Here is a 57,149-nt window from a genome sequence, read left to right as displayed (position 1 = left end):
ATACTTTTGTGAAGCATTATTTAAACGAATGCCTTGTTTTTCAAACGATAAATGCAAAAAGAAGATATCACAAGGTCAAAAAATTTAATGTTTTTATATGATCAATATTTATTTATATGTAAAACTACACTGTATTATAGATTTTTTTTTTGTAATTAATGCTCATTTTAATTTGACTTTAAGTGGAATGTTTAGTGTGTACAATTGTTTAAAAAAATCCTAGCCTGGCTTCATTTTGATCTAGGATCAGTTATTATGATCCATGTAGGACACTTATCTTTTCAAGATGTAAAATGACTTTGATTTCAATAAATGTAATTTTAGCATATGAGAAAGAATTATGATTAGCAAATAATAAGCAGCTGACTAATAATGGTTGAATATTCTGTAGTGTACAGTATATTCAATTAAAACATCTTTTCAAGAGATGTTACTTCTGTAAAAAATCTGTCTCAAATTCAGTGACACGATCAGTGTGCGTTCATGTTACTCTCTGAGTCAACACGCTTTAGCAATACATTGTGGACAGATTGTGTGCAGAGAAACAAGTAGTAATACTTTTTAGTGTAAATGTCAAAATAACACAAAAGCTAGTGTGTAACTGCGGTCCTACGCTGGAGTTTTATTTTAAAAACGAGAATTTTAAGTAATTTGAATTGTGATTAAAGAGCTCTTGGTGATAACGTTGTTTAAATGTGTAGTTCTCAGCATCGCTGGCTATTCCTCTTAAACGATGCATGCATTTCCTGTGATCTGTTGGGCGCTAAGCACACAAAGAAAGTGGGTGGCTTATTATATTGATGTACAGCAATATTGTTGTTGTTTTACGAGAAAATACCACAGTGACAAAAATAAGTGAGTATTACCCATAGGGCCAACAAGCATGTTGTTTCTTAAAAACACATCATGGCTATTTTTATTATATTCGGGTATTATTATTACAGTGCTTTTTGTATAATAGGTTGAGAACATTTTAAATGACATATTCTGGTCTAACAAACACCTCTCTAATAGGCCTACCTCTCATTCAAAGTAGTGGGATTGCAGTGCTTCCACAGATTCTACACACAAACATACTCCGAACTAGAAAACTTGCATTTTAATATACATAATAATGGGCTGATGGGAAGCGAAGTAAACTGTCAGTTACACGGGTATGGAGATGAAAATGTGTGGGGTTTTATATTTCACAAGACAGCAATTACATGTGTTTTTTTTTCTCCCTGTAAGTGAAAATGTATTATAACTAATACTGTAGAATAAGCGATGGCTTTAGATGTAATATATGAAACGTTGCTTTATTGAAGATTCGTTTTTTTTAATGGAGGAGTATGATAGGCTACACTTAATGTCACCTCATAGCACAGAAAACAAGAATGTAGTGTTTAGAATACTAATAATACAGTGGTTTCACAGACTTGTAATGGCTAGATTCATTTGAATGTTCTAGATGATGTTAACTGCAGCTAAACTTGCTTTTGTGGAGAGTTGCTGGCTTTTTATGCTTTTCTTTGTGCATATTTTATGCCACTGACTGTGATGAGAAATTATTTTTGTTGGATGTATGGTAAATCATTATAGACTTCATTTTGAAACATTAAATGTTTTTGACAAGTGAATATGAAGTTGAACTTTTCTAATAATAATCTTTTTGTATTAGGACAAAATTAATTATTAAAAGCAGTACAACTGCAGATGATTATGTAAGTTTATAAATAATGTCAACTTTGTGGGAAAATACAGTAAATGTAGGTGCATTTACATATATACCATAATAATACAACATCACAAAGCACATAATAAAAATATTTACTCCATACATTTAACATTCAACAAAGCTAATACACATCTGAATACGTTAAGGCATGTTGGTGAATGTAGCAACAATGCTTACACAATCAAGAAAACGGAAGTTATCTGAATGGGTAACATTTTCACAAGCTGAAAAAGACAATACACCACACAACATTAAAAACAATTAGAGGATAAATACCTTTTAGCATATGCTGTAACCATGTCAGAAAGTTCACAGTCTTTTGTAACTGAATGCTTATGAATTCATGGTCCCAAATTCATATTCTATCCACTTATATTTTGAAACAAAAAAATATGCAAAAAGCATATAGAATCAGTTCAGTCAGACTCAACTGCTCAGTCATATGAGCAATTCTTTTCACCTATTAAAATATATCAATACTGAAGTGTGCCTCCAAGTCAATGTTAGAATTATTATTATTCATGAAAATAGATGTTATGTAAATATGAATTAATTTATTCATTTAAAATTAAAACACCAAATAACAAATGTCGGCAAATATAGTACATCAAGTAAAATATATAGGCTACAGCAAGCATATATTTACAAACACATTTAGCAACAATAAAACAAGATATCAATTCTGATTCAAAGTAGTGGGATTGCAGTGCTTCCACAGATTCTACACACAAACATACTCCGAACTAGAAAACTTGCATTTTAATATACATAATAATGGGCTGATGGGAAGCGAAGTAAACTGTCAGTTACACGGGTATGGAGATGAAAATGTGTGGGGTTTTATATTTCACAAGACAGCAATTACATGTGTTTTTTTTTCTCCCTGTAAGTGAAAATGTATTATAACTAATACTGTAGAATAAGCGATGGCTTTAGATGTAATATATGAAACGTTGCTTTATTGAAGATTCGCCGAACTAGAAAACTTGCATTTTAATATACATAATAATGGGCTGATGGGAAGCGAAGTAAACTGTCAGTTACACGGGTATGGAGATGAAAATGTGTGGGGTTTTATATTTCACAAGACAGCAATTACATGTGTTTTTTTTTCTCCCTGTAAGTGAAAATGTATTATAACTAATACTGTAGGATAAGCGATGGCTTTAGATGTAATATATGAAACGTTGCTTTATTGAAGATTCGTGGTCTCTGTTTACTGTAAGGCAATTAGCTGTGCATTCAACATCTATACATCTATGCAATCTCAACTTTCAAGCCAAGCAGACCATACTACGGAGTGACAAATACAAATTATGGAGAAATGGGTTTTAGGATCATCGTTTGCTTTTTTTTTTGGATGGGTTAAAGGGGTGAACTGTACCTTTAGTTTTGTCTCTAAATAGTCATAAGTGAAAATGTATTATAACTAATACTGTAGAATAAGCGATGGCTTTAGATGTAATATATGAAACGTTGCTTTATTGAAGATTCGTTTTTTTTAATGGAGGAGTATGATAGGCTACACTTAATGTCACCTCATAGCACAGAAAACAAGAATGTAGTGTTTAGAATACTAATAATACAGTGGTTTCACAGACTTGTAATGGCTAGATTCATTTGAATGTTCTAGATGATGTTAACTGCAGCTAAACTTGCTTTTGTGGAGAGTTGCTGGCTTTTTATGCTTTTCTTTGTGCATATTTTATGCCACTGACTGTGATGAGAAATTATTTTTGTTGGATGTATGGTAAATCATTATAGACTTCATTTTGAAACATTAAATGTTTTTGACAAGTGAATATGAAGTTGAACTTTTCTAATAATAATCTTTTTGTATTAGGACAAAATTAATTATTAAAAGCAGTACAACTGCAGATGATTATGTAAGTTTATAAATAATGTCAACTTTGTGGGAAAATACAGTAAATGTAGGTGCATTTACATATATACCATAATAATACAACATCACAAAGCACATAATAAAAATATTTACTCCATACATTTAACATTCAACAAAGCTAATACACATCTGAATACGTTAAGGCATGTTGGTGAATGTAGCAACAATGCTTACACAATCAAGAAAACGGAAGTTATCTGAATGGGTAACATTTTCACAAGCTGAAAAAGACAATACACCACACAACATTAAAAACAATTAGAGGATAAATACCTTTTAGCATATGCTGTAACCATGTCAGAAAGTTCACAGTCTTTTGTAACTGAATGCTTATGAATTCATGGTCCCAAATTCATATTCTATCCACTTATATTTTGAAACAAAAAAATATGCAAAAAGCATATAGAATCAGTTCAGTCAGACTCAACTGCTCAGTCATATGAGCAATTCTTTTCACCTATTAAAATATATCAATACTGAAGTGTGCCTCCAAGTCAATGTTAGAATTATTATTATTCATGAAAATAGATGTTATGTAAATATGAATTAATTTATTCATTTAAAATTAAAACACCAAATAACAAATGTCGGCAAATATAGTACATCAAGTAAAATATATAGGCTACAGCAAGCATATATTTACAAACACATTTAGCAACAATAAAACAAGATATCAATTCTGCCAAACAAGAAACTTTACAGTCTAGTGCTCCAGATGTGTGCACTGCAAAAGGATTCTTAAATAGGCCATTTTCAAAACAGTGTTATTCATTATAATACTCATAACTAAATACTCATATCAATAAGATTAATCATCTTTATCATTTGTATCTACTTTGTAATTACTCTTCGTACTTAGATTGTGTTTTCATGCATTTTCTAATAAAACATTTTCATTATCACTAAATCCTAATGATTTATTTGACTGAAACATTTAAACATGGTTTATAATGAATAAAAGATCTTGAAAATACCCAATATTTAAGAAAAGTACTTTGGATGCTCTATAGAAATGTTATTTCTTTATACATACAGGGTCAGTGCACTGTGCAATATGTTGCCTTGAAACACAATTTACAAAACAAGAGATTATGGATATGCATTTATGAATATGAAAATACCTTTAATTGTTAGCTATTTTATGTGGAGAATCTAAAATGAGGTCTCTGTTTACTGTAAGGCAATTAGCTGTGCATTCAACATCTATACATCTATGCAATCTCAACTTTCAAGCCAAGCAGACCATACTACGGAGTGACAAATACAAATTATGGAGAAATGGGTTTTTGGTGTTACATAAGTACTAAAATGTATTATTATTATTATTATTATCATGGTAAATTTGTGGTTGCTGCAGTTTTACTACAAATACTGTGGTAAACTGTGGTTACTGTAATAAAACCATGGTTAAGTTTTGTAAAAGGCTGCCAGGCTGCCCCTAAAGGTGAAACTTTAGCATTTTTTTATGCACAGATTTATTAACGGCAATTACAGAACATAACACAACCTATTTGAACTTTTATCAACCAGTTTAATTAAGTTTACTTGCACAAACTAGCCAATTTAAAATAAATATTATATGTACACAAAAGTTTGAGATCAGTAAGATTTTGTAATATTTTTTTAAGTCTCATGCTCACCAAGGCTGCACTTATTTGGGGAAAAAACAAACAAACAAACTGTAAAAGCAGCAATATTGAGAAATATAACAATTAAAAATAACTATTTTCTATTTTAATATATTTTAAAATGTAATTTAAAATGTATCTGTAATCAAAGCTGAATTTTCAGCATCATTACTCCAGTCTTCAGTGTCACATGGTCCTTCAGAAATAAATCTAATATTTGCTGCTCAAGAAACATTTATTATTATTGCTCCTTCATATTTGTGTGGAAACCATGATGCATTTTTCAGAAGTAATTTTATATATAGTAGCAATGTAATGTAATGCAATAATGTGGCAATGGTTTCTTAAGATCTACTTATGCTTCTGATGCTTTTGGGAAATGCAGCCCTATTTGAACAAGCACTGAGAGCCATGCATCAGCAGCGAACGCTGTCTGTGATCGATTGGTTCTGTCTTTCAGCATTTGCGTGTGTTCCGATGAGCAGGAGAAATGGTTCTATCCAACACAATTATTCGCTAATATAGTCTATTTTTCCACTTAGAAGCTTATTTTATGCACCAAATTTCTTGATAAGTAAATAAAATTAATGTTTAAAAAAATGCACTTTAGAATCTATATTTTTATGTGCCGATCGATCCTTTTGATGCAACATCAGTATCGAAAGTATCAATACTTAAGGATCGATCCGCCCCTCCCTAGGGCTGGACTTCTCCAAAACTGAGATTTGTGTGACTGTGCTGCTCTCAGTAAAGAGGGTTCGCCTTCTCTTACTGTATCTCAAATAATTTTGTGTCTGCCACTTCCACAGTCTCTTCTTCAGTTCCGCTTGTACCTGAAAACACAAACAAATGCATGTGCATTTTTGAAAGCAGAATGTATTTTCTGTTTTACACATGCACTACCAGTCAAAGGTTTAGATCAGATTTTGTCATGTTTTTGAAAGAAGTCTTTTATGATCTCCAAGGCTGCATATGTTTGATGAAAAATAATGTTAAAACAGTATTATCGTTATAACTATTACAATTTAAAATAACTTCTATTTTAATACATTTTAAAATGTAATTTATTTCTGTGATAGCAAAGCTGATTACAGTCCAGAGCTGCAAATAATTCAATAACATGTCCATCATTTTTTTATTTTTGTTTTATTTGAAAACAAAGAGTGACTGGACATTTTGTCTATCATTATGTGGAACAGGACTTTGCATCAATTTAAAAGCTAGATTAACTGCTTCAGATTACAATGTGATGATTGTAACACATGTATCACATGGCCTTAGTAAAATGTAACTGTAACAGACTCAGAAGCATTAAAAAAATTCTTAATTTTTCTAAACTTTTGACATTGGTATATTTATTTACTATTAGGAAACACTTGTGGCTTACCTCTCCATTGAGAAAACAGTATAGCAGAGCCACAACAAAACCCTGAGATATAACGAAACACAGTATAACAGTCTGTCAGTAAGGATGCATTAACAATTAAATACAGCTCAACTGAGTAAAACATATGCAGCTATTAGTTGACAACTGGTATTACATGTTATATTATATATACACACTGACATTACATGTATTTTTTACATTTACTCAATATAGTATATTTACATATTTGCCATATATATGACACAAAAGCTCATATATAATGTGATATCACAAAATATTGTACATCAGACAATTCCACAAGTCATGAGCATTAGTATTCTGTGAATTTCATAGATGCTGGGCTGTACACACCTGAAAGGGGCCCAGGCCAAGTTCAAGAAAGTGGCGAGCGTTTTCTCCTGTGTTCTCTGGCAGAAAGGCAAAAACCATGTAGTGCATGCCAAACAGAGGGATCAGGAAAAGGGTAGACTTGGCCAATCTCCTACAAGTATAAATGAAGTTCAGCATTACTTCAGATTAACAACAAACAATGAAAGTACATTTTTCGAGGGAATGTGTGTTGGAGTAAAAATGTGTTCATGCTGTAAATAAATAAAACTCTACTTGCAACTTAAGAATTTCAACATGGCAATAACACATTACTTCAGTAGCTTGTATTTGCCAATTGTCTGTGAATCAAACATTTTTAGATTAATTGCTGCCTTTGTTTTGAGTGTGCTTTATATTCCTTACATGAAGTGGTTGGTATCACTGCCACCCATTCCTGGAGACTTCAGCTTCAGCACAAGAATCCGGATCACATTTATGAAGATGAAGAAATTGATCTATAAAAAATGTGTCTCTGTATAATAAATGAAGGAAACAGCTCATATACTGAACACTACACATCAACATACTGTGGATATATTCCGAAAGAAACAATCAAAATGACTAGGGCAAAAGAAAAATGTATTTAAGAGCATTACATACTGTCTTACATAACTTTTTAACTTTACTTTCATATGTTAGAAAATGTCATTTTAAAATTGCACAACCATGGTACATGAAAAATTCATAATACTGTATATATTTTGCACAATTCTACTGCAACCAATGTTTTCCATTATATTCAGGATGTAGTCTTATATATTTGATCAAATCAGCTGTACTTTACCAGGAGAGACACTGTAATTGGTCCTTTGATAATCCACCAAAAGTAAACAACATCTGTGTCATCCCAGCACCTGCAACATGAGCTTATGATTATTTATGAGAAGACCAGTAACTGCACCTTCACAAACAGTGAAAAATGTATTTTTCAGTATTTATCACTATATATCAAAGTATCACACAATAGCTTAAAGAGTTTAGAACAATCTGGACTTACCCCCTGTTATCCAAAGAATTCCTGGCTAGAACCCAGATGGTCAGTATTAGTGTTGGTAGACCTACAGAATACAGAGAGCAGAACTAAATAAATACAATTTCATCAAACTGAACATAATGAAATCAAGAATATGTTTTATATCTTCATATCTACCCTAGTAAAAAAGTAATATATTTAAAATACATTATTTCAAACGAAGTATAGTTCAAATCTATTAACATACTGTATTTACTGACATCACTCAAGACTTACTGATATAAAACTTATAATTAAACATAATTTGGATTACTACTTGTGCACAATGCACATTTCTTAATATTAAGCCTAAAATATGTTTTAATGTCACTGTTGATGAGGACTGTATGATCTGTGAATGATATCAGTCTTTAAATGCAAGATATTTCACTTTATCACAATCAAATATACTTCAGTATATCTTTAGTTGGACTTCAGCACTACTTCCTCACAATTAAAGTGCATTAAGTACATAATTACAGTAGTTGTTCCAATTTAGCAGACTTTATGTATACCACTTTAGTATCCCAAAAGTACAATTGGAGGGTATTTTTATTAAGCACATAAATATGTAAATGTATTTGTAGTATACTTAGCATGAAATAAATGTATTTCAAATACATTTGAGTACATTTACTTTTCACTTGGGTAATACTGGGATAAAAATTAATTTTCCATCTCATGCCTACAGGTGTCACCAATGGAACATAACACAGAATAAGACCACACTATCACATACTACACTACACTTTTCAGGGTTTTTTTGTAGAAAAAAGGCAATATTACTGTTTTACATGTTTAAAAAAAATCATAATTATTAAAACCTTTTGACAATAACTGTAGTGTAAATTAGTAATATTTAATCATATTGTTTATTATATAACAATATGTTCTCAAGTATCTTCCATGCTTACCCCAGCCAATAAGTGTATACCACCAGAAATACTTCTTTTGTGAGACAAAAGTTAGAGCTAAAAGAGTCTGTAGATACATCCCCTCCACCAGCAGCCAGAAGTAGTTAGCCAGGATACTGAACTGGAAGAAAGCTACCGCAGCCTTGCAAGAGGTCTGAAGAGGAAAACATTCAGAATCCAGTATAGTGCTATAATTGTTCTGTCAATATGTACTGTACGTTTTTAGAGGACAAAAGAAGATATAAAAGTACACATAATTACAACAGCATGTAGCAAATTTTAAGACCTATGCATTACAAATAAAAGTATGATATTGTTGCAGTGCTTAGACGTTTCAACAGTATAATTTTAGGGTGGATAAATTAAGCAGTGCTGATAAGAAACAGCACAAATACCATCACAGAGAAGTGGGAAGAAGAGTGTTAGCTATGTAAGAAGTGGTTTTTGTACTTCAAAGAAGGTGTCTGTGAGTTCTAGCGGAGGCAGATCTTGAAAAGTGTGCCTTTAAGGCACCGATGAGTCGACTGATACTGAGAGGGGTGGAAAAGTGGATGCAGAAAATGTGAAGCTAGTGTCACTATGCTGACAGAAACTGGCGTGAAGCTTAGAAATGTTTTTACTGTTTCAGATAGATGCTGCAGTGTCATACATTGTGACCTAATATGTTTACTGACCACAAGGCTGATTGGGAACATGAGCTCTGACATGTTGAATAGCGTGTATTAGCTTATTGAATGACATCTATAAAAAAACAAATTCTGCATGAGTCTGTGACAGCTGGTGAGTCTTACTGTTGACATGAAGCAGTGGTCCAGATTCTCATCGGCAAAGAGAACTGCATCTTTGATGAAGATCGCACTGGCTCGCAAGATGAAGGAGGCAAAGAGATTGATGTGAATGTAGTTTCTTGTGCAGTGGAACTTCCTGTTTTGGGCAGAATAACATAGATTGCTAAATTATTCAACAAATTGTCTCAAACCACTTAAAATGTGTTTGGTTGCATGAGCTTTGTGAGGATTCTCATTGTACCTGAAGGCTGTAAACACAAAGATGGCAGAGATGAGGGAAATCAGTGAGGTAGAGTAACCTGCAGTGTACACCTGCCTGAAAGTGGAATAATATGATGTCTAGAACATAGGGAAAAAATAAAGGAAAAAGGAACCGTTACAGAATTATTTCCAGAGAAATATCAGTCTTTTATCAAGAGATTTTACAATGAAATGGCAAGTCTTTTCATTTTGATTTGTGCACTTCAACACATTTTGTTGTCCTTGAGGTTTATTCTTTACAGACAAGCACAAATTTGAATGTGATGATTTGGATTTTGTGAAAAATTCACACAGAAATGTATTTTGCTTGTTGTTGCACAAAGGTGCATTGACTTGATGCAATTATCTTACATTAAAAAGCTAGAACACAAAGAAGTTCATATATTACATTCTTCAAAAAAATTAAACTTTTATCCACATAGCTTGCTGGATCTTTGGTTCTTAATCTTAATAATTCTAAACTTGCAGATTTCATGAATCATGTATGAGAGTATAAGGCTGGATGGAGACAAGAATAGTTTCACCGGTCTGAAATATCATGGATAAACAGCTTTCATATTTATCCAATGATAGTGTGCAGCAAAATGAATAAAAAATGTATGATGAAATAAAATTTCTTCATTCCATTGTTTGTTATTTGTGCCACAACCTCGAGTGCAGTAAAGGAGAAATGCCCAAAACCAAGCAAACATAAATAGTCATGTTAAAAAATGTAATGTAAATGTATTTTTATTATTTTAAATTATTTATTCATGAAAAAAATTAACTCCAACAGAGGCCATTTTAATGCCACCACCTGGTGAACTGCATGCAAAGGATTGTGGGATTTTGTAGGCAGGGAATGACTATGTACAATGTAAAAATGCCTCTTAATAGACAGGATGAAATGCAAACATTAGATTGAGAGATCCCTATGAATGCAGATTTTTTTGGACATAGCTGATATTAAAAGCAGGTCATCTTATTCTGGGATTACAGCATATGGAATTAACTATATTTCAGGTGCATATATAACCGCATTCCTACTTCCCCTGATGCAGGCACAGGTGAAAGTCATTATGAAAATAGAGTTTAAGTGGTAGAGATTAAATTTAGCACTCAGGAGAGAGTATTGTGCTCTTATATGACTGATTCAACTACCAGTAATTGGCTTGTTCAGATTAGGAACACACTCATCTGTTAACCTTGGACTGCTTGTTTGTCTGTGTGTACTGAACATTATCATATCATCTCTCATTTTTCATTCAAAGTATTGTCTCTATTCTCATTACCATATGACTGAAAAAAAAGAAAAAGAAAAGAAAAAGAGATAATATAAGGGAACTGCTAGGAAGAGGAGTAACACTGTGAATATCATTCGTTTCATGACAGAACTTGGCATATACAACAATTACTATGCCATAAGATTCTCTGAGGATATGTACAATATTGCATGTAGCAAAGTTTTCACCTCGGTTTCTGATTCCACGTCCTCCACAATCTCACAAGTATTCTCATAGGATGGGTAGATTTTTGTCCAGCCACTCTTGGTGCAATTCCTAATTATGAAACCTGCATTAAAATAATGTTAAACATAATGATCAGCATGCAACGTTGTATATGTTGCATTTTGATACATCATTTGGTAAAGAGAAACTTGTAAAACACCAGACCGCAACAGCTGCTCATTACATTCCCTGTCACAGATACATCAAGTACTTTTTCCCTTTAATTAGTCACAAAAATGAAGCAGATGTTTCATTTGTTCTAGATTTTATACCACATTGTAAAACACTCTATGAAGCTACTGTATAAGCTCAATAACTTTAAATCATAATTACTAAGGATGATACAGTCTCTGCTACGTAATCCACAGGTCCTTCCTATCATTAACATTTGACAGTAGAGGGATTCTTTTTTTATTATCTGCTTGCATTTCATGATATTTAGATATAGTATGTGAATAGAGAGCTCAGATGGATCAAACCAATTAGGTTTATACACAGTTTAATGAGATTGTTATTGTATAATGAGCCCCAGTCTATGGTTATAATATAACAGACAGACTCATAAAGAGTATGTGAAATTGCAATAGGAGTCTGAAATTGTTAATCTGAGGAATCAGAAATGTGCTTTTTTCTTTGAAACACAAGCTATAGAGGTGTTCTTTGAAAAGAAAAAAAACAAGTTAAGATCGAAACGTACTTGGTTACGAACGAGTACTGCGTCTTGCTAGACGCATATGGGAAAAAGTATTTTTTCTCCTGAACTGAAGCCTTTTTTCATTCACGCAGTGCTAGAAGCAGAGCAGTCTTCAGCAATAGCGACTGAATGTTGGCAGACTGTAGCGGCTCGAAAGCGGGGCCCTTCAGGGCCCTCAGCACAGTGGGCAGATCCCATGAAGGGATGGTAGGGGGACGAGGCGGATTCAGCCTCCTGGCACCCCTTAGGAAGCGGATAACCACGCTGTTTCTGCCCACCGATTGGCCCGCAATAGGGGCATGAGAGGCTGATCTAGCTGCCACATAGACTTTGAGCGTGGATCGGGAGCGTCCCTTATCCAGCAGCTCTTGCAGAAATGACAATACCTCTGTCAAATCGGAAGTATGAGGGTCTTTGCCGTGGTTTAGACACCAAGTGGAGAAAAAAGACCACTTCAAGGCGTAGAGACGTCTCGTAGATGGGGCTCTAGCCTCTGAAATTGTGTTTAAGACTCGCTCTGGGAGGCTCGAAGGCTCCAGTCGAGTGGCCAGAGGTGCAGGGCCCATAGGTCGGGCCGAGGATGCCATATTGTCCCGTTCGCTTGAGAGAGGAGATCCCGTCTCAGCTGAACGGGCCAAGCGGCCGCTATCAACAGTTGAGTTAGCTCTGATAGCCACAGCTGGTTCATCCAAAGGGGGGCCACCAGGAGAACCTTGTGTTTTTGTTCCCTTACTCGCCTGATTACCTGTGGGATCAGGGCGATCGGGGGAAAAGCATAAAGAAGGAGGTTGGGTGGCTAATCGTGGGCCAACCCATCCCTGGTCTTTGAGAAATAAATTGGGCAGTGAGAGTTGTCTTCTGAGGCGAAGAGATCAACCTCGGCCTCGCCGAAGATGTCCCAGATCCTCTGAACCATCTGCGGATGGAGCATCCACTCCCCTGAGGGGACATTGCTCTTTGATAACATGTCCGCTCCTTGGTTCAGTTTGCCCGATATATGCGCTGCTCTCAGCGAGCGCAGGTTGAGTTGAGCCCATTCCAGGAGGCGCTCTACCAGAGTGAAGAGACGCTTCGAGGAGAGGCCTCCCTGGCGATTTATGTAAGACACCACAGACATGTTGTCCGATCATATTAGCACATGGTGTCCTTTTAGCACTGGCAGGAAGAACTGACAGGCTCAACATACTGCTAGCATTTCCAGGCAGTTGATGTGGAAGCCTTTTTCCGCCTTCGACCAGTGGCCGAAAGTCGGTATGCTCTCGCACAGTGCCCCCCAACCTGAGTTGGAGGCGTCTGTCATGACAGCTGTCCTTCTGCAAACCATCCCCATGGCCACGCCCTGTTCCATCCAGCGGGAGTTCTTCCAGGGGGCCAGGGCTGTTACACAGGCCTGACTCACCCTGATCTGCAGGCGTCCGTGACGCCACGCATGGGATGGAACCCATGGTTTCAACCAGCGCTGAAGGGGGTGCATACGAAGCAGACTCAACTGTAGCACTGGCGCTGCTGCCGCCATGAGGCCCAGCATCCTCTGAAATGCTTTGAGAGGGCGAGTGATATTAATCTTGAAGGAGGTCGCCAGCCTCCGTATGGCCAGAGCCCTTTCCGGCACGACTTCAGCTCTCATTTGGGCTGAGTCGAAAATTGTTCCCAGGAGCGATATTCGCTGGTTGGGGAACAACGTGCTCTTGGCAAAATTGTCCCAGGCACTCCAGGTGGCTGCGGAGGAGGGTTCTGTGTGATATTAATTCTGCCTCCGACTGGGCCAGAACGAGCCAGTCCTCGAGGTAGTTGAGAATGCGGATTCCCATCTGTCTCAGAGGGGAGAGAGCCGCATCTATGCACTTCGTAAAATTGCGGGGGACCAGGGACAGTCCGAAGGGAAGGACCGTGTATTGATAAGCCCCTCCCTCCCTCGAATGTGAATCTCAAGAATCGCCTGTGACGGAGGCTATCTGGACGTGAAAGTATGCATCCTTCAGGTCCAGAGAAAATAACCAGTCTCCTGAGCGAATTTGCGCAAGTATCTGTTTCAGTGTAATCATCCTGAACGACCTTTTCATGAGAGCGTGATTCAGGTGTCTGAGATCGATGATGGGCCGGAGGCCACCATATTTTTTGGGGACGATGTAGTAACGGCTGTAGAAGCCTGACTCGCTCTAGGCTGGAGGAATCTTTTCCACAGATCCTTTTGACAGCAGATTCATCACCTCTGAGCACAGGATGTGAGCGTCCTTGCTTTGCACTAAGGTGGGGACCACGCCGCTGAAGCGCAGGGGTGTTCGAGCGAATTGGAGTGAATATCCTCATTTTATTATCCCCATAACCCATCTCGACACTCCGGGGATGGCCTGCCAGGCCTCGACCCGCATGGCGAGGCGTTGAATTAACTTGAGTGACTGGCCGCACGGGGGCCAGGAGAATAGGAAAATACTCTCACTGGGGCGAGAGCGAGGCACGCGGGATCTGGGCTGACGTGAGCTCGCCGCAGCCGGTCGCTCGAGCCATCTGACCTGCTGTTTTTTCCTGACAGGTGCGAGGGGCGGAGCCGCTCTCTGAAAAGAAAGCGATCCGTGAGTGGAGAGAGGTGAGACTGAAGTTCTCGCAGTGAGAACAAATAGTTCCCGTGAGCGCAGCTTCCGCATGGGATTTCCCCAAGCAGGAAACGCACTCCGTGTGGCTGTCATCGGCATGCAGGAGAGACCCGCTTGAAACGCAGTAAAGGCATGGAATTTGCAACAACGCCAAGCTCTTTTAGTATCACCGGATGGAGGCAGGGGAAAAGGACCGGCACTGCTGCGTCGCTGAAGTGGCGGAGAAGCAGGTCAGCCATGCTGAGAGGTTCCGATTCCAGCTGCGATGGCGTGTCAACGGCGAGCGGCTTCGGATCAGCGTAGAGACGTAGAGTCGTTGCTGAAGGAGAAGAAATCTGAGAATCCTGTGGCGAACGCCTGCTTATATAGCCAGATGCCCCGCCTATTCGGGCAGGCTTTGGCGGGCTTCGTCGCCATAGGCTTGTGCAGCTCCGCTGCCTAGCCATTGGTTTGTTTTTAATACACTGCACGAGCCAATGGCCTTGCAGTTTCACTGCGTGAATGAAAAAAGGCTTCAGATCAGGAGAAAAAAAGGCTTTTCCCCATATGCGTTTAGCAAGACGCAGTACGAGTGTAGTATCAAAAGGGAACTTTGATTCATTAAGCAATGTTACAAGTGGCTTTTTTTTTTGTAAGTCAATGAATCATACACTCAACCGATTCATTAAAAAAATATTGATTCATTCAGGAACAAAACCACTACTCTGTGTCGCTCAGAAATGCAGATTATTCTTTGTTCTGTTTCAGAAGAAGAATACACAAACTACCCTGCAGTATTGTTTCAAACAAAACAAGATGTTACTGAATATTTCCTGATATATTGTTCTTAAAAAAGCAACATAACATTGAAAGTTGTGCTGTTGGTCTACCTGAACCTCAGTCATGAAAAACAGCACTCTCTTTGACCAAACCTCTTCAACCTGAATTGGTTTGGGAGCACTAGAATTTGGTTGTACACAAAAACAATACGGGTCCAATGGTTCAATGCAAGCAGTAAATCAAAGACCTCTTTCTCTTGCAACCCTTGAACATAACCTCTGGGTTCTAATGCAACTCAAACCCTAACACACTGCATGCCGGAAGAGTGGATGAATGTCCTCTCTCTCTGTCTCTCCATTATTATTTTTTATCCTTCTCGAGAGGAAATGGTATATTTGAGCATTGAGCAGAACAGAGAATCCGTTGTTTTCTCTCTGATTGCAAAATAAACTAGCATGAGAAGTTGGATCTCAGTGTTTAAGTTGTAGAAATGCCCAGTCATCCGTGATTCATTTGTTCTGTGAGCGTAGTGTCCGATTGCAAAGCGATAAAGTGAGATAAAACAAAGGCTCAAAGGGTCAGTCCAATGAGGTGAATACTTACAGAATATGTGAGCATACATGATTTTAAACACGTTATTCAAAATTATATCCATTTATTTTAAATGCACCTTAATCTGACCCAAACATAAATATTTTTGCTCATTTATTCAAAAAAAAAATGTATTTAATGAAAATGTGTTGAACAGAATTTTATTTGTAAATACAACTCAACTACAAAGTACAATTTTATATATATATATATATATATATATATATATATATATATATATATATATATATATATATATATATATACACACACATGCACATAAGTTTACATACCCCCTGCAGAATAAGCAAATATGTTAATAATTTTAACAAAATAAGAGAGCTCATGAAAATTGCATGTTATTTTTTATTTAGTACTGTCCTGAATAAGCTATTTCACATAACATATATTTATATGTACTACATAAGAAAAAATAATAACTGAATATATAAAAATGACCCCGTTCAAAAGTTTACATACGCTTGAATCTTAATACTGTGTGTTGTTTCCTGAATGATCCCCAACTGTTTTTATATTTTGTGATAGTTGTTCATGAGTCCTGCGTTGGTCCTGAGCAGTTCAACTGCCAGCTGTTCTTCAGAAAAATCCCCCAGCTCCTACATATTCATTGGTTTTCCAGCATCTTCTGCATATTTGAACCTTTTCCAAAAGTGACTGTATGATTTTGAGATCCATCTTTTCACTCAGAGGACAACTGAGGGACTCATGCAACTATTACAGAAGGTTCAAACGCTCACTGATGCTCCAGAAGGAAAAATCATGCATTAAGAGCCGGGTGGTGAAAACTTTTGAACAGAATGGAGATGTGTACATTTTTCTTATTTTGCCTAAATATCATATTTTTTTCATTTAGTACTGCCCTTCAGAGGCTACAGAAAATAGTTACATGTGAAATAGCTTATTCAGGACAGTACTAAATAAAAAGTAACGTGCAATTTTCATGAGCTTGCTTATTTTGTTAAAATTATTAACATATTTGCATATCATGCAAGGGGTATGTAAACTTATGAGCACAACTGTGTGTATATATAACCTGACTCGGCATCAGTGTGTTGAACTGTTGCCATCTGGTCGACGCTACAGAGCTCTGAGCACCAGAACGACCAGACACAGGAACAGTTTCTTCCCTCAGGCCATCCATCTCATGAACACTTGACAATAACTGTGGAACACACACTATTTATTCACTCATACACTTATTTATCTAACATACAACTGTCTATTGTTATATACCTGTACATACAATTGTCGATTTGTATGTTTTTATTCCTTAGTTACTTGTTCTATTTTTCTATTTTTTATTATCTGTGTTTTTGTTCTGTCACTGTCATTCTGTTACACTGTGGAGCTTCTGTCATGAAAACAAATTCCTCGTATGTGTAAACATACCTGGCAATAAAAACTCATTCTGATTCTGATTCTGATATATATAGATATATATATTGCATTTATTTCTATTCTAAATTTAAGAAAGCTACATGAGGAAGCTCAAGAGAGAGGAATGAAGTACACTATGTGTGTGGTTTTTGTTTCATGTTTTCAGTTCAAGTATATCTACTTCAGTTTCAGTCATGTTTCATGTTTTGACATTTGTAGTGTATGTCATGTGATTACCCCATAGTCTTATATTTAAGCCCTCATGTTTGCCACATTTCCTAGTCATGCATTGAAATTAGTGCTGTCAAACGATTAATAGCGATTAATCGCATCCAAAATAAAAAAAATTGTTATAAATATATTTAATATATAAATGTAACATATTTTTCTTAAATATATACATGCATGTGTGTGTATTTATATATACATAATAAATATACACAGTACAGACACATATTATGTAAACAAAAACATTTATTTTGGATGCGATTAATCGTTTGACAGCACTAATTGAAATATGTTAAGCTGTTCCGTGTTATTTTTAAATATTTCTTTTAAATCTAGAATTTAGTTCATATGCATGCTTGTTGGATCTTCCTGCCAGCTACATTACACTATGTTTCTAAAAATCCTAAATTAAAATGATAAACATCAACTGTCCTGTAAGACATTTCTCTCATTTTAATGAAATAAACTCTTAAAAAAAAAACTCTAGTCACTCTTAAAAACGTTTAGAAGAAAAAAGAAAAAGGTATGATGAGGAATGATAGAAACACTCGCCTAAAATAAGCTCATACTTTTGAATGTATTTGCATAGCACACTTCATTTGGACTATGCCTTAGTTATCACTGTAAGGCTTGATATCACAGCTAACCTATAACCCTCTGTCTCCTCACCTACACTTATCTTGGCCATTCTGAAGGTCTGCTAAGTGGGTGGTTTAGTGCTAGCTTGCCAATGGGAGTTCTTTCCACCCGCTGTTTCTAGCATTACCATAAAGCGGAGTTCATCATGTACCGTAAGTCTATCTCCCTGAAGCCACAGTGGGGGAAGACAGAGTAGTGAGGACCTGACCGTTGATGCTTTCTGTGCTGGAGATGTCAGGCATTGGCCTAGGGGGATTGAAGAGATGGAACAACCAGCGCTAACAGCCACCGCTATAATGCCTGCTTTAACCCGCTTTGATTTTTAATATTTTTATTATTTCCTTGGCACATTTTCAGCAAGATTTGGAACGGAGCGATGTAGATATCTGCTGGTCCATTGTGTACTTACGTATTCATAGAGGTGTGTGGGGGGATGGAAGAACAGCATGATGCAGATAGCAGTTGTGTCATGAGCATGTTGATTTTTCTTAGGCTCCACAACCTTTGTATTGATTTCTCAAAAGCCCTGGAGCAGATATGCTGGGTTCATGATTTTTAAATGTTTTTCAATGCTAATGTGCGTAACTTATGTGTATCTCCTATTTCCTATGGTGCACTGAAAAAAAATCTAATTTGTTACAGCCAAATTTTTTGACTGAACATAGAGAATTATATTCATTGAAAGCAAATAAAGTTTAGAAACACAATTTTGTAAATCACAAATAATACAATTTGAGTAAATCAGACCATCTGTGTTTTCCCATTTTTTTCAAAATGTTTTGCTTTTTACAACATAATCATATTTTCTGTTATGTACCAAAACAAAATAAACTCCAGAAAAATTAATAAAACCCACAATATTTTCTGTAAAGCTAGTCAGTAAAGCTAGCCTGCATAGTCTGTATAATATTAAAGTGCCCCTATTATGCCATTTTTAAGGTTGCTAATATTGTTTTATGAGTCTCCTAAAGCAGGTTTACATGCATGCAAGGTCAAAAAACATGTTAGTTTTCTCAAAAAATTTATTTAATTTGACCTAATTTCTAAATGATTCGTAAACGACTCGTGCGAAGCAGTTCAAAGAATCAGTCTCTCTAATCCCCTCCTTTCCGTGAGCCCTCACTGCTGTGATTGGTCAGATGGCGCAGTCCTTTGTGATTGGTCCAGAGCCGTAGAGAGATTGGCTCTGGATTGGTCTTCCGCATACAGTGCGTGTCGGAAACGAAACGCCCATTGCCATGACGGAATGACAGCCCTGGAGACTTGTCAATACATTGAAAAGATGGTATCAATTGTACCTTACCAATTTGAGCCACAGTCTGATGATGAAACGGTTGAAGTGGCTGATCGACAAGAGACTGATTCGCAAGCACGACCGGAGCAGGACGTTTCTCAATGGTAAGTGTCAAGTGTTAACAAGTTTGTGGTAATTATAAGATGTGATCAAACAAATTTACTCTCACAGCGTAGGATACAGCATCTTCTCGACATGATGTTATCCACACGGAAATTTTACTGTTTGTGGGCGGGCAAGTTGGCGACGTAGAACACAGGTGGACATTATGCAAATGTGTTACTTCGTGACATAGAGCCGTAACAGAATAAGATTCAAATTCCTGTCGACTCGTTTAGGCGATTGCGAGCCGACTCTTTTTTTTTGACAGACAATAACTTTATTTATCGTGCACTGTCGGCTTCACAACTTTGCAGATAGTTTATGTTCACATACAGCTACATGACATACTGCATGAAAGGTAATATTCGAAAAGGCATAATAGAGGCACTTTAACACTCTCAAACTACTATGTATTTAAACTAAAGTGTTTCTTGTTATTTTTTTCTATGGGGAGTGAACAAAATTGAAGTGAAAAAATTAACAAAACTATGATTTTCCATTAGACAAATATAAAAATGCACTTTAAATAAATGCCATGGTCCTTTCACTTTTTAATGCAACACAATAAATTTAAGAATGCTAACTTTATTGTCCTCTGGGTTGCTCTGCCCAGCATTAAATCTCATTGGCCCCATATCCTGCTCCTCATAACTAAAATAACCCATCCAACATCTAGAATGGTGGTGACTATGTCAAGTCGTATGGCAGTTTTGCATTCAAGACGGTAAAATAGCTTAAAAACTGTCATCTTGAGACAGATTAGGACCTCTGACATGTAACAAACAGTAGTCTGTAAAATTTGCTACCAATTTCCTGTAGACAACACTTAAAATCCATCATGAGTACAATTTGCTAGCTCACATGTTAGAAAAACATTGAGAAATAACTGTAATATTTACTCAACCTGTGAAAACAAATACACTCAGTGTCCCTTAGCAACTATTAACAGAGTTTATGATATCCGGATATTCAGAGCTCTAGCTATGAATTTGCAGAGCACTCATGATGTTTCTCTGTGCGTGTTTGCCTTGTCACTTTTATTGCCCTGGGCTAGTGCGTCAGAAAAAAACTGTTAAGCAATTTGCGTCTCCAATCGCTGTGCCTGAGTGCACAAGAGACCAACCAAAGGGTATGGTCTGGCATGGAATGTGCTGTAAAAGATGAATGTGTGTGATTTTTGGCAGTGGTTTAAAATTACATGATGACAGCTTCTTAGGGTACTCATAATATTGTCTATATTGGTTTGCACAGACAAAAAGCTCCTGGACCACCACTGTGAGAATCCACCAACTCATCTAATCCACGTCATTTAATTCAGCCGATTATTTTAGTCTTAAAAAAGAGCTTTGTTCACACTGCTATTTGATAACAGCCACAGTAAAAAAAACAAAGATATTAAAAAAGCTGCATGGGATAGCAGTAGCTTACCATGATTAATTGCGAAGAACTGAGACACTTCGTAACAGGAGACGTTGACAACCTGTCCGACCTCTGCCCTGTACCAGCACCAAAAATCATCCCATTCGGTACGACATCCTGAGATAAACAAAAACAAATAACTAATAAACAGACACATCTTGTCACACTTTATTTTAAGGTCCAGTTCTCACTATTAACTAGACCAGGGGTAGGCAAGTTCGGTCCTAGAGAGCCGCAGTCCTGCAGAGTTCAGCTCGAACCCTGAAAAAAAAAACTCACCTGCCTATAGCCTTAGTAATCCTGAAGACATTGATTAGCTTGCTCAGGTGTGTTTGATTAGGGTTGGAGCTGAACTCTGCAGGACTGCGGTTCTCTAGGACCGAACTTGCCTACCCCTGAACTAGACAGACAGACAGACAGACAGACAGACAGACAGACAGACAGACAGACAGACAGACAGACAGACAGACAGACAGACAGACCGACCGACCGACCGACCGACCGATCGATCGATCGATAGATGGTGTCCTGTCAGACTGACAGCAGCAGATGAAAAGCAGATGATGGACATTAAGATGGCAAAGGAGAGTGATAAAGGGCATAGACACACTCACACATAGAATTGATAAAAAGGTTTAGACAAGCTAGGCATCTCCACTCTTCACGGGTGAGCATCTGTCTAAGGAATATAAGAGAACTGTGGAAACCGAAGCTGGATGAACGAAGAAGATTCTGAGCATAATGAGAGCCACAGGGATCATATTTGGTCATGACTACATAAATATGACTGCCACATCTAAGCAAGCGATCTTATTTCCACTGCTTGCAGATATACAGTATATCCTCAGTATATTATACATATGTACACTAGTGTTGTAATTGTTAACTAAAACTGTAAAAATTATTTTCAACTATTTCAAATAAAGCTGAAATAAAATAAATATAAATATTATATTAAAGAAAATAATAAATAAATTAGAAATGTTGCCATGGCAACCAACTGAAATTCTGTTTGATTACTCAAATATTTAAAAACTAAAACAAAAATAAATTAGCTAAATAGAATTGGTTGTTCTAAATTTCATTTGCTTAAAAACTTATAACAAAAACACATAACAAAATTATTAAAACAAATTAAAATAAAGTATTAATAAATTCTATAATAGTGTATAAATAATACTGAAATATGCCTAATGCTCATATCTAAACACTGACAAACTAAATAGGTATTTAATTGGAGAACAGATTCATCCTCACTGAAAAACTGTTGCTCACTTCTAGCAGTTCCACAATAATGCATAATATAATTTTTTTTTCAGGTTTTCAAACCATTTTCCACTCTAATTTTTGTAACCTTGAAATATAAGGTTCAAAATCATTCTAATGGTACAAATACTGCAGAAGTCAAATGACTTCTGTTTCTTTCCAACACTCCTCCCAAACGTCTGTTCTGCATATGAAATGGCATACTTCCCTACTCTATAGAACTATATGGAAGGTCACGTGACAATCATAATATAGCAAATATAGTACGTCCAGATTACATTCACACTACACACATTCATACTATATAGAATATACTCTTTTTGTGGAAGTAATAACTTACTCAAAAAAAATACCTACTCAAGAGAGTATGTGATTTCGGATGCAGCTTTTGTAAGTTTGGTGATTACGAAATTGCTTTACAGCAGCAACAAATGCACGTGTACAGCTATACGCTGTAATTACGACAGTGATTTCCACTCAATTAACTGTAGGGGGCTTCAAAATCACAAAAATACACAAAACTATATACAATTGATCTTAAATGATTGCTTAATTTCAGTTTTTACTCACTTGCCTCATACAGCTACTCATCTCTCTTCACCATATTCTCACTTTATGCACATAATAATAATAATAATAATAGTTATTAAAATAATTTATTCATTGATCACATACAACCACAACAACACCTGACATCAACACCAGCCTTTGCAGTAATGGAGAAATATTTGAGAGAGAGATAAGACTGAACATCATAGGGAGATCTGGAAAAGTATATGAGAACAAGTGTATAACTCTCTGGAACGCACAGATATTTATGGAAGCCTGGGCTGGTCCCCACAGAAACAAGAAAGACTTTAAAGGCCTGATGCCACCTCATTAATGTAAGTATTATCAAAGCACTACTGGAAAAAAAGCTATATGCATTTATTTTTTATGGCCAGGCCATCTGACTGCCTGTGTTGTCTCTGACAGGACAAGCAGAATTTTATCAAATACGATTCATAAAATATGAACATGTTACTTATAGACTTTTTGAGTACAGTTGTACAATGATTAAGTATTTTAAGATATTTTTTGCACATCTTTAATTAAGATTCTGCTGTTGCAGAAGGTTCTAGGTATCTATACTGTATATCTGAAGCTCTAACAGTTATGGATTGGATACATTAATGGCATTAATGGAACTGAATCAATCTTAGTCATGTAGCAGAACTGTGAATCAACATAATCTCACACATAATTCAACCTAATACACTGAAACTGATAATGGCATTGAGTTCTCAGTGGTGTATTTCACTGAAATTCAGCTAAATGGCTGTCCTCTGTGTGTTCATTCAGCACATTGACACAGACACTAAGTAAAAACTTAATGTATTATACTACTAATATGACAGTATGTATAGATCCTGATATGAAATATGTTATTTTCCCTTGACTCTCATATTCACTTTAATATGATTCATAGCTATTTAGCAGAAATCTTTCCCATTTTTTTCTGTCTTTTATTCCTTTCCTCTAATATCTTTTACAACCGTATTTGCCTTTAGGGATTCTCTATTTTATTATAAATAATCTGTTAGGTTACTATGAATATGTACCAATGTGCCATAATCTAACACCAAACACCTCATTCACCACTTGAACATAATACCCTAAAACAAAAAAGCAAGTCAGTTTGTCATTTGGAGATAAGTATTGCAGTTAAAGCATACACTTTTATTGATATGATCATTTTGAAATTACCATAAACTAGTATTTAAAAAAAACAATCAAAAACTATCCCCACTTGCTTTTAAGAGCTTGACAGAATCATATTAGCAATGAACATGGCATTCTACATTCTTTTAAGTCATATTTTTATTCAAATAAAGAATTTGGAGAAATATATAACAGCAAATCATTGAACTCATCACTATCACAGAATCTACAGTTTTTTTGGTATTTGATAACACATGAAATACCCATTTTATTTTCACCCTATAGAAAATGATGCCTCTCCCAATGATGATGGAAGGGAGGAAAGGGCAAGAGATGCAGTGTGTGTAATGTGGCGTGCAAGGGCAAGATGTAAAACCATCCAATCTTTTTTTCTGGGAGTTGCTGAATGAATATAATTTAATTGTAAATTCACAGAGGGGCTCTTCTATCACTTCCTGTAGACCCTGACATGTTATAAATAGTAGAACTGAGGTCATTGGTTATTTTTTATTGCTTACTATGTTGAGGGGCAGAAAGGTCCACACAATGGAGGACATACAGTATGTGATATATAATTATCACAGATATTTCAGTCACCTGAACTGATCTTTCCTATTTTCTTTTTCTCTCTGAATGGGTTCTCTCTCAATCAGTTTATCATCATTTTCATGGTATAATTTTCTCATTATTTTTAATATATCCTATTATTCTCCATAGACAATAATTTCATGCAGGAGAACATGTACTGAACGCCCACCTGATTGGCTGACCGTTAAGAAGTAGCCACTGAGTCCTGCCCTGCCTCTTTCCTCTCTAACTTAGTGTCAAGCCCAGGCCGCTCTGTAATACATCAAAAGAGGGACATGGCGCCTGCCCTCCTCCCCTCCATAAGATCAGTGTTAATTAAAGTCTATGTGGAGCAACAAGCAGAGAAACGTGGGTTTCAATTAAGAAGTCAAGGGCAGCACTTACACCTGCACTGATTCTGGTATGCTGACTTCTAAAAACCTTTCAGTATGTCTGAACCACACTCGCCAATGCTCTACAAAGATGGAAACAAGACACCCATACCGGCATATCAGCCCAGGGAGGCCTAATACCTGGAAAAATTCTAATTGATCTTAATCCTGGATTAGTTCTCCAGCCAGCTTGCTTTGAGACAATCACCTGAGCCGTAAATGTGATAAATTACTCTAAAGCTGAAGGAAATTATATCATGGCAATGCTAATTGGCTGACAGCAACACAAGGAAGTGCTCAGTCTGGCTGGAGACAGGAATAATATGTCCTGAGTAGGGCTGTCAAAATGACTGAAAAACTAAATTCAAATGTTTTACTTAAATATTATCAAAATTCGAATTATATTTGAATTTAAAATGCATGATTTCAGTTAGGGTGAAGAAAAGCTTTTGGCTTCTCTCCTGAGGCCACAAGAGGGCGCATCGAGCAAAATATTACTAATGCACGTTTCTTCAAAGCACTAACACGACCATCTGTGAAAAAAGTGCATAATGTTTAAAATAATTAAGTTGTATAAACAACTATAAACAAAACGGCAACTTGTATGTATGCATAGTTTAATACAAAGGGCTGAACACCAATCACACAGGGTACATTTTTCATTTAAAAACATGAGTTGCAGTGGGATGGGGAAAAAAAGTCTCGAGATATGTTTTTTCAAAATTGAACTTGCAGTAATTTTACATGGCCTTCTAAACATGCGGCTATTTTGTGCGAGACGCGAGTGCAACGATGATAGATGTCCCTCAGAGGTGGAAAGTAACGAATTACATTTACTCGCGTTACTGTAATTGAGTAGCTTTTTTGTGTACTTCTACTTTTTAAAGTGATTTTTAAAATCTGTATTTTACTTTAAATTTTTTTTATTCTACTTTTACTTAAGTATATTTTGTTTGAAGTATTGTACTTCGCTACATTTTAAAGCACATTAATTACTGAGTAAAAAAAAAATCACTCCCTGGAAACTACTGGAGTAAATAATGGGCAGGAGAACAAACTGGCGCTAAAATCACAAGAAAGATGCAGACGGACAAGACAGGCGTTATGGTGCAGACCTAAACGAAACCTCGTTGTATTCTGCTGAAGTTGAACTCGAGGGAAATGAAGTGAACCCCTGGCCATATTTAAGCTCTATTATGCAGTGTAAGCAAGCATGTATAAGTAAGGTAAATACTTGCATCGTTGCATTGGTGGTTAAAATGAAGCTTTGACAGTTTAGCAAGAGGTTTTGCACAAATTAGCCATAAAGACAGTGGTGCAGGGTGTGCGATATATATAGTCTGCGATAATATCGTAATTGTTGTTTTAACGATGTGCGATTTGATATTATCAGTATTTTGCCAAAAGCCAAACAAAACACTCCTACAGAGTGCCATGAAGTCTAGTAGATAGACTAGTGCGTGCACGCATTTACAGTGCGTTCTTTCACTGCGTGATTTAGTCTGTTAAAATGCATTTAGAATGATCACAAAATTGAAGATATAGGGGCAGAAAATGTATATATTTATATCGTTTCATATAGTAAATCAATATCACATGAAGAGTGCCGTTTTTCTTGAATGATCAGCATGATTACATATAGATTTTTTTACAACAGTTCAATAAACAAGTTAATTAAGAGACTTGAGTTTTAGACACCATATTGCCTGTTTTTGCTCTATTTCGACAACAAAACTAATTCCAAACACAGCCACCATAGCACAGCTTTGCGCCTCTTAGCAATGATGGTGTTTCGTTCCTGAATGACTCGACCGTTTAAATGATTCGATTCGACAACAAAACTAATTCCAAACACAGCCACCATAGCACAGCTTTGCGCCTCTTAGCAATGATGGTGTTTCGTTCCTGAATGACTCGACCGTTTAAATGATTCGATTCAATCGCAATGACTTACTTATTAACAGTGACTTGCTGACACCTACTGGTGGTTTTAATTTCACTTTTTTTTAAATAATTTAAATATTATACATTTTATAGTTTTATATATATCAAAACATTATTTCTGCATTTGTAACTGCAGGTTAAATGCATTCATGTCCTGCATTAAACAGTGTATAATCTAAATGCCACTTCAGATGAAGCGTCTGTGTTTCGGCTGCACTGCAAAGATGAATTTTGTTGATACTGATTTAATTTGCCTGGTAACAGCCCAAATGTCTTATTATTCTAAATAAGTGATTCCTTTAATTAAAAACAACTAGTTTCAGATTTATAGGCCTATCCCAGGGGTGTCAAACAGCCCTGCAGAGTTTAGTTCCAACCCTGATCCAACACACATACCATGTAGTTTTCAAATAAACCTAAATGATTAGATTATCTTAATCCGATGTGTTTAAATAGGGTTATATCTAAACTATGCACAGGACTGTGGCCCTCCAGGAAATGAGTTTGACACCCTTGGCCTATCCCATTTTTGCCTGCCTAATTTTTACTCTGAGTAAATTTTAAATGAACTACTTTTTACTTTTACCTGAGTAGATTTTAGAGTGGTATTTTTAGTTGTACTTAAGTAAAATTTCATTAACGTAATGGTACTTTTACTTGAGTAAAATATTTTTGTACTCCTTCCACCTCTGATGTCCCTTTAGAAAATGCGTGAATATGCATTCTGTGTGAACGGCTTGGTTTCATTCTTGATGTAAACAAGATCTTCTCCGCATTGATGTTCTCTTTTCCCATGATATCTGTAATTAACAACGCAGCAGCGCCGCATCTAGTGGCTTCAACTGGATAGGTTAACAAAAAACATTAAAATGCAATGACATTTACATCGTCATCGCATCTCGTGCACCACTGATAAGGTTGCCTCCTTAACACACATCTATTCGAATCCAACGTATTTTAAATTTGACGAATATTCGAAATTCGATTTTTTTTGACAGCCCTAGTCCTTAGTCCTCTAAAGACAAATTGTGTACTTAAAAATATTATAAAAAGCAATGTTAATATTAAAATATATAATGAATTTTTTTTTTTAAATAATTACATGTTATTAAATTACATAATTTTATTTGTAATAATTACATAATTTTATTTGAATACAATTCTGTATTCAAATAAAATACATACTAATGGTTGAATGGTCATCAACACAAAATACACTTGCAATTTATTACCATTTAAAAAAACTTTTTTATTTGAATATATTTTAAAATCTAATTTTCTTCCTGTGATGGCAAGGTCATTGCTCCAGTTTTCAGTTTCACAAAATCCTTCAGAAATTATTCTACTATGCTGATTTTGTGCTCAGTTATTATAAATTATTATAAATAATTTTTTAACAGCAACATTTCAGCTTATTGACTGCATATAATCTTAGGAAACTCATTATGTTTTGCATTCTAAATTTTTAAATGATGTTTGCTCCACTAACTTAAATTATGAAATTAATTTGTCTCAACATTTGTCATGCCCACAGAGGCTGCTTTCTTATTTGTACACTTTTATTTGCAGGTATGAGACAGTGCTTGAGTCACCACTTATAGTACTCTGCCAAATAGAGTCTCTTGAGAAACTGGAAGATACACAGTTGAGATTTTTGAAATATAATTTTGCTGCATTACAAAGACAGATCCTCTTTATGGACAGTTTGTGGTCATGGAAATTACTGGAAAGACATTCTCTATGCAGGAGCATCGATTTTCAGTGTAATTCATAATCCCTTGTATGAATTTAAACTCTGCTAAATATAGTTTAAATGCCAACAGTGACTAATGATAATGAAATTCTACTCAAAGTCTACACAATTGCAGCTAATATGAGGATTTATAAGGGTTTAGTGCAATAAGTTACTGTCATTCTCAAATCCTTCCAGAGTTTGAAGGCAGCTAAGCTGAAAAGAGTTTAATTTACATATAAAAGAAGGCTGTGTCCAATGTGTTTAGAGTGTGTATATTTAATAAACAAATCAGAATATTAAACAGCAGCGAATATTCATGTGCTTCATCTTTCCTGCTGCTGTGATGTGTGTTGAGAGCATTTGGGTGTCCAAACCTGTTTATAGAAATACTGTAATTTCATTATCTTACTAAGGGTGGTACAGAGGTCACCACTGACTTAATGGAAAACAATATAATACTCTGGAGTCTTCAAGGATATGATCCATATGGAACAACTCAAAAAGGCCTCAATTCAGAAATCTATACTGTTGTTTGTCTAACTTTTTTATTTTATTGTATTTAATATGCCTAACATTATATTTTATTTCTGTTTTGTCGAATATAATGTAAACCAACAAAAGTAAAAAGGGAAAACCACATACTGGAATAACTGGAAGAGTTTACCTAAATCAGAAATATATATATACTTTTTTTTAAAGACAACATAAATGTACATGTTCATCCATAAAGTGCTTTACAGATTATTTCTAAAGTTGACGTTATGAAAAGACAAAAAATGTATATCCCTGAAAAGCAGTAAACCTCTGTCTACAAATATTACATTTAATGCATCTTAAAACCTCATGCCTAAAATATTATTCATTATCCTTTGATCACTGACAATGAAAGCACAGTGCATGGAGTTGTATTGATCCTTTCTACTGATCCTCACCCTTCATCAGCAGCCAGAATTGAACAGCTTCTGTTTGAATAACTGCCTTTAATCTCCTAAATCTCTACGCATGATTGCATCCTTTATTTACCTTGCCTGACCTGGCCTATATAGGAAACTGTATTGCTTAAAGGGGTCATATGATGCTGCTAAAAAGAACATTATGTTGTGTATTTGGTGTAATGAAATGTGTTTATGCGGTTTAAGGTAAAAAAAAATGAGGAACGGCCAGCGGGCTTGAGAACGGCATGGCCGGCGGATTGGACGAAGGAGCGGCGTGGTGGGCTTGCGACAGCACGAAGTTGATGTATTTCCTCAGCGACCAGCACGGATCAGCTCTAGGCATGACGAAGCGGATATCGTCCTCTTTTGGAAGGCCAAACAAAGTAGTTTCGCTTTCACAACGAAACACACAGTGCCTTCACGACATGGTGGCGGCGGCAACAACAATACTACAGCAAGAATAAAAGTTATGCCTTCTTTCTTTGCGTGAACATTTGGGCGGCGTTATGCAAATCTTCCCACATCGTGACGTAGACATGTGGGGGCGTGTTAGAATGAGCCGTTTTAGGTAGGCGTGGTTGACTCTTAACTTTTATAAAGAATATCTCTTTGGATTTGAGACTTTAGTCTTTGCAACTTTACAGATCTTCTTTATGCACCAAGAGCTTGTAACACTCCAAAGAGAAAGGAAACATTTTAAATTGCATCATATGACCCCTTTAAAATTGTAAACCTAGTTTTCAGCTCATCAGCAAATGGACAGACATTAAGGACATAAAGAGATGTAAAGTAATAAGGATTATAATAGTTCAGATGGGTGAGCTCACCAGTGATATTGTTGCTGTTGCGGGCCTCTTGTCTTTGAGTCTGAATGCATTGTTCTCGAGCCTTCATATGCTCAGCCACCACAGCACATGCTGGATGAATCGTTTCCACCTGATGATGATTAAAAAAAATGTGTGAGGCAAATGAAAGTACAAACTGCAGTACATATTAAGAAAACTGCATAAACATGCTGAGCCCATTAGAGAAAGCTGGTTAAAGAGCAGTTTCACAATTTCAGTCACTTGCCATTAAGTCAAATTGACAAAAAGGAAAAATTCTAACATTTCAAATATTATTTGCATTCATTTAACTCCATTTGTGTTCCACAGAAGAAAGATCACATGGGTTTCGAAAAGACAAAAGGGTGCAGAGTATAGTTATTTTGGGGGGTAATCGGATTTGAAATACACTGTATGTCTATATAAAGGATCTAAATATTTATCAGACTGAGAGTTAGAAACATCTTGTCAATAAACCCCAGTCACACAGCAAAATTAGTCTGAAAAATCTCATTATCTCCGAAGCAGCCATTGAACCAATTTGAGCCTCTCTTGCCATCATTTACTATAATTAAATATATTACAGAGAGAGAAATAAAGAGAGAATGAACGTATAACAAAATGTGTGGGATGCTGTCTCATCGACAACATAAAAAGGAAAAGTTGCTTCTGTTTCACCTCTTTGCTGCATAAAAAGACCTGTAATGGCCTCCCACTTATTCCTGAGAGGAATGAGAGAGAGTCAGAGGTGGGTGAATGCTAATGATCCGATTAAGCCTGAGGTTACGGTGGAACGAGCAGTAGCAACAGATTCAGAAGTTCCTGAAACAGACCTACGTATCTCCAAAGGAAAACAGAGATGGTGAATCATAACAATACTAGAAAAAAGTGAATTGTTGTATTTAGTCTAGAGGGACGCCTCAGGGGTCTGTGTGTCATATCAATCATCCTCTACATGTAAATCGAATCAATAGTATGACGTCAGCATGGAAATCAAGGATAAACGTTCCAGCTATGTTGACTATTATTCATCCAGTGGTGAAAGTCGTGTTTATGTTCCCTTCACTGAGCTAATAGGCAGAAATGGATGTTGTTGGGACACATGTTGATGCAGTCAGTGAAAACGCTAGTTTGAATGTGTTTACGGCTGTTTGTGTTTAGAAAAGTCTGCATGTTTGCTTGTCTATTTGCCTGCGAGTGCTTGCTAGTGCTTGTGTTCTCTCCAAATTCAAAACCAGAACAGATGGTTGCACTGTTGGTTTCGGTGACCTCTGTCGTCTGCTGGCAGGTTAGATAAGAGAGGAGGGGATGTGGATGAGTTAGGGAAGTTTTCTCAGGGTTAGATGCAGTGCATTTGTACAACAAAGTTAAAGAATGTCTCACAAACATGTCTCACACATCTCAAACTGAATCTGAATCCTCAGGGTGGTCAACTGATTTCAAATACCTAGCAAAAAACACCCATCTTATAAAGCAGAAAAATGGTAATAATAAAAAAAAATAACAAGTTGCTGTTAACCCACTATATTTAAAAAAAAGTTATTGGTTGACAATTTGAATGGAGCCACAGGACAAATACCCATGACTTCTATCTGAGCACCACCAAAACACTGCGATGGTAATATTTCCACCAATTACATAGGTTTCTCAGCCTCTAACCAATGTACAAAATACAAAATTTAAAATTTAGATTAGCACACATTGTCATTAATTACTCCAATAATGATTAAAAGTAAAAGTAATCCATTGCACTCCAGCAAAATATAAGTCATTAGAAGGCACACTAAAACTGGATGTTTTGTAGTTAGGGAAAAAAGATGCAGGTTTGCTTTGAAACACCACACAGTATAATGGCAAAACTATTTAGTCAATTCTCCTCTAAATTTATTTTAAAATGCGACTGGTTGTCTGTATACATGTGCAGTTAAATATTTGTATAAAAGAAGAAATCAAAAAACAAGTTTGTATTTTTGTGTGTGAGTATCTATAAATCAAAGAGTGTGAATATTCAAAAGATTGATGGAGATTTGTGTGGGAAAATTTGGCAAGACAAACTGCTGCGGTTATTAAAAAATGTTACACCACTGAATGCATAATAACCTCTTTTTTTATGCTTACGTTGCATGTAATCAGCATATTAAACCCAACCAGATACAACCAATCTCCCTGGCATTTCCTCAAGCCAAGGCCAAGGCTCAACTTTGACATAATAAAATTGTAAAGGGAAAAGTGACGAGAAAATACCTTGATGCATCAGTCCAACAAATTTCATTTGAGCCGCAGAACGTAAAATCTCACTCAGAATCCCCAGTGTGGGTGAGAGAGAAAAGAAGTGCAGAGAAAAAACAAACAAACAAGCAAACCAGTTGTATCCTACCAGCACTGGTGACTTACCGTGGGCAATAAAGCGATTGGTTTCAATTAAACAATCCACAGGATTTGACTGCTCCTATGTGGCTCTAAAAGTCCCCAAAAGGTCAAGTCTCCTATCTCAGCAAAACCAATTACGGCACATCTGCTGATAAAGGGTGTTCAAGGCCGCTTCCATATGTCTCCCCACAAATTTGCACTATAAAATGTATCATTGGCCCAAAAATGATAGAGCAGTGTGCTAAAAATCCCTTTATGCCTACATATCTAAATATCTCAAACAGATAAGTAAATAGACACCTGTTGTCTTGAATCACTCTAACCTCTGCACTGGTGACCTGATCAGAAATATTGAATAAGTTGAGAGGGCAAATAAAGAAAAAAATAACTGACCGATAAGAATCCTGTTATTAGTCTGATAGCATCCAGTGGCCCTGAGGAAGAGGCTCATGAACACATGGAATCATTATTATAGGAAATGAACCGCCATTCAGGAAAGGAAAGCCATATCATTAGAGGGAGTTCCAAACAAACAACTACATTTAATTACAATATTGATTTGTGCTCTTCTTGTGGAGCCTGTGATCCTCAGAAATTAGAATGATGGTCCACCTTTGCATAACACAAAGGTTTGGTAAACCTGGATAGAGTTTGTTTTGGAGGCCAATTAGTCACATGAATTGCACGCTTAATTTTCATGACAGGAACCTAATTTTGCCACTCGGGTTAAAACATGACAGTGTTCCTGTACATGGTCATCAAAACATCATTAAAAGGAGGCCAGGATCTCAGGTCAGTACTGCTCATCAACTCAAAATCTGTGACACATCAGCACATTAAATATAGCAGATACAGCACATTAAATATAGCAATGGACTGATCCCTAGAGGATACAGTGGCAATCAAACGGCATGGATTATACTTCATCAACATCATTAGCTCAGTATGACGCCTTTTAAAATAAATGTATCTTTTGTGCATATCTATTTATATTTACATTTATATTTATTCTCTCTCAAGGACATCTCACCTAAATCTGGAGGCAGTGCTATTACGAACACTTTTAACTTCTACGATATGCCACTCAAACAGCACACACTATAGATTTTCTAAGTCAGTGGTGCAGTGCGATGCCTTTTAAAATAGATATGTAAATCTCTCTCAAGAAAACATCACCCGGATCTGGAGGAAAATGTTAATACACTTGATGTCAGGGCCATTATAAAACACTTTTAACTTGAATGACGTGTCATTCCAACAGCATACACCATTCTTTGTCTACATCAGTGGTACAGTGTGATGCTTTCTATAATAAATATGCAAATATCTCTCAAGGAAATCTCACCTGATTCTGGAAGCAAATGCTAATATTTGCCATGAAATACTTTAGGAAAGTCAACTTAATCCTATGGTTTGTCACGCTATATCCAATTTAAAACAGTATTTGTTAATTATTTAAGCATAACTATACATTCTAAAAAATGCTGGGTAAAATAGGGACAAACCCAGCAATTGGGTTGTGTTGACCGAGCGGTTGGGTTACTACCCAGAAGGTTGGGTTAAACATTTAACCCAACTGCTGGGTCAAAACAGCCCAATTGCTGGGTTTGTCCCTATTTTACCCAGCACTGGGTTGTATTTAACCCAGCGTTTTTTAGAGTGTAATTACATATTCTTAGGATTTCATAAAAATTATATTTGTACTTTAAAAAATTTATTTGTTACCCCACCCTATACGTGAATATGTATTTGGGGTGGGGGGTCCATAAATATGTTATACAACTAGCCTAACAAATTTTAATATCGGGCACATACAGCCCACAGCAGAAACCACTGGCTACAATACATATGATGAATTTGCAAAGACTTTCAATCATTTTAATCAAAGTCAACTGCACAAAACTAATTGCTATATACAGTGTATCAATAAAATATTACAATATGTTGTATAAATGTTAAGAGCATAGGATCACATATTGATAACTTACTGCCTTCCAGTTGCTCTGGTGAATCCCCAAACTCAGTAAAACGGCGACCAGTCTTACAATTGACCAAGTTCTGAAGAGAAACATAATTAAGACTCCGGTATAATAGGAAAGAATGAAGTTTGTTAGTGTCTAACCAAATAACACAGCAGCCTCTGTTAGATCTGTGGATGTTTTCCAGAAGTCTCGATGTCTCCAACCATACTGCTCGATGCCGTTCGGCACAAATGCTCAGTCCTACATAATGTCTTATGGAGCTCGTAATAGCTGTAATTGAATCACGCGTCTCTTCCTCATAACAGACCGTCAACAACCTGTCGTGAGTTCCCAGCACACACTGGGCACTGCAGAAGAGTGGCGCGCGTGGACAAATGAAGTCACGGTACGCCTCCCCTTTACGCACGAAATGCCGCTGACTTCACTGATTAGATAAACTCTGATTTCCAGTCATACCCTTATTAAAACTGTTTGGGGGAAAACAAACAAAACAGCCAAATTGCCCGCGAGTGAATGGGACGGAGGCTTGCAGTTACGTAAATTCATGAACTCCTGAAATACAATTAAATGGAGTAAAATATTATTGTTTATATTATTAAATATATTTAATTTTGCAATTTACTAATGATTTCCCAGCTCCTATCCACCGATCATTTAGGCTATCGATGCTAAACATGCTACATCACATACATAACCTAAACGTTAACAATTTGTTTTGAGGACTTTGTAACTTTATATGAAAGGTGAAGGAATATTATGTTAATGTTAATGTAGGCCTATGTTTTTTTGAAACAATCACTAGGACCCAGTACAAAATTATTCCTGAGTTGCCCCCTTATGTATAGATGTTTAGAAATTGGATTAGAAGAATTAGAAAAAGCATCTTAACTATTGAGAAACGTTCTATCTGTGTGTAAAACTGCAAAATTAAAAAATAAAAAATAAATAATAGACTTCAACTGCCAGTTTAAGAATATGCTCATATTAGGTTTTTGAGTGTAATCACACACAATGTTTGAGGGAGGGCCATGAGATGTTTTAAAACACAGTAAGGGGGAAACAAGTTACATTGGGAGACCTGTATGAGAGGAATTTATTTGAATAATCTGTTCATTGACTTGTGATTCCAACAGCAGTGAAGAAAGCGGACATCGCAGATGTACCACGCTGTAGGACAAAGGCTTAAAATATTCTGCCTTTTTGTGCAACCACTGAGTTCCTCTAAAAACTGCCCACTGATATTCCCAAGTCAAAAGATTGAAGGTTTTTTGTGCAGTCAAACTGATGCACTGCAGGGTCTGGATTAAGTTAAAATTCATGAATAACAAGAGTGACCAAATGATAGCACAAATTCATAAGCTCGGGTTGGAGCTTTTTTTTTTTTATTGTGAGGAGGAAAAAGAAAGATGAAAGAGACCTTCACCTCATCTCAGTAATTGGTCAGTTAATTATCTAATATCATATTGTGATAGATTATGCATGCCTCTCACCGTTTTATTCCTAATGATGGTCCCTATTGTCTTTTCCTCCATACCAAATTATATTTCTTTTCAGTTATCAGGTCTTTTTATTGCCCTCATTTATCCTTTTTCAATTTCATTGTCTGAACTGTGATTGTCTTGTTTGAATGGTCATTTAGCATATTTAATGAACAGCAGGGACTATCACAAGTAAGCTTATGGTCACAATTGAGTACGTGTGTTGCTTAGGCTGTCCTTTAGGGCGAAGACAATTTGCACATGTATTTGATGTTTTAATCCAGCAAGGGAAAAATATTTTCTTAGCTGGACAGTATACCCCTATTGCTTCCAGCTGCCTTGTCATGCTGAGAGAAAGAATGAGAGAATTAGTTTTAAGGGCAGATTGTCATAAACATTGATTTCCATGACAGCTGTCCTCAAAATAAACCTGATTTAAACATACTGACCAATAAGACTGTGTGGTAAACGCCCATTGTGTTGTGTGATAAATACTCAGTTCTGTGACTAATGGCAATCAATTTTCAGACTTTTCTATAAAAAAAATAGAGCAATAGTCTACAAAATCATCTCAGTCATCAGAAGATTCCATAAAAACACAATTAAAGGAATGAAGAAATATGGTTTTTGGGGATGCTGAATTTGTTTTAATAAATTGCAATATATAATCAGAGGTGGACAGTAATGAAGTACATTTACTTGAATAAAAAGGACATACTACCACAACAAAATGAACAATTCATCTAACTCATGCATGCTTTTTTAAAACATTTTCCTCTCTCCTTTGTCCTCCTTCTCCCCCTCCTTTAACAGGTGATGACTTTGCCACATTCCTCTTTAATAAAATTAAAACCATCAGCACAAGTTCTCCACACCACAAACTGTCAAACATCTTACCAGAAAACATACACTTGCTCACATCCTTCTCTCCACTTTCTGAGGCAGAAGTCTCCAAACTCATCCTTTCCAATCATCCTGCTACTTGTCCGCTTGATCCAATTCCATCTCATCTCCTTCAAGCCATTTTTTCTTCAGTTGTACCTGCACTCGCTCACATCATTAACACATCTCGTCACACTGGTGTTTTCCCCTCAGCATTTAAACAAGCTTGTGTATCCCCACTACTTAAGAAACCTACTCTTATCCCAGCACTTTTAGAGAATTACAGACCGGTATCCCTTCTTCCTTTCATTGCAAAAACACTTGAACGAGCTGTGTTCAACCAAGTTTCTGCTTTTCTCACACACAAAAAAACCTCCTGGAAAGTAACCAGTCTTGCTTCAGAAGTGGGCATTCAATCGAGACTGCCTTGCTCTCGGTTGTTGAAGCCTTAAGACTGGCAAGATCTGCTTCCAAATCTTCAATACTTGCTGGATTTGTCCGCTGCTTTTGACACGGTTAACCACCAGATCCTCCTGTCAACACTGCTGGCAGAGGGCATCTCAGGAACCACACTCCAGTGGTTTGAGGTGATGTGTCCAAGTCACAACATCTAGCTACTGGGGTGCCTCAAGGCTCAGTTCCTGGACCACTTCTCTTCTCTGTCTACATGGCATTACTAGGTTCTGTCATTCAGAAACATGGCTTTTTATATCACTGCTATGCTGATAACACTCAACTCTCCCATTCATTCCATCCTGATGATCCAACAATAGCTGCTCGCATCTCAGCATGTCTAACAGATGCTGATGACACTCAACTCTACCTCTCATTCCATCCTGATGATCTGACGATAGCAGCTCATCCTGATGATCCAATAACAGACATTTCTTGCTGGATGAAGGACCATCACCTTCAACTCAACATTGCCAAGACAGAACTGCTTGTGGTTTCAGCAAACCCATCACTTCATCATAATTTCAACATCCAGCTATAGGCGTATCAACCATAACTCCTTCAGGGACAGCCAGGAAACTTGGAGTTGTGATTGATGATCAGCTGAATTTCACAGACCACATTGCCAAAGCTGCTGAAGATTTTCTTTATACAACATTAGATTGTTGAAGAAGATCAGGCCCTTTGGAACATGCTACACAACTCCTTGTTTAAACCTCTGTTCATCAATTTGCACTGGCTACCAATAGCTGCTCGTATAAAATTCAAGGCATTGATGTTTGCCTGCAAAACATCCACTGGCTCTGCAAGCCTTTACCTAAATTCACTGCTTCAGACTTATGGCATTCATAGTGCCATCCCAAAGAGGCACAAAATACCTGACCTGCCCAACTCAATCCAAGCAGTCCTTAGCAATCTTCAAGAAATGGCTAAAAACACATCCTTCCATCTACATTTGCCCCTATAACCCTTGCACTCTCTATTCTGTTTCTATTCTAACTACTTGTTTTCTTTTTATTTAAAAAAAATTACCCCCTAACACTAGTGTTCTCTATTATTTTTCTATCCTATCTACTTTTTTTCATTTTATGTATTATCAAAAATGACCCTCTAACACTAGAGTTCTGTGTATCAAGCAGTTAGAGAGCATTTTTGTAATTTTTGTTTTGATGTCAAACAAATCTTGCTGTATTATTATTATTTTGTTAAACCAGTGTTGCTGTTGTAAAGTTATACAGCTACAGTTGTGTTGCTGGGATTTAAAGAGGTTTTTTTATATCTCTCTTTTTTTTCTTGTCAGTCTGTATTTACAGCAATTTTACTGTCCACTTGTTTCAAATATATTTGTAAAATAAAAACATGTAACATTCTAAAAGCTCTTTATTCCAAAGATACAAGCTAGTCAGGTAAGGTATTGCAAATATTACATACACAAATAATAGAACATGTATATTGACATAAAAAAGGACATTTACTTTTGTACTTATGTACTTTTAAAAGTAAGTACTTTTTAAAATTGCAATCAAATTAATGAAGCAAATTCAAAAGTATTTGTTAAAATTTATTGTTAAAATAATGTAGATCAATTGATTGATCGATCGACAGACAGATGGTTAAAAATCTATTGTAAATCTCTCCAAAATATTCTCACAAACCTTCTTGCTTACATGTTGGTAATTAACTATAGAGAGAAATAATGGGCCTGTAAAATAACTTACAGAGAGGATCAAAGGTCAGATGAAAAGAAGAAAAAAGGATCTGCCTTCAAACATGTCAGAAAAAGTGCAGTTTCCAACTTTAATGTCTTTGTACCCTAATTGCATTCAGCAAATGAAAAAATATAATAGGAATTAAATATTTAAAAATGGATCCGTAATAATTAGATAAACAGTAGTTTTACCTGGTGATTTGAATAATTATTAGTTAATATTAAACTTAATATTTGTGCAGGTTTGGTTAACCAACCCACAATAACTGACTGTGAATAAACGTAAGTGCATTCACAGTATACTTAACAAATTGCTTGATTGTACCAGAAAAAATATACAGTACCAAAAGTTAAATTACATTCAAAATGGGGACATTTTAACACAAAAACAATAGTATGTTTTAAGAAATGTTTAGTAGCAAGTACAAAAGGATTGTGATTTTATTTATTTATTCCTTGTTTAACCAAATAATGGATAATTTAAAATAAGAACTGTAATTACTGTATGCACAATGGTTTGTAGCACTCTTGTATAAATTATATGTGGAACAGAAGAGATTCTGTGGACCAGGAGACAGTAAATATGTTGTTTCTCATACAAGATGACAAACATCTCAGAGATGATCATTTAATTTATTAACATTGCAGATAGACAGCTACCTCAACAACTCTGTCATATTTTAGGTACATGCCTTACAGCGGGACTCAGGCAAACAAATCTAATGATGCCTTTACTTAAAGAGAAGAAAGCTGATTTTATTAGTACTTTTCAAATTTTGAGTTTACGCTTTTTGAGAGCCTAAAGAACCTAAAATAGAAAGCATCCAAAATGTGACGTGGTTTCACTAACACTTTGAAAACCCCTAAATTGAGACCAATGTACATTTTGACTCTAAGATCCATACTAGCCCACAGAAACATCTCCTCTATTGATGTCCTTGACCGGTTCATTGTCAGTTTGAACTAATTTTCAGAGTCTGGAAAATATGTTGTATGTGTCACCTATAAAAACCAAGACCTTCTCAAATCTCTCACTATGTTAACAGTTCAAACATGCACTAATATGCTATTACCATAAAATCAGCACTTTTCCGTTAGAAAGTGTCAGTCAGCATTTATTGGGATGTGTGCAACAAACCGATGCATGTGCTCCTTTTATCAGTCTCTTGACTTTCATCTTCCTTCATATGTGGAGTTATTCTTTATGCACATTAATGGAGGATGTGTTTGATGTCCGTTAGGTATCTCAGCTTATGATCAGCAAAATGAGTGACCTTTGCTGTGCTCAGGGAGATTGTGATGTACAATATAAGACATTATGCAGACGTTTACTGGAAACAAAATCTGGACAAAAAGTATGTTCTAAATGCTGTAAATACATTTTGTTTAAACCTTCAAACCTGTCAAAATATATTATGTTTGGAGGATAACAATCTTAAAAGACATTGTGGGTAAGTGCATATATATAAGAATGTACAGTATCCTGCATAGCTATAGTCTTTTACAAAAAGTCATAAATGTCTGTGCAAATTATATGTTAGCTGTAATTACATACTATTTAACATCAAGTTGATATTTATATCCTACATGTAATTTTGTCTGTTTTTTTTTTTTTTACAGCAGCTGTACCTGTGAGGCTGAGCAGCATGTATTCACTAGCTCTTTGAAAGAGCTTAATTTAACAGAAGGATGTAATGGAGCCACTGGCCTTTCACTTATGAGGTGAACCACACAGCGGTGACATTAGAAGGGCCACTACCTCCTATTACATTCACTAATTTGATTCCTGTAATACAGACCCACATACATGCACTCCTGACATTCACACTCACACATTTCAGATGGAGAACTTAAAAGACACTAAAAGCTGTGTCACTGCTTCCACGAAGCAGTACAAAAAGCAAGGACCCCAAAATGTCAATAATTGTGTACAGTATGAAGCCATTCACTAGATAAAATGTAGTTATATCTTTTGTTTAATTATTAGATGCATGCATGAAAGAACATGAGGACACCAATGATGTCTCATGCCTGAAGTGCAGATGGTGTCATGGTAACACAAGGTAATTGTCCATAAATGATACATTCCTGCGGAGTTGCAGTGAAGGTTGTATACACAAGTTCGGTGCATACAAAAGCAAAATGAATAACCTGGAGAAAGCAAACTACTAAATCTTTGATTATCAGTATAGCAACCATCAAATATCAAGCGTTGCTAGAAATAATTATACAAATACATGTATAGGTGTGCTTTTATAAATTGTTCTGCTGTCAACCCACTGCATAAAAATTCATATGAAACAGATTTTCTTGGTCTTAAGGGTCTGTTTGATTCATAACGGAGCAGTCTTTTTAATACATAATGCTTTAAGTAACACATGATGTTGATAATGACTATGCATCTGCTGTGTTGACTACCAAATAGTAATAAATAACAATGTTATGGACAATTGTAACGATGTCCTTTGCTACCAAAGGAAGTAACTAAAGTCTTACGGGTTTGGAGGAACATGAGGGTGAGTAATTAATGACAGAATTTTCATTTTTGGGTGAACTATCCCTTTAAGTGCAAAAATGTTGAAAAAAAAGTAGCCGAGAATACGCAGTGCTTTTTAGCAATACATATTAATATTTTTAATGTAACCACAAAAACATTTTCCACGACCTAAAATAGACAGATGCAAAAGAGAAGGCAGATTTAAAAAAAACACAAAAAACAAAAGTATAAATAAATCTCACAACACTTTGAAAACATTTATTATTATTATATTGATTACACAACCAACCTTAACTGAACCTATACATCTAATTAGAGTTTTAATTCTCTATCTCTCATATAAATCACATCTAGCAAAACATCAATATTGCTGGAAAAACTAAAGATTCTTAATGTCTTTCTTTCAGTGTTACGGACTCCCTAAGAACAGATTTAGAATATTTCCTCTACTGCGTCTGATCGGGATAAAAAGACGGAATCTAAGGACTTGACCAAGAATGACAATCGAAACAAGTAATCATGCACAACACACCTTCTCATACCTTCTCCTACACATGCAATTATTCCAAAGCTGTTGACATAGCACAAAGGCAAGATCCTGTTTCTGTGACTAGACCTCTCAATTACACCAACACAGCAGCCATGGTCTGAAGCAACACTCTGCACATCAGTATTTACACTTAGCAGGTGTGCAGTGAAGAAAGTGTCATCCTCATTAATGATTGCTTTATAACCTGTTGCGCAACCTCTGAAAATACCGCCTTGATTCTGAACTTCTTATTCCATAGAACAGAGACCATAACAGTGTCTTGGCGAATAAGGGAGTTGTTGTGTTCAACAACCTTAACGTAGGTTATTAACGGAATCACAGATTTCGTATAGCCAGATGTTTGAATTGTGGCACAATTAGTTCAAGTAGTTAGTACAAGTAGTTCTCATTGCAACCCATTCTGGCCAATAACTGCCTGCTTTTTTGGGGGGTGGGGATTCATCTGAAGCTGAGTGTTTTCATGTTCCAGCTCAGCTTTTTTAAATGTTGTATGTTTCATGTTTGTAACGATAGAGGTGTCGTGACAACGAAGTGGAGATCCAATAGCAGGCTAAGGATTTGCCACTGATGATTCCAACGCGAGATTTGAGCAGTGTAGAGTAGCGCTTGTTTGTCATTTCTCCCATCACAAATGCAGACATGGTTTTATGTTTATGCGGCGCGATGCAACGCAAGCGTAAAAAGACAGTATAAGTCTTTATAATCCGTAATTATGTCCCAACTGGATGTAACAAATTCCTCGTTTATAATGGGTTTTAATGTTTTTGAATCGTCGCTCCAGCCGGACAGGGCATCACAGCATGGTAAGGGGCGTAACATTTCCGTCACACACTTGAGGTATTCGGCCAATAGCTGGTCAATCACAGCACACCTCGCTTTTCAGACCGATGAGCTTTGTAAAAATCGGCGCGTTTTAGAAAGGAGAAACAATAATGTACAGTATGTGGAAAATAATGTTTTTTTTTTACTTTAAACTGCATAAACACATTTCATTACACCAAATACACAAAATAATGTTCTTTTTAGCAACATCATATGACACTTTTAAAAAGAGCGTAGTCAGGACAGGCAGGGTCAGAAACCAGCAAGCAATAACATCCAAGGCACAGGCAAACAAGTAATCCAAAAAGACAGGCAATGGCCAAGGCAGGCAGCAGTCAATCAAAAACAAGGTAACAGTCCAAGGATCAAAAAACGAGAAAAGCAAAACTTAGAAACAAGGAAACTAGGAAACACAGAAGGGATAAACACTCAATCACCAGCAAAGACAGAGACACTCTGTAGTATGCTACTTTTAAAGTCCTTCTAATGTGAGACAGCTGTGAACTGATGATGAGATCTGATGAGAGACAGGTGATGCAATTCATGAGTCCATGAAAAGGATTATGGGAAATGGAGTCCTGGGTAAAGTGGCAAGAGTCTGGAGTGGAGTGCCCTCTCGCGAAGAGATCGTGACAATGTTAAAGTAAAAAAGGAATAGTTCATCTAAAAAATTACATCCAAGATGTAGATAATTGTGTTTCTTAACTGAAACTGTTTTGGAGAAATTTAGCGCTATATTACTTGCTCACAAATGGATCCTCTGCAGTGAATGGGTGCCGTCAGAATAAGATTCCAAACAGCTGATAAAGCACAACTCCAGTCAATCATTTAACATCTTGTGACGTGAAAAGCTGTGAATATGTAATAAACAAATGCATCATCAAGACACTTTAACTTCAAACTGTTAAAATATGTTCTCTATTCATAATATTGCTTTCGCCAATGAAAAAAGTAATCTGAATCAGGAGAGAAATATGCGTAGATCAAGCACTGTTTACAAACAAAAACAGTCCAAAACAGTTCTAAACAAATATTTTTCATACAAACATGCATCTTTTCACCTCACAAGACGTTAAATTGTGTGGATTACTTGTGGATTATTGTAATGCTTTAATCGACTCTCATTCTGATGGCCCCCATTCACTGATGATTCATTTGTGAGCAGGTGAAGTTTTTTCAAATCTGTTCCAATGAAGTAACAAACTAATCTTGGATGGCCTGAATGAACTGGTCACTGCAGGACTTCTTCAATTACTATTCAATTGACTGAATTTTCCCCTTGGGCCCTCAAACCATGGATCTCTTATCTAAACAGAATTAGCCCTAGTAAATCTACCTTGTTGTCCAATATGGGTTGTGTGATAAAATCAAAAATGTCCATATCAGATTTTACTCATAAATAATTGTTTAGTGTTCCAGCAGTCGTGTATATACTGATATTGATATGTGAGTGATCTTCTAAGGGCCTAGTGCAACCCTTGTGGCTTTCCTGGTAACTTATTTTCACTAATCCACATTCAGTAACCTTTAATTCATTTTTAACTATGAAAATGGTTAGCACCAGGGACCAGTGCTCTCCAGTATGCATTGAAAAGACCAATTGTGTTTAAAAGTACTTCTGATTCAATTAAGGCAACGTATGTCACAACACATGCATTTAATGTAATGAACTGATGACAAGAAATTAGAAAATGTTCATATCCTGGCACTATTCTTAACAGGTAATCCTATTTAACTGATCGATCAGATTTGTCAGGTGAAATCAGTTGACATTGACCCCTCCCACACAGTGCTTAACTCTGTCTGCATAATGAGATCATCACGCAGGCAACGCTTTATTGATTTAGAGTCAGGCATTAGTACATTTCCTGTGCCTGTAAAGCAGTGCTTGCTGATCACAGGTCTGCTCTTTTCTGTGTTTTTGACAGTGCTTTGTGAATTCAACATGTGTTGGTTGTGTATTCACACTCTCTTTGTTCTAAATCAAGTCAAGAGGACTCACAATGACAGCATGGATATGAAAGTAAAAAGGGAAGAGTTTTCATTGAAAGAGACAATAAGAAAGAGGAAGGAAGTGCATATAAGGGCATGATGTTTTTTTTTTTGGAGGGCAGAAAGTTTAATATATATATATATATATATTACATTCCTCCCCTAACCAAACAGGGATAAACCTGGATGAGACTTTACATGTTTGTGTTTTTCGTTACAGCATCGTAAACTGTAAATGACGGAACAGTAGTTGTTTAGACTGCAAGAGGTGGAAAGGGCTCACAACAGCACTTCTACTGAAATCTTTCCTTAAGACTGGATAAGAAAAAGGGGATTTGGTATAATTTGTGCTGTGATACAGCTAATACACTTGGATGTAGATATTTTAGATGCCTTAAGCAACAGGCTTCACTGTAAACATTTACACTAAGTTATAATATTTATTTTCTTCCCATAGAGATAAATGACTTCCTGACTTGATACGTTCTGTTGCCTTAAATCACATTAAATAAAAAGTGAATTTAGCTGTCACTATGTTATAATGTACAGTGTGGAAATTTTCATTTGCTGAATTGCTAAAGATTACATTTAGCTGTGTTTTTATTGTTTTTAAAGGATTACCTGAAGTGAGAAGATGACAGCAAATGTAATTTAACAGTGTCACAATTCAAAATACAAATGTTCGATATGACAAATAAAAAAGAAATACAAATAGTGAATGTGCAAAACAAATAATAGCCTAATAATATTAAAATAAATAAATTGTATTGGAAAATTGACAGAGAAGCCGTTTTCACTTGGAAATTGCTTGTATATTTCATAAATTATTACATAGATACTGCAAGTAACACACTGAATTAAATGTCATGTTTTTAAGTATTTTCTTGTAAAACATACTCCAATAATAATTTTCTTACCTACGACTTTGAAAAATGTTTAAAAAAATAATAATATATATATATATATATATATATATATATATATATATTATTATTTTTTTAAACATTTTTCAAAGTCGTAGGTAAGAAAATTATTATTGGAGTATGTTTTACAAGAAAATACTTAAAAACATGACATTTAATTCAGTGTGTTACTTGCAGTATCTATGTAATAATTTATGAAATATACAAGCAATTTCCAAGTGAAAACGGCTTCTCTGTCAATTTTCCAATACAATTTATTTATTTTAATATTATTAGGCTATTATTTGTTTTGCACATTCACTATTTGTATTTCTTTTTTATTTGTCATATCGAACATTTGTATTTTTAATTGTGACACTGTTAAATTACATTTGCTGTCATCTTCTCACTTCAGGTAATCCTTTAAAAACAATAAAAACACAGCTAAATGTAATCTTTAGCAATTCAGCAAATGAAAATTTCCACACTGTACATTATAACATAGTGACAGCTAAATTCACTTTTTATTTAATGTGATTTAAGGCAACAGAACGTATCAAGTCAGGAAGTCATTTATCTCTATGGGAAGAAAATAAATATTATAACTTAGTGTAAATGTTTACAGTGAAGCCTGTTGCTTAAGGCATCTAAAATATCTACATCCAAGTGTATTAGCTGTATCACAGCACAAATTATACCAAATCCCCTTTTTCTTATCCAGTCTTAAGGAAAGATTTCAGTAGAAGTGCTGTTGTGAGCCCTTTCCACCTCTTGCAGTCTAAACAACTACTGTTCCGTCATTTACAGTTTACGATGCTGTAACGAAAAACACAAACATGTAAAGTCTCATCCAGGTTTATCCCTGTTTGGTTAGGGGAGGAATGTAATGAGCTGAGAGCGAAAAAGGACATCGAGGAAGTAATTCCTGTCAAGACATATTTATTTTTGGGGTTTTTCACTAGAATGAAATCAAATACACTAAAACAAACAAATTCAAGGATCAGATAATTTGTGACACAGTAATTACATACAGTGTTGCTCACAATGTTATTCAGTAGTCAGAAAGCTTCATACAGAACCTCAAGAACCAATACAATCGAAAATTACAATTGGAATTCTGCAAGTCATCAACTTCATATGTTATAGAAACAAAATCTTTATCTTGTCAGTATTAAATGTAAGCAAGCATGTCTTGACTCCCTTATCTATTAACATGAATTAGGCATCAAGCTACAGTAGGTCAGCAATACGCATTTGAAAAGAAAATATAAAAACTCTTCCCATTTTGGTAATATTAGAAAATGATGATATATATTATTTCTTATACACATACTTTGACAATTTGTGTACTTTTATTCAAGTCTAAATCACTTAAAGGATATCAGCTGCGTCATCTTCATCCAGCATGTTTCAAAAAGTGTGTACCGCCCACCCATGCAATGCAATATGGGAATTCCATAGAGAAAGTAAATAATTCCAACAGAAAGTGTAAATATCTGACTGATAAATGCTCAAATATGGAGCAGAAGCATATAGTTTCACAATTTCCCATAAAAAGAACATATCATTATTAGAATCCATTACTAAACAGACCTATTCATAGATAATCAGATTGCACATTCTCATTTATTGACATGTACGTATTGATTTAATCATCGATATAGACACATGGTCTTGCTCTGATAAAGGTACATGTAACCATCGCAGAAGAGTCGCTTCGCCACACCTTCCATCTCTCGAGGCACTTGATTAGCCAGCTGAGCCAGAGGCATATGTAGGTACTGGCCAACCTCAGGACATGCACGTACTTCTGGGATATTATAGCCATCACTTTCACCTGCAAACAGGAAAGTGTATGATCTACATGTTCAAACCCACGGTTAAAGGGATAGTTCACCCAAAAATGAAAATTCTGTCATTAATTACTCACCCTCATGTCATTCCAAACCTGTAAGACCTTCGTTCATCTTCTGAACACAAATTATGATATTTTTGATGCATTCCGAGAGCTCTCTGACCTCCCATAGACAGCAAGGGTCCTTACATGATCAAGGCTCAGAAACGTAGCAAGGAGATCATTAAAATAATCCATGTGACTTCAGTGGTTCAACCGTCATTTTACGAAGCTACGAGAATACTTTTTGTATTCAATTTGTCTCCTCCACATCCCCTTATAGTGCCATTTTGTGGAGTATCACATACGTAAACAAAGTATGTATGGGGATACGTTGCTTATGTTCAGATCAAAGTGTAAACAGCGTATCTGCGTACAGTGCTGCTGACACAGAACAGCATACGTTGTTGCATAATTGTTGAATAAAGTCGTTATTTTTGTTTTCTTTGCACACAAAAAGTATTCTCGTAGCTTCGTAAAATGACGGTTGAACCACTGAAGTCACATGGATTATTTTAACGATCTCCTTGCTACGTTTCTGAGCCTTGATCGTGTAAGGACCCTTGCTGTCTATGGGGGGTCAGAGGGCTCTCAGAATGCATCAAAAACATCTTAATTTGTGTTCCGTGATTGGGTCGAACAAAGGTGAACCCAAAGGTCTTACAGGTTTGGAACGACATGAGGGTGAGTAATTAATGACAGAATTTTCATTTTTGGGTGAACTATCCCTTTAAACTAAAACCAAGCACACATTTACTTACCAACGCGGTCAGCCATACTATCAAAGAAGATCCAGTCAGTATCCTGAGGTCCATATTTGACAAAAGAGACATAGTGGCTGGTCTCTATACACAGTACAGCAAACAGCTCGAGTTTCTCCCGTGGAGGAGTGCGGCGATCAGACCCTGAAATCTGTGAGCAAGAGAAGCCCTGAGGAAGACGCAGGGTGCTGGGTTTGTGGCATCGACGCTGCTGGTGAGAGTGCACCTACACAAACAAATCAGTTCCAAGATAGATGAACATATTATGTTGCATTAAAATGTAGGAAATATTTAAATAAGTAAATGATTTGTGAAATATAAAGTACATGATTTAATCTACTCTATATAATCCCTTTTAATAATTAGTCTAATAATTTAACAATAATCAAGCCTGTGAAAATACCCTTAAGAAAGGACTGAATGTGTGCACTATAATTTATACAGAATATTCCAATAAATGCAGAATGCATATTTAACAACCTACCTGAGCGGAACATTTCAAACAGAAATATTTGAATCCTCTATCACTAAACACTGTGTCTCTGAAGCACTCGGCACACTCCTGATTTGCTAGCTGACCGCACAACACACACTGCTGAGGACCTAATGAGCAAGTAAATATATAACACACCTCAGGTCACTTAACAGAACACACAGAAAGAGTGAAACACATTACTAGGAAAATCCCAAGACATTCATATTTGTATAGATGTTTAGGACAAGTTACCATTCGCGAGAAGCCCTGTGATGTCCAGTTCTGTAGAAGGAATGATTTTTGGAAACATTTTGAAACTCTTCCCTGAGCGAGGCATAGTAAGAATCAGGCAGGCAGGCACCTGGTGGCATAAAGAAATAAAACTCAGTGTAACAGCTAGATAATACAATGACTTATACATCTAGATTGTGGATCCATTTCAATAAGATATTGAGAAAAACACATAGAGGATGTATATTCATTTAGGTCACACCAGAAATATTTAAGTAGAGAGTAACAGTACCATCTGCAGGTCAATTATGGAATGTCCAACCAAAATAATCCAAATAAAGAACTGAAAGCAGAATTTCAAACACTCAACACAAAACAAACAAAAGGAAGAATGATACCTCGGCTAGTTTGAGACTGTTGCTGTAAAATGAATGTTCCAGTAGCTGCTGAACTGTCGGCAGGACTAAATGGTGGTTATAATCCATAAAGATTTGGTAGTAGTAACAGCTTTGCACTTTTTGTATGCTTCCTGATTGGCTGCTAAAGGCAGATCAAGTAATAAACATATATTAATGCATAAACTCCAAAAAACTTCTATAAACTAGAAGGCATTCTAAGGCCAAGGTCAAGACATATTTAGCAGAAGCAATCTCTGAAAATTAGACGTAGGAATCAAGAAACAGATCTTTTTTCCTAAAAACTGTAACAGAATCATTTTCATGATGTGCAGTTTGCTTACAGTTTCTTGAATGTCAATCTTCCGACTTTGCAAAGAGATCATAATGCTAAAATTTTCGGACAGTGTTTCCAACGTGTAGTTTATATGTGTGTGTGTATGTGTTAAATAGTATAGTATTTAGGATCAATTATTTGGTACTTCCTCAAATTACTAGGAATAAACAATGAAATTGTGAAGGAACTAGAATAGCTAAATTCCTGTCCCTACTGACAAATGAAAACAATGAAAAAGTTCCCTACCAGAGTATGAGTGGCGGATCCAGAAAGAGAATCTCCTGCATGATGAGAGAGAGGAACTCCTCAGGATCTGCACACATCAGGAAAAACACTATGCTTAGTGCAATTCTATAAAACAGCCAAGAGATCTTTTAGAGATAATGAGATATAAATAATTTGTGGAAACAGCTGTGTAATATTTGGGATCTGCGTTTTGATGACTTGTAGAGAAATGTAAAGTTGGACATTTTTCATTAATATTCTGTTTGAAACTTGACAACGCTAACAAAGCTGAATATGGCTATGACATCAAGGAGATGGCGTACCCTTCTCATCTGTGGTGTAAGTGGGGCAGTGTTCCCGTTTCTGTAATTGTTTCCGAAGATTCATCACACTGTGCTCTGATACAAAACCTTGTCTGTAAATTAGGAGAGAGAATTAGGCTATTCCAGCTCTCCTATATGTGTATATGTACAATAAGTGTTATTGAAATTTCTGCTTAGCATGACTTTCAAATTTAAATTTTACAAGGTCAAAATTCTATCAATACAAAGCCAAATGAGGACCACAAGCTCACTTGCGGAGAGGGTTAACAATGCTCTTTAGCAGAATACTTTGAATGGTTTCATATTCTGTAGTCTTAAAAAGCAGAGAATCCAGAACTGAAGAACAGGAAAACACACTGGACAAAAAGAAAAAACAGAAATAAGATCATGTCATATTATTGAACTGTTGATAAATTAAACCAGAAATATTTAAATTGTGCTTATTTATTTGTTGACTCTACTTCTACATTCAACACTAATTATATTTAATGTATGTTAAAGAAAGAAAGCAATATATATATATATACTTATACAGTAAATATAATTTAATATACATTATAATACAACATACATTAAAACTCCAAGTAAATCATGTCTATGATGAGTTCTAACCTGAACAGGGCAGAGTCCATATAACAGGAGTTGCAGTGACCCTGAATGCCTTTCATCTTACCAATCAGTCGGTTTGACACATCTTCTGTTCTAATAGGTGGCACATTGTCCTGTTCCTCAGATACCATTGCCTCATCATTATCTGTCACAGAGAAGAAGATTGAGGCACACATGAAAGTTACACAAGTTCCACTACAGTAGGTGGCAACATAATATTGGTTGGTGTAATCTACCTGTCCATGGTAAAGTTTCACTTTCTTCTAATAAACACCTGACACACTTTAAATGTGTACAGTACAATGTAATTTCACAAAAACTTAACCATATCATTAGGTCTTACCAGAGTGTCCATTGAACAGCTTCTTCTTTACACCAGAAAAGCGATCATCAGGCCGACAAGAAGAGAGTTTCACAAATAAACCACAGTGAGGAGGACAGTTAAAGTACCGTTTTCCTTTATATGTTCCATCAGTCACGCCGGCACTGCTGTCCTCCTAAGAAAAAATACATATATTACAGTCTTAGTTTAACAAATGGTGAAACTGGCTTATATTTTTCTTTTATTTCAGAACTACAGGAATTTCTGAAAGATTACAAAAGTTGAACTGGTATATAGAGAACCTACCAGTTCCAGTCCAGCAGTCATCCCAGGGAAATTGGGTAAACATCCAATCCAGCGGACAATACCATAAAGTAGTGTTTTTCCCTGAAACTGCACTAGGGAGCCAACAGTGATTTCGTCAGAATCAGTAATACCCCCCATCCCTGGGCCCTGAGAAGTGTCCATTTTTTCAGTTCCATCTGGTCACAAGAATAACAAAGCAAAAAACGAAAAGTATGATTGTATTATGTGTTCTTCTGTTCTATAAATACACATAAAACCTGCGGCAACACATGCATATGTTACCTTTATTTAACAGCTCCTCTTTAATTACACAATCCAGTGGGAGCATTCTCTCTCCTCCTTGCTTCCCCTCTTCATCCTTATCCTGAGAAGAGGAACATTTTAGAAAAGTATTCTTACTTAATATACAGTAACATTGTACAATAGCTCTTCTTTGAGTTTTAGGTGAACACACTATTATACCTTAATCTGTATACTGTCTTGTTTTTCTTGTACATACATCTATGCAATATGTTTTGTATAAGATCTGTAATTTTCTTTTAATTTACATTTAGTCAACATCATTTAGAGTTATAAACAGGTTTCAAAGTGCAAGTTTTTGCAAACAATACTGTTATTGTCTCTGTGTAAATTACAAAAACGTAACTTTGTGAAAACGGTGACATCGCATGCGTATTACGTGTTTGCGTAGTGTTTCTTTACAAAGTAACATTACCAACTATTGGCCTGGCATGGATAAATACAGTGTTTAAGTCGTTTTTATGGATCCCTGTGAATGGGGATAATTTTGATGATGTTGTCATCTGTATGCAAAAAATACAAAGGAAAAACTTTTCTTTAGCAAAACTTTAGCAAATCATTATCTTATAAACGTACCCTAAGAGATAGAACATTATTCTGGGACTAATATTTATGTAAACATTCAGGTAAAGCTTTCTTTTTTGGACTTGTTTCTATCATGCTACCAATCCAGTTGTTTTTATCTTTAGATCTAAGGAACGTGTTTAAAGAGAATGTTACAACAACAACAAAAATGTCACCCAAAAATACAATTTCTGTCATTATTTATTCACTATGTCATGCCAAACCTGTACACAGTTATTTTTTTCTGTGGAACACAAAAGGTGAAATCCTTAACAATTTCACCCTCTTTGTTCAACTTAAAGAAACTTATACAGACTTAGAACCACATTGAGTAAATTCATTTTTGGGTGAAATATTCATTTTTACTCACTCTTAAGAAGTCAGAAGTCAGTACTCACAGTAGATATGAGAACCATTTTGCCATCTGGGTGGTCCTTTATATCCATAACCATGCCATGGTGAGCATTTTTGTCACCAAAAAAGGTTACTCTGTCTCCAGCTTTGAGAGGCTCAGTAGACGTCATGGACAGGGAAGACTGAGTTGGTAGTGTGGGTGCTGAAGGTTTATGATCCACTGGTTTGATTCTTGTAAAAGGGGCAAAAATGCCTGAGTTTTTAGGACATGTGAAGTATGTTTTGTGGTAGTAGGAACCATCATTTTGGCCTTTTCCTTTATCTTCCCCCTAAGAATAAAAATAATATAAGACTTATACAACCACATTACTCTTAGTGGGTCGTTTGTATTATTCTACCTCTGTTCTCTCTTCAACAATACTACAGACACAATCTCGCTCATGCAAGCAGGTTACTCACCTGCAGTTCCACCCCGAAGAAGACTCCTGTTATAGGATCCGAACTATAAGATGTGAGACTGCCAATGTATCGAATCACACCTTTGAGCCACTGCCCTTTATATTCCACATGAACCTGACCGCCTTCAGACAGATTTGAAGCCTTCTCTAAAGCCTCAGGATCTTTCAGGGTCAAGAGTCGGTCTTCATTGGACTCAAGAGCCATCAGTAAATCTGCTTCTCTGCGTGACAATGGCTGCAGAAGAACTTTATCAAGCCATATATCCGTTGATTTTCCCACACGAACTACAGGCAAAACGTCTGTGTCGTTTCTTTTTTGCCTTGCATTAAATCGTTCTTTATATATGAAGCATATTTCACCAGCCTTTATATACACATTTGGTGAAGGTGGATCTGCAGTTATGATGAAGTATATATTGTTGTCAGCTGAAGCCATTTGTTGAAAATGTTACTTGGAAAAGTGAAGTACGTCAGGCTTTCAGGTAGACACCAGTGTTTCCAGTGTGGGCATGGGCCTATAGCATTGGAGTTATGTTACTTGCTCACTTCCTCTGAGTAATGCATATTCTTCTTCTTTGTCGTTTAAATACCTTCAAGTTAAAACGTAAACAATTTAAAACAACTGGTAGATAGGAAGATCTGCGTAGACACCCTCTGTAAAACAGTCAAAAGTTAGTGATAGTAACTTTTGTTTGTTAATAGATTATTGATATATCGACCTGGAATACTATATGGCTAATAAAACGAAGTTTTTAAATAAGTTAACAACCACTCTCAATCGACTTCATAAAATTAATAATTCCCAATTAAACTGAGCAAACATTCGATCTAATTATGCTCATTACTTACCGATGTCAGTAGTACTTTCGCTTTCTGTAACCCAAAACGAAACTGTTAGAATGCAAAACTGTCAGCCTTCTTCCAAATACAGACACTTAAAACGGTTATTGGAATAAAGATAATGATGTGATTATCAGAAGTATATAATGTTGCTCTAAATGAAACTACTCTCCAGACATAACTACTGTCAGTCTGTAAGTTTCGAACAACCAGGCGTAGCTCAGCTCAAAACCAAAACTGTAGAAGCGTCTGTTGAGAGGCGTGTTGTGATTGGATGTTGCCTGTAAACGTAATCACAGGCGTCGTCGCGGTTTTATGACATCCGTGTTTTGGTGTGAAGATGGCTGATCGCGAAGCGCTAAAAAGAGAAATAGAGGAACTGCAAAGTAAGTGTGGCTACTTTATTCATATGGCGATCCTCTAGTGTAATTCAACAGTGGTTTTAAGCCTTTTTCAAAATCCTACGTTCGTTATTAGCTACATTTACCTTGTGAATGAAGTATTCAGTAACACCGTGGCTGACCTAACGTTATCCGTTATTCACTAAAGCTAAGCTATTCACTAATTTTAAGATGTTTATATGTTTGTAATTTCTTACTTAGCGCAGTTTGTTCGTTTTCAGTTTTTCCTCGTTGGTGCTGGTTGCTGTAGAGCAGGTTCAGGGATAAACAAGTCCAAACCGATATAACGGTGGTTCAACGGTAGAGGTTGGATATTAGACAGATATTCAGCTGCGAAAATAATCTATACATTCTTAGTGGATGAGTATAATTGTATAAAAAATGGCTTATCTGAAAAGCATTAGAACGTTTATTTATTTTACTCCTCCTCGATATGTTGCAACGCATAAAGTCTTTAGCAGCAGCGAGCTAGCGCTTAGGCCAGCTAGGGACAGTCTACAAAGTACACGTAAAGGATAAAACGATTCATTATTAATTCGTTTTCCCACCGAAATGTTTTTAACAATGAACAAAACAAGAGCAATTTGTGCACCAAGGTGTTTGAAATATATAAAGACAAACACTTATAACGCTCACTTGAATTTAAATAAGAAATATTGTAAACAAGATATGTGATGGTGGTTATTATTATATTATTACTATTAATAAATATATTCATAAAAGAAAAACAATATTAAAAATCATTATCATGCCATAATCCAGTGGTTATGCAGTAGGCTGTTTTCAGGTCCGTGTGAGAACATTTTAATGTTCGTCGTTTTCACCGAAGTATGACACCAAAAAAGTACACACTATTGAAATTAAAATCAATAAATAACTTCATTTAAAATAAATACACTCTTCTGTATCAACCTCATGCTGTGTGTCTTTACTGTTTTTATAAGAACATTTTTATATTTGTTTTAGTCACAGAACTGTAACAGAAAACATGCTATTGCAATTCAACAATTAAGATAAAGCTGGCAAAGTGTTGCTTTGCAGTTGTTTTGACTTGAATTTGAAATTCACATTTTTTATAAATTAATTTATAACACACACAGTTTTATTACACAACTTCAATGGGCGTGTCTTGTTACGGATTAGACAAACATTTTGATGGTGGTTTTAGCCACATAACTATAATTGAACACATACTATAGAAAATTAAAGCAATACATATTTTAGTTTAAAATAAAATACGATCTTGTACCTCAGCTTCAAAGACTGTGTCTTGTTACAGATTTCTTAAAGAACATTTTGCAGTAGTTTTCATTGTCAAAAGAGATGCAAAAGTCACGCTATTGACATTCAATGGGCACAGAAAGCTGTGTCAGTTTGTCTGAGAGAAGGTCAGGCATGATGGTATTGAAGGCCGAACTGAAGTCCACAAATAGGATCCTTGCGTAATTCCCAGGTCTCTCGAGGTGTTGCAGGATATAATGCAGTCCCATGTTGACTGCATCGTCCACAGACCTGTTTGCTCTGTAGGCAAACTGAAGAGGATCCAGCAAGGGTCCAGTGATGTCCTTCAGGTAGGCCAGGACCAGTCGCTCAAATGACTTCATGACCACAGACATGAGAGCGACAGGTCTGTAGTCGTTAAGTCCAGTGATTTTGGGATTTTTGGGGACCGGAATGATGGTGGAGTGTTTGAAGCAGCAGGGAACTTCACACAGCTCCAGAGATCTGTGTGAAGATGGGGGCCAGTTGGTCAGCACAGACTTTTAAACAGGCAGGTGAAACACCATCTGGGCCTGAAGTTTTCTTAGATTTCTGCTTCCTTAAGACCCGGTTCACATCCTCTACACAGACCTTAAGCGCAGGTTGAATGGTGGGGGAGGGAGGGACGGGGGCTAGCCCTATATAGGCTAGCCCTCAAATTCAGTGTCACTGCATTTGAATGTGCAGTAATATTCAGCATGATCTGTAATGCATTCTGATAAAGAGGAATCTTGAGCTGGAGTGAGACTGAATGTGAATGAATGCTGCTGCTGTTGATGAATGCTGTCAGGGAGCATCATTGCTAACCGATCAACCTCTAGTCCTTTAGTGCTCTCTAGTGGCTGATCAGGAAACCATAGCAACACAGCATTCTCCTCACTTTACCTATATATATATATATATATATATA

At 36.1% G+C, this 57,149-nt stretch overlaps 2 protein-coding genes across 6 annotated transcripts; both read right to left on the bottom strand.

Moving 5' to 3' along the window:
* Positions 1–5,870: 5,870 nt before the first annotated feature.
* On the bottom strand, positions 5,871–35,228 carry ghrhrb (growth hormone releasing hormone receptor b). 3 transcript variants are annotated; one of them, XM_016240273.1, is made up of 14 exons: positions 35,041–35,228; positions 34,907–34,976; positions 30,552–30,660; positions 21,194–21,301; positions 11,430–11,530; positions 9,960–10,057; positions 9,722–9,854; positions 8,931–9,084; positions 8,002–8,062; positions 7,789–7,858; positions 7,368–7,459; positions 6,987–7,116; positions 6,636–6,677; positions 5,871–6,081 (listed from the first exon to the last, which is right to left on the bottom strand). In XM_016240273.1, exons 3-14 carry the CDS (start codon positions 30,616–30,618, stop codon positions 5,923–5,925), a joined length of 1,215 nt encoding a protein of 404 aa, XP_016095759.1. In that variant the 5' UTR covers positions 30,619–30,660; positions 34,907–34,976; positions 35,041–35,228; the 3' UTR covers positions 5,871–5,922. The 3 variants fall into 3 exon arrangements, with proteins under 3 accessions (XP_016095759.1, XP_016095757.1, XP_016095758.1); XM_016240271.1 differs by having other exon boundaries at positions 34,907–35,228; XM_016240272.1 differs by lacking the exon at positions 21,194–21,301 and having other exon boundaries at positions 34,907–35,228.
* Positions 35,229–47,113: 11,885 nt separating this feature from the next.
* On the bottom strand, positions 47,114–54,667 carry cyldl (cylindromatosis (turban tumor syndrome), like). Of its 3 annotated transcripts, none has more exons than XM_016240270.1 (15): positions 54,588–54,667; positions 53,740–54,328; positions 53,325–53,609; positions 52,345–52,426; positions 52,063–52,238; positions 51,778–51,931; positions 51,438–51,579; positions 51,077–51,181; positions 50,826–50,917; positions 50,524–50,590; positions 49,944–50,085; positions 49,567–49,675; positions 49,324–49,442; positions 48,840–49,065; positions 47,114–48,021 (listed from the first exon to the last, which is right to left on the bottom strand). In XM_016240270.1, exons 2-15 carry the CDS (start codon positions 54,172–54,174, stop codon positions 47,837–47,839), a joined length of 2,319 nt encoding a protein of 772 aa, XP_016095756.1. In that variant the 5' UTR covers positions 54,175–54,328; positions 54,588–54,667; the 3' UTR covers positions 47,114–47,836. The 3 variants fall into 3 exon arrangements, with proteins under 3 accessions (XP_016095756.1, XP_016095754.1, XP_016095755.1); XM_016240268.1 differs by having other exon boundaries at positions 53,740–54,392; positions 54,588–54,665; XM_016240269.1 differs by lacking the exon at positions 54,588–54,667 and having other exon boundaries at positions 53,740–54,543.
* Between the last annotated feature and the right edge of the window lie 2,482 nt (positions 54,668–57,149).

Source organism: Sinocyclocheilus grahami, unplaced genomic scaffold, assembly GCF_001515645.1.
Source record: "Sinocyclocheilus grahami isolate Dianchi unplaced genomic scaffold, SAMN03320097.WGS_v1.1 scaffold586.1, whole genome shotgun sequence".
Classification (NCBI taxonomy): Eukaryota; Metazoa; Chordata; class Actinopteri; order Cypriniformes; family Cyprinidae; genus Sinocyclocheilus; species Sinocyclocheilus grahami.
Note: the sequence above shows the minus strand (reverse complement) of the source record. Positions and strands in the feature narration are given on the sequence as shown.

Coding starts and splice junctions, on each gene's coding strand:
- cyldl (XM_016240270.1), bottom strand. CDS start 54,174: ATGGCTTCAGCTGACAACAATATATACTTCATCATAACTGCAGATCCA. Junction 50,591..50,825: donor TTACACCACAGATGAGAAGG/GTACGCCATCTC, acceptor TGATGTGTGCAG/ATCCTGAGGAGTTCCTCTCT. Junction 49,443..49,566: donor CACAGGGCTTCTCGCGAATG/GTAACTTGTCCT, acceptor CTTGCTCATTAG/GTCCTCAGCAGTGTGTGTTG.
- ghrhrb (XM_016240271.1), bottom strand. CDS start 34,990: ATGTTTCTCTTCAGAACTTGGTCAATTGTAAGACTGGTCGCCGTTTTA. Junction 30,661..34,906: donor ACCAGAGCAACTGGAAGGCA/GTAAGTTATCAA, acceptor AATCATCATCAG/GTGGAAACGATTCATCCAGC. Junction 21,302..30,551: donor CAACAGCAACAATATCACTG/GTGAGCTCACCC, acceptor TGTTTATCTCAG/GATGTCGTACCGAATGGGAT.